The sequence below is a fragment of the Diuraphis noxia genome, unplaced genomic scaffold, assembly GCF_037042655.1.
Source record: "Diuraphis noxia isolate RWA-SAM2 unplaced genomic scaffold, SU_Dnox_SAM2 contig0013, whole genome shotgun sequence".
NCBI lineage: Eukaryota > Metazoa > Arthropoda > Insecta > Hemiptera > Aphididae > Diuraphis > Diuraphis noxia.
The window spans coordinates 749,325-821,413 of NW_028301723.1; the positions used below are offsets into that span (position 1 = coordinate 749,325).

Below are 72,089 nucleotides of genomic sequence, written 5' to 3' on the forward strand. Positions count from 1 at the left end.
AAATTACTTGCAAATTTTCGCGTTTTCGACAGATTTTGTAAAATTTTGAACTGTAAACGCTTATTAAAAAAAATTGTGACTTACGAGTTTTAATTTTTTTTAGCTACAATAAGAACAACTCATAAGGAACCGTGTATTAAATTTTCAAGTTTTTTTGGTAGTCCAACATTTTTTTACCGACACTTCAAAAAAAAAATTCTCAAAAAAATCGTAAATTTCAGTGGTCTATTAATAACTCAAAAAAAGTAGAAAATTTTTGAAAATTAAACTGTATATAGATATTACTAACATTAACATTTGGTGAAAATTTCAAGTATTTACAGTTATTAGTTTTTGAATTACAACCATATAAAAATATCGAATTGGTCGAAAACTGGTTTTGAGTAAAAATTCCCGTTTTCTGTCATTTCTTTTTGTTTTTCTCGATTTTATTGAAAATTGTTGGAAAGTGTTTACTTTTGACCTATAATGCACCAATGATATTCACTTTTACATCGAAAACCACCCCCAAAGTTTGAAATTGAAGCATTATTTTAACTAGTTATGCTGTACACAGACACACAAAAAAAAAACACACATCATTCTAAAATCAATACATTCATCACTTCGTTCAGAATCTAAAATAAATTACTGTAGTATCATTTATAAATATATTTCCATTGTTTAACCTATAATAATTTAAATTAATTTATATAGCCTAGTGCATTTTTTTGAGTTTTTAAGTCATTTTTGCATTTTTGAGATTTTTTAAGGACATCAAAATTCCAGCCATAGTTATTACATTATTATATTTTTTAAATCCTAACGTAACCTTTGTAAATTAGTTAAGAATTTATAATTTATATTTTATTTTATTCATACTTCTTGTTTTCGTTGGGTACCTATATTATAATATATCTGTACCTAAAACAAAAACGAGTGAAGCGAATAAAAGAAAAAAGGCGGGTAAGTCGTGGATGTCGCTCTGCTGTACAGTAGGTTACAAGTGGGTTACTGTAATGGATGGAATTAAATTTGAATCCAATGATATTATATCATTGTATACGAAAAACGATTCTGAGCGAAGACGGTTTATCTGTCTAGGATATATTATAGATTATTAAAAATTTTTAAATCTTAGATTTAAAAAGAAGATTTTTTATGAATTTCTAGTTTGAAATAATTTGCGAATTTTCGTGATTTTTACATATGTTATCAAAATTCAAACTTTGAATGCTTGTAAAAAAAAATTGTGACTACGCATTTCTTTTATTTTTCAATTGATATTGTAAAAATACGATAAGAGCTATGTATTAAATTTTCAAATCTTAGATATAAAAGGAACATTTTTTATGAATTTCTAGCTTAAAATAATATATGAATTTTTGTAATTTTTACGTATGTTGTCAAAATTCAAACTTTGAATCCTTGTAAAAAAAAATTGTGACTATGAATTTATTTCATTTTTCAACTGCTATTGTTAAAATGTGTTAGAAGCCTTGTACTAAATTTTAAAGTTTTTCTACCGAACAAATAAATTTTTATCGATATTTATAGAAAAAAAAACTAAAAAAGTTGAAAAATTAAAATGTCAGTAAACAGCTCAAAACAAATCTAAATATTTTGAAAATGTTATCAAATATAGAAAATGTCTATATAAATATTCAGAGAAAATTTCAAGCATCTGCGGTCATTTGTTTTAGACTTTTAGAGTTACACCAAAATAAGAAAATCACTAAATGTGAAATCCAGTGGATATCCAATGTTGTAAAAATTTAAATTTCAAATGCTCATAAAAATTTAATTTGAATTTCCGGTGGAATTTTTATTGGTGATAAAGATTCAAAAACTTGTAAGGAAACTTTTATTAAATTTTCAAATCTTAGATTTAAAAGGAACATTTTTTATGAATTTCTAGCTTAAAATAATTTGTGAATTTTTGTGATTTTTACATAATATGTTGTCAAAACTCAAACTTTGAATGCTTAAAAAAAAATTATGAGTATGTATTCCTTTTATTTTTCAAACTGCTATTGTAACAATATGTTAAGAGCCTTGTATTAAATTTTCAAGCTTTTCTGCCTTACAAATACATTTTTATCGTTATTAATTTTAAAAAAACTAAAAATGATCGAAAATTTCAAATGCCTATGAATAGTTCAACTTAAGTCGAAATATTTTGAAAATTGCATGGTGGATAGAATTTACTTATATAAACATTCGATGAATATTTCATGTATCTACGGTCATTCGTTTTAACGTTACATCAAAAACCAAAATCGATTTTGTCGAAAAATGAGTGTGCGTAAAATTTCCCGTTTTTCCCTTAATTTTTAGTTTGTTTTTCTCGATTATTCTCTAACCTTGATCAGGCGCGGACAAAACAGAGCGATGCCCTCCCCCCCAGTGGCGTATTTACGAGGGGGGATCAAGGTGATCAACCCCCCCCCCCCCCATAGACTGTATACACACAATTAATTATAGTCGTTACTCGTTATAATTCGATGATTACTATTTAAAAAATTATGATTTTTTTTTTTCAATTCCTAATTGATTAAATTTGCAAGAATAAAACCGCTGAGCGCTGTTGTTCAGACGGGCAAGATTTTTATTATTCCCAATAGAAAGTAACGTTTTATGCTTGCAGACTGCAGTTCAGTCTTGTAAAATTGTTAAGTATTCGAATAAATGTAATAATATGAATATGTATTCAAATACTTTTTTTTTAGATTCTGAGCGAAGCGATGAATGTATTGATTTTACAATGATGTGTGCTTTTTTAATTTTTAACTTTTTTGTGTCTGTCATCACGTTTTAGGAGAGTAAAAATGCTTAGATATTCTTTAACAGCATCTTTTCTGATAGGAAAGTGAACCTATATGGAACTTTGGGGGTCAAAAGTAAAAATTTCCCAGTAGTTTTCAAAAGCGCCGTGAAAAACAAATGAAAAATTAAGGAAAAAACGGGAATTTTTACGCAAACTCTATTTTGGTCAAAATCGATTACGGTTTTTGGTGTAATTCTAAAAAAAATGTCTGTAGATACATGAAATTTTCACTGGTTGTTTATATTAACACTTTCTATATTTGATACAATTTTTAAAATATTTTGACTTGTTTTAAGCTGTTTACGGATATACTTATAGTTTCCAACTTTTTAGGTTTTTTTTTTGAATGTCAATAAATCTTTATTTGTGGGGTAAAAAAGCTTGAAAATTTAATACGATGCTTCTTATATATTGACACAATAGTGGTTGAAAAATATTAAAAACGGTTTTCTTTTTATAACCATTTAAAGTTCAAATTTTGACAAAATACTGAAAAAACACGAAAGTTAGCAAATTATTTTGAGTTAGAAATTCATAAAAATTTGTCTTTTTGAATCTAACAATTGAAAATTTAATATAAGATTCTTCATAAGTACGCCTAATTTTATCAAAAAAAATCTCTACCGAAAAGTCAAATTAAATTTTTATGAGAATTTGAAGTTCATATTTTGTATCTTGTATTGTAATAACATGATTTTGATAATAAAACATTGAACCTCAAGTAATGTGTTGTGTATTATAATTTTGGCAAACGTAGAATATATATTTAATATTAATAAGCTTTTATAATTCCTGGAAACTTGGGGGGGGGGCGTAGCCACTCTCAAGTTTGTAATTATCATAAAAAGTCATACCCCCCCCCCCCCCCCATGACAAAAACCTAAATACACCAGTGCTCTCCCACAATATCACGAAACGAAAAAAATAAACATATTTAATATGTCAATCAATATTTAAAATTATATTTTTTATAGAAAATGTGAAAAAACTGTTTAGGCTGTTATTTTTTAGTTTTAATGTACATCATAAATATTAAATAATAATAAATTACTACATTTTTCTGTGGATCGTTGAATAGTTCTATTTATAATTCGGTAATATCTAATCGCGCCGACTGATTTTATTATATTCCTTAGTGGAACCTGAGTTATCCAGGACATTTGGAATGGCCCATTCCCTGCATCAGTTGTTATTTTTAAATTGAATGGGCACAAAATAACATTTATAATCAATAGTATTTAGTATATTTTAGTATTAATTATAGTAGTTAATATAATATACTATATAAATAGGTAAATTAAATATATTTGAATCAAATTATTGGATCGAAATAATGATAATCATTTTAATATCTATCATTATTGAATTTTTCACAGACACAATCATCAAATGAAAAAAGAAATATAATATTGATGTACCTAGACGTGAATAAAGCCATTATGTTTTCAAAAATCAACAGAAAATTAGATTTTGTTCTATAATTTTTATTTTTATTTCATTTTTAATATTTTTTGATTTGTTTTTTTTTATATTTAATAAAGAGTTTTCTTTTCAATGTACCTACCAACGATTTTTTATATTTTTAGTTTTTAGTCGCCGCTTAGTGTTCACTGGTTATAAGAATCAGCCACTCATATATAGCGATCAAAAATGCCATGAACGGAACAAACAGTCGTTATAAGAGAATTTTTCGTCGAATACAGTGTTCAGGTTTTCGGTTATTGTGATCAGAAATATAAAATATAAATAAAATTTAAAATAATACCTATCACCTTTTTGTTTACAGGGAAACTATTACGAATGACAATTATCTTAATCATGAACTTTAATCAAGCTTATGTTTTCTAATGTAACCCACGTAATAAGCGATACTTCATAATAACATAACATTTCGTACCGGGGTTGGTAAATTGAGAGGGGAAAAATCACAAATAAAAATTTTATAGTGCAAATTTTTAAATATTTAATGCATATAAATCGTTTTTCCTGGGACTCAAATTACCTACTACCTTATTTTTTCCGGGACTCAACTTACCTACTACTTATTTATCCCCGGGACTCAATTTAACACTTTCAAAATGTACCAAACTTATCTCGGACTCAATTTACCTAGCCCCATTCGTACATGTTTGAAACCGTTTTTGTTCTGACAAGCACCAATATTTTACACTTTATACGCAGTTTGTTTTCGTTCGTTGTTCAGTATACCGTAGGTATGTATAGTATAAAAAATAAAAATATTTAGATTATTAAAAATAAAAAATGATAATACTAAATAAATATAATTTTAATATTTAAATATTTTTACATTATTTTATACATGTTTCTCCAGTCGCCGCTTTTAGTGATTTCCGGTTATAGTGATCAAGTAGGTACTTTTGAACGAAGGTAATCACTATAAGTGGCGAAAACTGTACCTAATATATAATAATGATAATAATTCGAGTGGAGTAATACATTTTTATTATTGAAAAAAGCTCTCCCACCATGACTTATTGTCTAGGGACAACTCCGGATTTAAGGGGCCTGCACGCGACCTGTTTTTTTGCTCAAAAACATGCCTTACAGGAAAAACTCTCACGCTTCGTAGATTGGTCCGATTTCCGTAATTTTTTTTTTTGTTAGATAGAGGAAGACTCCTTACAGGGCGCATTGGACTTGGATTTTCAAAATTATTTTTCTAGATCTTATATTACAAGTTTGAATTTAATCCATTTTTACAACTTTTTAGTTTTTGTATTATTTTTTGTTTTTAGCAACGTAATCAAAAATCGAAGTCCAATGCGCCCTGTAAAAAATATTCCTCTATCTAACAAAAAAAAAATTTCGAAAATCGGACCAATCTACGAGGTGTGAGAGTTTTTCCCGTAAAGTGTGTTTTGAGAAAAAAATCACACTAGTAATTTTTCTGTCTGGCGTTTGCGTTGACATGTGCATGCGCGTACGTATATATCTCCCGCGACCCGCAGACTACCGCTCTTTGCTACTGGGCACTATGCTGTTCTAGCGGTCTACAATTACGTTATCTTATCTACTAATCAACTAATGTCCAATACTAATAACTAATAAGTATTAAATACCTAATATTATACGACACTCGTTTCCGTTCGTAATATTTATACTAACCGCTTATTTACATTTCTTATTAGTTAGAATACCTAAAAATAATATAATGTACGTTGTACACTTGAACGAATAAATAAAAAAGGAAAACATAGATCACAAGAACGAATAATATAAATTATTAATAATGAGTAACACACAGTTAAAAAAATTAATATTACAATATATTTATTTACATTCATATACATTTTATACTACTATTTTTGGCTGCACTATTGCAGCCAGTAAATAGTTTTTATAAAATTGTATCAACTGACTTTCCATTTTAGTTTTCCAAAAGTCGTCATCTCGCTCAATTTTGACGATAAAAATATCTAAATAGAAATATAACATGTTATTTTATGTAAGAACTTTATTAGGTTTGGATATTATATAGTATTATTATACTTACCTTTTGGTGTCCAAACTACAAAATAACAGGTTTGTTTATTAGCCACGTGCAATTGACCCTGCACTTGGTAGCAATAGATATCAGTTTTTTTCAATTGCAACTCGCCTGAGTTGTTGACCGACAAAAAATTGATTTTTTTTTGTTCAACACCTTCGATGACTGTCATGTCTTTAGCGCTATAAGGACACTTTACTTCCAACAAATCCTTATGTCCTATCAACCCTTCAGGAGAACAAGCCAAAAAAGGCGGGTAAGTCGTGTATGTCGCTCTGCTGTACAGTAGGTTACAAGTGGGTTACTGTAATGGATGGAATTAAATTTGAATCCAATGATATTATATCATTGTATACGAAAAACGATTCTGAGCGAAGACGGTTTATCTGTCTAGGATATATTATAGATTATTAAACATTTTCAAATCTTAGTTTTAAAAAGAAAAATTTTTATGAATTTCTAGTTTGAAATAATTTGCGAATTTTCGTAATTTTTACATATGTTGTCAAAATTCAAACTTTGAATGCTTGTAAAAAAAAAATTGTGGCTACGCATTTCTTTTATTTTTCAATTTTTATTGTAAAAATATATTATGAGCCTTGTATTAAATTTTCAAATCTTAGATATAAAAAGAAAATTTTTTATGAATTTCTAGCTTAAAATAATTTCTGTATTTTCGTGATTTTTACATAATATGTTGTCAAAACTCAAACTTTGAATGCTTAAAAAAAAAATTGTGACTATGTATTCCTTTTATTTTGCAACTGCTATTGTAAAAATATGTTAGGAGCCTTGTATTAAATTTTCAAATCTTAGAATTAAAAAGGAAAACTTTTATGAATTTCTATCTAAGATAATTTGAATATTGCCGTAATTTTTACGTATTTAGTCAAAATTTGAGCTTTAAATGCTTATAAAAAAAAATTGTGACTATATATTTCTTTTATTTTTCAATTGCTATTGTAAAAATATATAATGAGCCTTGTATTAAATTTTCAAATCTTAAATATAAAAGGAAAATTTTTTATGAATTTCTAGCATAAAATAATTTACGATTTTTCGTAATATTTTGTAAAAATTCAAACTTTGAATGCTTATAAAAAAAAATTGTGACTATGTATTTCTTTTATTTTTCAACTTCTATTGTAAAAATATGTTAGGAGACTTGTATTAAATTTTCAAATCTTAGAATTAAAAAGAAAAACTTTTATGAATTTCTATCTAAGATAATTTGAACATTGCCGTAATTTTTATGTATTTAGTCAAAATTTGAACTTTAAATGCTTATAAAAAAAAATTGTGCCTACGAATTTTTAATATTTTTTAACTTCTATTGTTACAATGTGTTAAAAGCCTTGTATTAAATTTTCAAGCTTTTCTACCGAACAAATAAATTTTTATCGATATTTATAGAAAAAAAAACTAATAAAGTTGAAAAATTAAAATGTCAGTAAACAGCTCAAAACAAATCTAAATATTTTGAAAATTTTATCAAATATATAACACGCCTATATAAACATACAGTCAAAATTTCAAGTATCTGTGGTAATTTGTTTTAGAGTTACACCAAAATAAGGAAATCGCTAAAAGTGAAAATCCAATGTTGTAAAAATTTAAATTTCAAATGCTCATAAAAATTTAATTTGAATTTCAGGTGGAATTTTTATTTGTGATAAAGATTGAAAAACTTGTAAGGTATCTTGTATTACATTTTTAAATCTTAGATTTGAAAAGAAAATTTTTTATGAATTTCTAGCTTTAAATAATTTCAAGCTTTTCTGCCTAACAAATAAATTTTTATCGATATTAATTTTAAAAAAACTAATAATGATCGAAAATTTGAAATGCCTATGAATAGTTCAGCTTAAGTCGAAATTTTTTGAAAATTGCATGGTGGATAGAATATACTTATATAAACATTAGGTGAAAATTTCATGTATCTATGGTCATTTGTTTTAAAGTTACATCAAAAACCAAAATCGATTTTGTCGAAAAATGAGTGTGCGTAAAATTTCCCGTTTTTCCCTTAATTTTTTGTTTGTTTTTCTCAATTATTTAGAAAAGTATTAAGAATTTTTTACTTTTGACCCCCCCCCCCCCAAAGCACCAACTAGATTCACTTTCTGATCGAACGAGGTACTGAAGTCAAAAATCGAAGCATTTTTACTGCCTCAAAACGTGATGACAGACACAAAAAAAAAAAAAAAAAAAAACACACATCATGGTAAAATCAATACATTCATCGCTCCGCTCAGAATCTAAAATTTATAATCTCATCTATAAATAGACCCGCTGGCAATACTTCTAATCCCAACTTCAGCTCAAAATCTTTTTTGGCCATGGGCTCATATTGTATTCCATACCTAATATATAAACAAAAATGTTGTATAATATTATATAATTGAATATATAATTGAATTTGACTAAATAAATATTTTGTAATCGTACCTCAATGCCGAAGTTGATGGTGTGAACACTTCGCCATACAAAATGTATTTTACGGTATTTGTTCTGGGGGTGTTGGCTCTAAGCTTACATACACGTCCAAAATTTGAGGCAGTTAGTCGAAATTTCCGCTCTTTATGCCAAATGTCGCTTTTGACCTATAACAACAAGCATAAACATTTTTTTAATTAAAAAGGAATGAAAAATACAAAATAATTTTTTTTATGTAATTTTTATAGTGTTAAAGTTAAATAGAATAAAATAAAATTTGTATTTGTTTTAACCTGGTCTACTGTAGCTCGTTCGACTTCGTGAATTTCTTCAACACTTTTTATCAAAGAAGTTAGGAACTCTAATTTTTTCTCTTCCACTTCCTCGGCTGAAAGCGAAAGCTCTTCACAACCCAGCTCATTACACAAATCGCCGTAATCAGTGTCGGGCCCCACAAATTTTTTGCTCTGTAACCTAAACCAAATAATACAAATGACCGAGAATATTCATAAAATAAGAATTAAAAATATAGTGTTTATTAATTAAAATAACAATATAGTATATTATATAAATTTATAAATCATTATTATTATTATTTTATATTGTAATAATATACTGTCTTTGCTCAAAGCTGAGTCTGATTTTTGGAGTACTCCTTGCGTAAGTCTTTTTTTTTGATAGTTTGCAAATGAACCGTTTGGTAAACTTTCCCGGACTTTCTTTAGTTGCCTGTTTAAACAACCTTCGCATGTACTCTGGACCAAAGTTAAACGATGATACTGCTGTCATACACCGAGTGTTATGCGAACCTAAAAAACGCTTATTATGTATATACCTTACCTATGCTGTATGAATATATTAAAATTATCAACGTTTAATTTTTAAATCATATTTTATTTACCTCGCAGGGAATAGTTCACTCTTTTCCCCCCTACAAATTTTGCTACTACACTGTTGTAAGACTCCACAAAATTATTATTCAAGTTATAAATAAGGCTGTCTGCGTGAAAAGCTACTAAATTTTTTACAGCAATTATGTCTTGCCACAAACCATGCTCGCAGCGCTGCAGGTCGTCAAATTATCTTGAACGCGTTTTCTAAACGATGTTTAAATTTATTATATACCTACCAACCACCTGATGACCATACATTTTTACTTAGAAGTCGAAGTATAACTTACGTGATTTTATTTCCACCTTTCTTCTTCCTATAAGCCGCTACAGTTTTTTTTTTAACTCTGTACTTACTGCCCATAATAAACACTATTTACACTATATAATAAACACAAAAGAAGAGTGCGAAAATTGCAATAAAAATGAAAATACCAACCTTCGTCTTTCACTTCCTTCACTATCTGAATGAAATTGAATTGTAAATAAGAGTAGAATTGAATACGTAGTAAAAATAATATTTTAATAAGGATTCAATCGTTCCGAATGAACGATTACGGATAATATTATAATATATAGTAATCCCGCTATAAATAACTTTGCGATAACGATGTCTGTCTAAATAGTTGGGTGGTTGGCGGTGGTACGCACGTCTGTCTACACTCACACTAATAATCATTTACGACTAACACATAGGTACCGGGCGGCGGCGACGAGCTTTCAAATTGCCTAAATGTTGCCCCTTATTAAATAGTCACGAGCAGGCCCCTTAACAAAATTATAGTATTATAAAATATTGATGTACATATATAATAGAAATCACGGTAAAAAAGTCCGGGATAAAATAAGTCCGTTAAATATATAACAATAAACATAATATACTATAGGTACTAATTTCTCATTTTGATGAACTATCGTTATAGAAATTATATATATTTTTAAAAAGTCATGAATTATAATAACTACCTATATAAAATTGAAATTATTATTTATATAAAAACAATATATACAATATAATATGTATTTTAAAGATGTATTTCGTCATACAGAAATTAACTTTATTATTTTTTTTTTATAATATATACGTTAAGTAGTATGTTAAGTGACTGCAGCTTTTTGAATTTCGAATTAATCGACTTCACCCGTTAATTTACCTTTTTGTTTAAATGTGTATTGTGTAAGTAATGTTATAAATTTGTATAGTTATATGTACTTATAATTACTTTTGGTATGATTATACGTAAATATTTTAAAGACAAATTACGTCGTTATGATTTATAGATCATAATAAATAATTCGTTTAAACGATACCACAACAAACGATAGATCGCCGTTAATACTTTTTAGTGAAGAATAATATATTTTAATACAAGTACTAGCCGGCGAACTCTTAAGTAATATAAATTTATATTATGTTTAATATTTTTTCTCTATTCCTAAGTATTATAAAAATTATGAACAAGCTTAACTATGGTAACTTTACTGATGATGTTTAAAAGTATATGAAAATTGTTCTCATTCAAATACCCATCAATATAAAAAAATAAAAAAACAAATACAATACAAATGGAATTATTGATGAACTTTTTATTGTATATTTTAAAATATATGTAGGTAAGTATACATAAATGTGTTTTAATTATAAATTAAATTACATGTATGTTTTCATAATGTAATGATGTAAAGGTACCTATACACATATTTATGGACGATAGGTGGTAGTAGTTGGATTAGTGTAAAAGATTTTTGCCTTTCTTCCTAATAAATATAGGTACATCGATCCGTCAGGCCAATATCGAGATCCCTCGTGGACGAATGGCAGCTCATCCCGATCTAAAAGCTCTGAGAGCCCTTTGCACAGGGTTGTGTTGAATGTACCTGCTGCTACCACTGGCTTGCTAATCACTATTCGGATTATTCTGAGCATCTTGTCGTCCACGTCCCTCACATCGTACAACTGTGGACAGAAAGGAAAAATACAGATAGAGAGAAATAAATTAAATCAACTATAAATTATGTGTATGTAAATATAGGTACACTGAATCCCCCCTCCCCAATCTACAACCACAAATTTTGAGGTCACTGTTTTTTAGACCTTCAGATTTTACAATAAGATTAAAGTTAATACACGACACAGGAGTGATATTAGTGTAAATACGGCAGCACGAAGGACAACAATTAGAAACACTGCTGATGAATATTGTAATTATAATGGGGCTTTCCCCGGAATAGTTGGTGATGGTGAATGTTTATTAGATACTATGGTTACTATGGTTAACACAATGTATTATATTTACTCGGTGTAAAAAAAATTGGCGTAATTCCATTAAATTTCAGCAGGTGTAAAATTGTTATCAATAATTATAAATTAGGTAAGTCATATTACTCATATTTAAAGCTAATTGCATTGCTCGCATGTACTAAATAGGTATCTTTTTATATTTGATAACAATATAACATAAACAAAGATAAAAATCTGTAGGTACCTATATTTTAAATACTATATGAGCTGTATCTGTACTATGATACATTATGCATATAAAAATATAATATGTATATAATAAATATTTTATAAATTAATATTTATAAAATTAATTAAAGTGATAACAGCATTCTTAAATAAGTTTAAAAAAAATTCAACAAATCAATGAAATATAGATGATATTGTATTTAAAGAGGTATAAAGTTCAGTATATGCTGGCACAAAAGTATATCTTTTAATCTTCAACATAATACCAGGGGGTCCAAGTGTATTATAGTACATTAATATTCAATATAATATTAAAATACATTTATATTATACTCTCCAATAAAGTAGGTACTTAATATCCTTATAAAATAAAGAAATATGTGTGCAAAGCGCAAGTCAATCTGATAATGTTATTATATAAACATACAATATGCTGTAGAATAACGAAAATTAATACTATTGTAATTAATTTTATTTGAGTTTTATGCAGAGTTTGGTGACCGCAAATTTTAAAAAGCATGGGTCCAATACCCACCCACGCAACCCACCTTACCAACCCCCGACCACCATTATAATGTTACAGTTGTAGTAGTTCGTTATACGTACTAGTCATGTTTTTGCAATGGCCATGTATTTTTTTTGGTTCGGAACGCTCCAACCACAAATGTAACAACGGAACAGCGCTTTGTTGAGTTTTTTTTGCCATATAGGCACATCCGTACATCGGCGACTTCGTTTGTATAGTCTCTACCTCGAATTTCGCCTTTTTTCCAAATGGAGGACATACACGACCATTGAGACTATCCATTACTAAAAAAACACAAGAAGACAATTAGTACCTTATTTCACTATTAGGTGAATTATACTGTTTGGTGTTTGTAATATTAAAAATAATAAATATTCTATTCTAAATGTTATCATGAGGACCACCAAAATTCTGTGCATTCATTTGTGTGACGGTCTGCCACCGATACCGATTCTACTATTATCAGTCCCATGTGAGGATGCTTAGAAGGGGAATCCGATAATTACCTCACAATATTAACCTTTTTTTCCAAAAGGTAACGGTAATTGGGTCACTTAATTTTTATGTTTATAACAGGTAGACCCGGTGATTTTATCACTTTTTCAACGATTTATTTATATTGTATGACTAATCTATAGAATGATTAAAAACTTGAAAATAAAAAATTAAACTTAAATTCGAAGTATATAACACATATCAAATATTTAGAGACGTAAAACAATAAATATACATTTTAAACATAATACAGATTTCTCAAACATCTGAATGATAGTAATTATTCATAATTAACATGTGTGTTTTAAAAATAATACATAATGCTATTTACTCACTATTTTTGTGGTTTTCAATATCTTCTGTCGACCACGGCCGTTCTTCGTAACCATTATTTGTCAATGCCACAATCGATGAGATGATGGCAAGCGTGACGATTGTAAATGCCGTATATTTCATCGTGTAATGTAGATTTAATGAGATATGAATATTATGTTAAAATTATGGAAAAAAATACAGCCTATCTCGACCAAGTCTGCTAGTGCCGAGAACAATTTTAAATTAAATAGCACTGTTAGCATACGAATGACGATCTGAATTCTGCGTCCCTTTTTATGTTACACGACGGTGGTGGCAACAGTAATGGTGTTGGTTCCTACCACCAGTTGAGCATCGAAATGTTATTGTATTATACATATATATACGAACACTTGACGCTACCTATACGCTGGTCAAGGTACCTACCTACCTACCCTCACTGTAGTGCAAGAAACACAATAAGTACAATGGGCAAATGTACGTACCTACAAACGACATAGCAGGTAAAATATATATACATATTTATATATATCATTTCCTACTCAATAGAAAAAGGTACATTTGGAAGTTTCTAGACTGTAAAAAAAAGTGTGTATATAAGGTCCTATACTGCAGAAAAATATATTTTTAAACATCATTATAATTTTAAATTTTTAATGTTGTATTTTTAATCCTTAGTTATAAACAAAAAAAATTTTATGATTTTTCAACTTCAAAATTACTTGCAAATTTTCGCGTTAGTCAAAAATGTCAAAAATGTTTTAAAATTAAACTGTATATAGATAACATTAACATAAACATTTGGTGAAAATTTCAAGTATTTACAGTGATTAGTTTTTGAATTACAACCATATAAAAAAATCGATTTGGTCGAAAACTGGTTTTGCGTAAAAATTCCCGTTTTTCTGTAATTTTTTTTTTGTTTTTCTCGATTTTTTTGAAAACTGTTGGAAAATGTTAACTTTTTTGACCTCTATAATGCACCAAGGATATTCAGTTTTCCATAGGGAACTATCCCCAAAGTTTAAAATTGAAGCATTATTTCAAGTAGTTATGCTGTACACAGTGTACACGGACACATAAAAAACACACATCATTGTAGAATCAATACATTCATCACTCCGTTCAGAATCTAAAATCTAGTTTAATGTAATTGATGGAACATATACTTTGAACTGACGTTTTTTCCTCTGTAAGTATATTAGGTATATACTAAATCTGTTGAAAAAAAATATGGTAATAAGATTTAAAAAAATTTTTAACGTATACAGTTCAGTAGATTAGTTAATAGTGATGATAGTGGGGACTGGGGGGAGTTATTTATACTTATACTTACTTACCTGAAACATGACATTATTTTTAAAATTAACTTAACACACTTATTCACTGAGTTATACGTTCACGAGATATTAGATTCAAAACTAACACATATAAGTTGTTTATAATATTTTTTTTATTTATTACAACATACAATGAAAGAACATGATTTAGTAAACGGTTTCGTATGACCTAGTTTCACAATTACAAATATTATATTCATTGCTACATATAAGTTAAATATAATAATATAGAATGATAAAACTATAACTACCTATAAAGTATTGTACTAATCAAATACAGTAGACGCCGCTTATAAGACTCACGGATATAAGGTTCAGTCGCTTATTAGACTCAAAATCGTCTGGAACGGTCCGGACGTGTCCAAATACATTAAAAAAAAATCGGTTATAAGACTCAACACTTCGGTTATAAGACTCAAATTTCGTAAAATAAATAGTAGAAAACAAACTTTTTTGGTTATAATTTAGAAATAAATTGGTATTGAAAAATTAAATAATATTCGTGTTGATTATTTCTAGTTTCTGTTGGTACCTAATAACGTATAATAATTTTTATCGCAGATAAATACGATCAATACGAATACGAACAGTATATTTTCGGAATATTAGAAGAAAATAAAAAACAAACTAAAATTACAAATTTTTTTCAAAAATAATTTTTATATGTAATATGTATTTACGTTTAATTATTTAAATTTAATTTTTTTCAAAAATAATTTTTATATGTAATATAAATTTACGTTTAATTATTTAAATTTAATTTTTTTCAAAAATAATTTTTATATGTAATATGTATTAACGTTTAATTATTTTAATGTATGTATTAATAAAATCAAAGCAAAATATGTAATAAAATAAAATTTATAAATACGTAATTAATTTTTTTTTTCCACTTCGCCTATAAGGTTCATTCGGTTATAAGACTCACTTTGTGCTGGTCCCAAAGTGAGTCTTATAAGCGGCGTCTACTGTATCATAAATACAATGTTTTCGCCAAAATTAATTCAACCTACCATATTACTAATAGTACAATAAATAAGTATAATTGAAAATTAAATATGAGTATATATTATATTATATGCTTTGTAATATAGAGTGATATATAGAGTGATCAATTGCTCAGAATTGTTTTTCGTATGCATATTTGAAGCCAATTTTAACTTGTAGACGATACTTACTCATTGACCTATTTTCCAATTTTTCCCCTAACTTATATTCGATAAATAATTCTATTTTAGAACTGTAATTTTATGTAACTTTTTATATAATTCAGATGTTAATGTATTAACTGTATTTGTTCAATATATTTCAATAATTTTGAGATACAAATTGTATTCCGGAAATTCACCACAGCGAGATCATTACTGATCATTATAATTTAAATATAAAATTATTATTGTCTATAACCATATTCAAGTTGTTACCCATGTAAAAATAAGTGAATATTATAATAATACAATAATATATAATCGGCTATGCAGCATTTAGGTGTAGAAAATGGATGTCACAGTCCACAGAGCACTAAGGGTTTAAGAATGTTTTTATATTATGTTGGCGATTTATTTGGGATGATATGGGATGACATACGACCGCACATGGAGATTTCACTGCCATCAGAATGAATAGTGTCCACCCCCATTGATTTATTACATTTGTATAGGGCATCACAAATAAGGCGCCTGACGCCTGTACGCATTCCGTCTGGGAATGTAATTGTATCGGCTACAATATAATATAAAGCAGTATAGTAAAGATAACTAATAAATTCTTGAAATATATTTTTTTCGGTGGTGTAGCGGATGGGCTTCTACGAATCAGTGGAAAAATCATGTATAAACAGGGGTCAGACGAAGGAGCATTTTATTATATAGATGTTTCAAGAATAATTTATCTCATTAACAGATGAGGTGTTAAGGTCTTTACTCTTCTCCACTTGGCTTTTCGTAATCAAAAATGGTCATTCCCTAAATTAATAAAATAATAAAATACATTAATAAAATTGTTATTTACAAAATGTGTACATGTATTTCTGAAGAGTACACATCAAGACATTACATGCTAAAAATCATCAGAAAAAGAAAATTTAAATTTAAAAAAGATAATGTTTGAACTTTTAATTATTTTTTGGAACAGTTAATTCCTTTTTACTTCTCCTCTTATATTTTATAAATTACACGCGATCAATACTTAAATCCTGTACTAATGGTAAACTTACCCTGTAGGTACCATAGATATATCATGCATTTACGAGTACCATCATAATATAAAATATTATTAATTATTACTATGATACCAAATGTTTTTTTACTATATTATGCTTATACTACATAATACGCATTTAAGTTGTCGCAAATTAAATGAGATTTGTTGTGGTTGCAGTGAAGACCAACATATTTATTATTAAAGGTATGTACCTACAGTGTATCGCAAGGCTGGGCAAGTTAATATAGAATGATATAAGTTAAGTTTAATGTTAAATGTTATTTTTCGTACAACTTATAAAAGTTACAAACTATCTAGAAAGTTGAAGCTTAAAATAACTTAACCTCATTAAAAATTCAGTTATTTTTTTAAGACATGGTCGTGAAATACTGGTTTGTAAAGCGACAAATAGGCACATGGAGATATCTATATCATTTGGAATGATATTACTATATTAGTACAATAGTACTGTACTATCTGAGTTCAAGATATTGCTTGAAAGATCTCCGATGAATAACTGCATAGGCAAGTATATTGTGAAAAATATTATTAGTTATTTCTAGGGCTGGAATTTTGATGCAAAGGCATCTTCTTTCTGGTGTCGAAACACTTAAAACGTCGATCCTTAACCGTAAGTATAAAATGTGTTTTGGGTGATATTGATTATTTTAAAGTAGTTTTTTTTTATTGCACTTTTGACAATTTTAGCGCATTGTTTTAGCTTTTAGAATATTTTTTACAATTTGTTCATAAAATAAACCAAAATTGTTCCAATTAACAATTAGACACTATGGACAATAACAGCTGATGGTACGAATAATAAAATGTTTAGCACAACTAATTATTATCGATTACAATTTTACTTGGCTAGGCTTCCCGCTCAAATTATCGTCGTATCTATTATTTCTTATTAATTTTATAATTCCTTACATACATAAAAAAAGCGGGTAAGTGGGTATCGCTCTACTGTACATTGGGGGTGGGGTGGACCTCTGACTAAGGTAGGTTAAATTTGAATGCAATGATAGGTATCATTGTATACGAAAAACGATTCTGAACGGAGACGGTTTATCTGTCTAGGATATATTATAGATTATTAAAAATTTAAAAAGAAAGTTTTTTATGAATTTCTAGCTTAAAATAATTTGCGAATTTTCGTGATTTTTACGTGTATTGTCAACATTTAAATTTAAATGCTTGTAAAAAATAAATGTGACTATTCATTTCTTTTATTTTTCAACTGCTATTGTAAAAATATTTTAGGAACCTTGTATTAAATTCTCAAATCTTAGAATTAAAAAGAAAAACTTTTATGAATTTCTATCTAAGATAATTTGAACTTTTAAACATTGCCGTAATTTTAACGTATTTAGTCAATATTTGAACTGTAAATGCTTATAAAAAAAAATAAAAATGTGTGACTATATATTTCTCTTATTTTTCAACTGCTATTGTAAAAATATGTTAGGAGCCTTGTATCAAATTTTAAAATCTTAGATCTAAAAAGAAAAACTTTTATGAAATTCTATCTAAGGTAATTTGAAAATTGCCGTAATTTTTACGTATTAAGTCAATATTTGAACTTCAAATGCTAATAAAAAAAAAACTGTGCCTATTTATTCATATAACTTTTTAATCAATATAAGAATAACTTATGAGGAACTTTGTATTAAATTTTCAAGTATTTTGATTGAGCCAAAAAAAATTTATCGACAATTCAAAAAAAAACTTTCAGAAAAATTGAAAATTTCAGTCGTCTATAAATATCTCAAAAAAAGTCAAAATATTTTGAAAATTAAATCATGTAAAGAAAATGCCAATCTAAATAACTGATCAAATTTTCAAGTATCTACGACTTATAATTTTTGAATAATAAAAAATGTTTAAATCGTTTGAGGATAAATCGTTATTGTTTACACTATTTCGTAAAAATTTAAAATTCAAACGCACTTAACATTTTTCCTATAATGATGCTTCGAGTTTTCTCTATAGCTACTTGAAGGAAAACTTATGGTTAACTTAGTGTTGTATTTTTAATCCTTAGTTATAAACGCAAAAAAATTTATGATTTTTCAACTTCAAAATTACTTGCAAATTTTCGCGTTTTCGACAGATTTTGTAAAATTTTGAACTGTAAACGCTTATTAAAAAAAAATGTGACTTACGAGTTTTAATTTTTTTTAGCTACAATAAGAACAACTCATAAGGAACCGTGTATTAAATTTTCAAGTTTTTTTGGTTGTCCAACATTTTTTTACCGACACTTCAAAAAAAAATTCTCAAAAAAATCGTAAATTTCAGTGGTCTATTAATAACTCAAAAAAAGTAGAAAATTTTTGAAAATTAAACTGTATATAGATATTACTAACATTAACATTTGGTGAAAATTTCAAGTATTTACAGTTATTAGTTTTTGAATTACAACCATATAAAAATATCGAATTGGTCGAAAACTGGTTTTGAGTAAAAATTCCCGTTTTCTGTCATTTCTTTTTGTTTTTCTCGATTTTTTTGAAAATTGTTGGAAAGTGTTTACTTTTGACCTATAATGCACCAATGATATTCACTTTTACATCGAAAACCACCCCCAAAGTTTGAAATTGAAGCATTATTTTAACTAGTTATGCTGTACACAGACACACAAAAAAAAAAACACACATCATTCTAAAATCAATACATTCATCACTTCGTTCAGAATCTAAAATAAATTACTGTAGTATCATTTATAAATATATTTCCATTGTTTAACCTATAATAATTTAAATTAATTTATATAGCCTAGTGCATTTTTTTGAGTTTTTAAGTCATTTTTGCATTTTTGAGATTTTTTAAGGACATCAAAATTCCAGCCATAGTTATTACATTATTATATTTTTTAAATCCTAACGTAACCTTTGTAAATTAGTTAAGAATTTATAATTTATATTTTATTTTATTCATACTTCTTGTTTTCGTTGGGTACCTATATTATAATATATCTGTACCTAAAACAAAAACGAGTGAAGCGAATAAAAGAAAAAAGGCGGGTAAGTCGTGGATGTCGCTCTGCTGTACAGTAGGTTACAAGTGGGTTACTGTAATGGATGGAATTAAATTTGAATCCAATGATATTATATCATTGTATACGAAAAACGATTCTGAGCGAAGACGGTTTATCTGTCTAGGATATATTATAGATTATTAAAAATTTTTAAATCTTAGATTTAAAAAGAAGATTTTTTATGAATTTCTAGTTTGAAATAATTTGCGAATTTTCGTGATTTTTACATATGTTATCAAAATTCAAACTTTGAATGCTTGTAAAAAAAAATTGTGACTACGCATTTCTTTTATTTTTCAATTGATATTGTAAAAATACGATAAGAGCTATGTATTAAATTTTCAAATCTTAGATATAAAAGGAACATTTTTTATGAATTTCTAGCTTAAAATAATATATGAATTTTTGTAATTTTTACGTATGTTGTCAAAATTCAAACTTTGAATCCTTGTAAAAAAAAATTGTGACTATGAATTTATTTCATTTTTCAACTGCTATTGTTAAAATGTGTTAGAAGCCTTGTACTAAATTTTAAAGTTTTTCTACCGAACAAATAAATTTTTATCGATATTTATAGAAAAAAAAACTAAAAAAGTTGAAAAATTAAAATGTCAGTAAACAGCTCAAAACAAATCTAAATATTTTGAAAATGTTATCAAATATAGAAAATGTCTATATAAATATTCAGAGAAAATTTCAAGCATCTGCGGTCATTTGTTTTAGACTTTTAGAGTTACACCAAAATAAGAAAATCACTAAATGTGAAATCCAGTGGATATCCAATGTTGTAAAAATTTAAATTTCAAATGCTCATAAAAATTTAATTTGAATTTCCGGTGGAATTTTTATTGGTGATAAAGATTCAAAAACTTGTAAGGAAACTTTTATTAAATTTTCAAATCTTAGATTTCAAAGGAACATTTTTTATGAATTTCTAGCTTAAAATAATTTGTGAATTTTTGTGATTTTTACATAATATGTTGTCAAAACTCAAACTTTGAATGCTTAAAAAAAAATTATGAGTATGTATTCCTTTTATTTTTCAAACTGCTATTGTAACAATATGTTAAGAGCCTTGTATTAAATTTTCAAGCTTTTCTGCCTTACAAATACATTTTTATCGTTATTAATTTTAAAAAAACTAAAAATGATCGAAAATTTCAAATGCCTATGAATAGTTCAACTTAAGTCGAAATATTTTGAAAATTGCATGGTGGATAGAATTTACTTATATAAACATTCGATGAATATTTCATGTATCTACGGTCATTCGTTTTAACGTTACATCAAAAACCAAAATCGATTTTGTCGAAAAATGAGTGTGCGTAAAATTTCCCGTTTTTCCCTTAATTTTTAGTTTGTTTTTCTCGATTATTTAGAAAAGTATTGAGAATTTTTTACTTTTGACTCCTCAAAGTACCAACTAGATTCACTTTCTGATCGAACGAGGTACTGAAGTCAAAAATTGAAGCATTTTTACTGCCCCAAAACGTGATGACAGACACAAAAAAAACACACACACATCATGGTAAAATCAATACATTCATCGCTCCGCTCAGAATCTAAAATACAACGAGTAAAAATGAAATGCTTGGAATCTGGTAGTCAATTCAATGATGATTTTTAAAAAAATCACGACGAAAAATTGCATCATGGTAAAAAAGTAAATATATATTAAATATAATATTGTCTCGCCCAATAGTCCGTTTGAAAGTGCAACTGCAACTGCAATATTTTGGAAACGGTTGATCAGGCGCGGACAAAACAGAGCGATGCCCTCCCCCCCAGTGGCGTATTTACGAGGGGGGATCAAGGGGATCAACCCCCCCCCCCCCCATAGACTGTATACACACAATTAATTATAGTCGTTACTCGTTATAATTCGATGATTACTATTTAAAAAATTATGATTTTTTTTTTTCAATTCCTAATTGATTAAATTTGCAAGAATAAAACCGCTGAGCGCTGTTGTTCAGACGGGCAAGATTTTTATTATTCCCAATAGAAAATAACGTTTTATGCTTGCAGACTGCAGTTCAGTCTTGTAAAATTGTTAAGTATTCGAATAAATGTAATAATATGAATATGTATTCAAATACTTTTTTTTTAGATTCTGAGCGAAGCGATGAATGTATTGATTTTACAATGATGTGTGCTTTTTTGTGTCTGTCATCACGTTTTAGGAGAGTAAAAATGCTTAGAAATTCTTTAACAGCATCTTTTCTGATAGGAAAGTGAACCTATATGGAACTTTGGGGGTCAAAAGTAAAAATTTCCCAGTAGTTTTCAAAAGCGCCGTGAAAAACAAATGAAAAATTAAGGAAAAAACGGGAATTTTTACGCAAACTCTATTTTGGTCAAAATCGATTACGGTTTTTGGTGTAATTCTAAAAAAAATGTCTGTAGATACATGAAATTTTCACTGGTTGTTTATATTAACACTTTCTATATTTGATACAATTTTTAAAATATTTTGACTTGTTTTAAGCTGTTTACGGATATACTTATAGTTTCCAACTTTTTAGGTTTTTTTTTTGAATGTCAATAAATCTTTATTTGTGGGGTAAAAAAGCTTGAAAATTTAATACGATGCTTCTTATATATTGACACAATAGTGGTTGAAAAATATTAAAAATCCTTAGTCACGGTTTTCTTTTTATAACCATTTAAAGTTCAAATTTTGACAAAATACTGAAAAAACACGAAAATTAGCAAATTATTTTGAGTTAGAAATTCATAAAAATTTGTCTTTTTGAATCTAACAATTGAAAATTTAATATAAGATTCTTCATAAGTACGCCTAATTTTATCAAAAAAAATCTCTACCGAAAAGTCAAATTAAATTTTTATGAGAATTTGAAGTTCATATTTTGTATCTTGTATTGTAATAACATGATTTTGATAATAAAACATTGAACCTCAAGTAATGTGTTGTGTATTATAATTTTGGCAAACGTAGAATATATATTTAATATTAATAAGCTTAATAAATTATAATAATAAATTACTACATTTTTCTGTGGATCGTTGAATAGTTCTATTTATAATTCGGTAATATCTAATCGCGCCGACTGATTTTATTATATTCCTTAGTGGAACCTGAGTTATCCAGGACATTTGGAATGGCCCATTCCCTGCATCAGTTGTTATTTTTAAATTGAATGGGCACAAAATAACATTTATAATCAATAGTATTTAGTATATTTTAGTATTAATTATAGTAGTTAATATAATATACTATATAAATAGGTAAATTAAATATATTTGAATCAAATTATTGGATCGAAATAATGATAATCATTTTAATATCTATCATTATTGAATTTTTCACAGACACAATCATCAAATGAAAAAAGAAATATAATATTGATGTACCTAGACGTGAATAAAGCCATTATGTTTTCAAAAATCAACAGAAAATTAGATTTTGTTCTATAATTTTTATTTTTATTTCATTTTTAATATTTTTTGATTTGTTTTTTTTTATATTTAATAAAGAGTTTTCTTTTCAATGTACCTACCAACGATTTTTTATATTTTTAGTTTTTAGTCGCCGCTTAGTGTTCACTGGTTATAAGAATCAGCCACTCATATATAGCGATCAAAAATGCCATGAACGGAACAAACAGTCGTTATAAGAGAATTTTTCGTCGAATACAGTGTTCAGGTTTTCGGTTATTGTGATCAGAAATATAAAATATAAATAAAATTTAAAATAATACCTATCACCTTTTTGTTTACAGGGGAACTATTACGAATGACAATTATCTTAATCATGAACTTTAATCAAGCTTATGTTTTCTAATGTAACCCACGTAATAAGCGATACTTCATAATAACATAACATTTCGTACCGGGGTTGGTAAATTGAGAGGGGAAAAATCACAAATAAAAATTTTATAGTGCAAATTTTTAAATATTTAATGCATATAAATCGTTTTTCCTGGGACTCAAATTACCTACTACCTTATTTTTTCCGGGACTCAACTTACCTACTACTTATTTATCCCCGGGACTCAATTTAACACTTTCAAAATGTACCAAACTTATCTCGGACTCAATTTACCTAGCCCCATTCGTACATGTTTGAAACCGTTTTTGTTCTGACAAGCACCAATATTTTACACTTTATACGCAGTTTGTTTTCGTTCGTTGTTCAGTATACCGTAGGTATGTATAGTATAAAAAATAAAAATATTTAGATTATTAAAAATAAAAAATGATAATACTAAATAAATATAATTTTAATATTTAAATATTTTTACATTATTTTATACATGTTTCTCCAGTCGCCGCTTTTAGTGATTTCCGGTTATAGTGATCAAGTAGGTACTTTTGAACGAAGGTAATCACTATAAGTGGCGAAAACTGTACCTAATATATAATAATGATAATAATTCGAGTGGAGTAATACATTTTTATTATTGAAAAAAGCTCTCCCACCATGACTTATTGTCTAGGGACAACTCCGGATTTAAGGGGCCTGCACGCGACCTGTTTTTTTGCTCAAAAACATGCCTTACAGGAAAAACTCTCACGCTTCGTAGATTGGTCCGATTTCCGTAATTTTTTTTTTTGTTAGATAGAGGAAGACTCCTTACAGGGCGCATTGGACTTGGATTTTCAAAATTATTTTTCTAGATCTTATATTACAAGTTTGAATTTAATCCATTTTTACAACTTTTTAGTTTTTGTATTATTTTTTGTTTTTAGCAACGTAATCAAAAATCGAAGTCCAATGCGCCCTGTAAAAAATATTCCTCTATCTAACAAAAAAAAAAATTTCGAAAATCGGACCAATCTACGAGGTGTGAGAGTTTTTCCCGTAAAGTGTGTTTTGAGAAAAAAATCACACTAGTAATTTTTCTGTCTGGCGATTGCGTTGACATGTGCATGCGCGTACGTATATATCTCCCGCGACCCGCAGACTACCGCTCTTTGCTACTGGGCACTATGCTGTTCTAGCGGTCTACAATTACGTTATCTTATCTACTAATCAACTAATGTCCAATACTAATAACTAATAAGTATTAAATACCTAATATTATACGACACTCGTTTCCGTTCGTAATATTTATACTAACCGCTTATTTACATTTCTTATTAGTTAGAATACCTAAAAATAATATAATGTACGTTGTACACTTGAACAAATAAATAAAAAAGGAAAACATAGATCACAAGAACGAATAATATAAATTATTAATAATGAGTAACACACAGTTAAAAAAATTAATATTACAATATATTTATTTACATTCATATACATTTTATACTACTATTTTTGGCTGCACTATTTCAGCCAGTAAATAGTTTTTATAAAATTGTATCAACTGACTTTCCATTTTAGTTTTCCAAAAGTCGTCATCTCGCTCAATTTTTTCGATAAAAATATCTAAATAGAAATATAACATGTTATTTTATGTAAGAACTTTATTAGGTTTGGATATTATATAGTATTATTATACTTACCTTTTGGTGTCCAAACTACAAAATAACAGGTTTGTTTATTAGCCACGTGCAATTGACCCTGCACTTGGTAGTAATAGATATCAGTTTTTTTCAATTGCAACTCGCCTGAGTTGTTGACCGACAAAAAATTGATTTTTTTTTGTTCAACACCTTCGATGACTGTCATGTCTTTATATCATTCTATTGTAAAAATATGTTAGGAGACTTGTATTAAATTTTCAAATCTTAGAATTAAAAAGAAAAACTTTTATGAATTTCTATCTAAGATAATTTGAATATTGCCGTAATTTTTACGTATTTAGTCAAAATTTGAGCTTTAAATGCTTATAAAAAAAAATTGTGACTATATATTTCTTTTATTTTTCAATTGCTATTGTAAAAATATATAATGAGCCTTGTATTAAATTTTCAAATCTTAAATATAAAAGGAAAATTTTTTATGAATTTCTAGCATAAAATAATTTACGAATTTTCGTAATATTTTGTAATATTTTGTAAAAATTCAAACTTTGTATGCTTATAAAAAAAAATTGTGACTATGTATTTCTTTTATTTTTCAACTTCTATTGTAAAAATATGTTAGGAGACTTGTATTAAATTTTCAAATCTTAGAATTAAAAAGAAAAACTTTTATGAATTTCTATCTAAGATAATTTGAACATTGCCGTAATTCTTACGTATTTAGTCAAAATTTGAACTTTAAATGCTTATAAAAAAAAATTGTGCCTACGAATTTTTAATATTTTTTAACTTCTATTGTTACAATGTGTTAAAAGCCTTGTATTAAATTTTCAAGCTTTTCTACCGAACAAATAAATTTTTATCGATATTTATAGAAAAAAAAACTAATAAAGTTGAAAAATTAAAATGTCAGTAAACAGCTCAAAACCAATCTAAATATTTTGAAAATTTTATCAAATATATAACACGCCTATATAAACATACAGTCAAAATTTCAAGTTTCTGTGGTAATTTGTTTTAGAGTTACACCAAAATAAGGAAATCGCTAAAAGTGAAAATCCAATGTTGTAAAAATTTAAATTTCAAATGCTCATAAAAATTTAATTTGAATTTCAGGTGGAATTTTTATTTGTGATAAAGATTGAAAAACTTGTAAGGTATCTTGTATTACATTTTTAAATCTTAGATTTGAAAAGAAAATTTTTTATGAATTTCTAGCTTTAAATAATTTGTGAATTCTCGTGATTTTTACGTATTTTGTCAAAATTCAAACTTTGAATGCTTATAAAAAAAAATTGTGACTATGAATTTCTTTTATTTTTCATCTACTATTGTAACAATATGTTAAGAGCCTTGTATTAAATTTTCAAGCTTTTCTGCCTAACAAATAAATTTTTATCGATATTAATTTAAAAAAAACTAATAATGATCGAAAATTTGAAATGCCTATGAATAGTTCAACTTAAGTCGAAATTTTTTGAAAATTGCATGGTGGATAGAATATACTTATATAAACATTAGGTGAAAATTTCATGTATCTACGGTCATTCGTTTTAACGTTACATCAAAAACCAAAATCGATTTTGTCGAAAAATGAGTGTGCGTAAAATTTCCCGTTTTTCCCTTAATTTTTTGTTTGTTTTTCTCAATTATTTAGAAAAGTATTAAGAATTTTTTACTTTTGACCCCCCCCCCCCCCCCCCCCCCAAAGCACCAACTAGATTCACTTTCTGATCGAACGAGGTACTGAAGTCAAAAATCGAAGCATTTTTACTGCCTCAAAACGTGATGACAGACACAAAAAAAAAAAAAAAAAAAAACACACATCATGGTAAAATCAATACATTCATCGCTCCGCTTAGAATCTAAAATTTATAATCTCATCTATAAATAGACCCGCTGGCAATACTTCTAATCCCAACTTCAGCTCAAAATCTTTTTTGGCCATGGGCTCATATTGTATTCCATACCTAATATATAAACAAAAATGTTGTATAATATTATATAATTGAATATATAATTGAATTTGACTAAATAAATATTTTGTAATCGTACCTCAATGCCGAAGTTGATGGTGTGAACACTTCGCCATACAAAATGTATTTTACGGTATTTGTTCTGGGGGTGTTGGCTCTAAGCTTACATACACGTCCAAAATTTGAGGCAGTTAGTCGAAATTTCCGCTCTTTATGCCAAATGTCGCTTTTGACCTATAACAACAAGCATAAACATTTTTTTAATTAAAAAGGAATGAAAAATACAAAATAATTTTTTTTATGTAATTTTTATAGTGTTAAAGTTAAATAGAATAAAATAAAATTTGTATTTGTTTTAACCTGGTCTACTGTAGCTCGTTCGACTTCGTGAATTTCTTCAACACTTTTTATCAAAGAAGTTAGGAACTCTAATTTTTTCTCTTCCACTTCCTCGGCTGAAAGCGAAAGCTCTTCACAACCCAGCTCATTACACAAATCGCCGTAATCAGTGTCGGGCCCCACAAATTTTTTGCTCTGTAACCTAAACCAAATAATACAAATGACCGAGAATATTCATAAAATAAGAATTAAAAATATAGTGTTTATTAATTAAAATAACAATATAGTATATTATATAAATTTATAAATCATTATTATTATTATTTTATATTGTAATAATATACTGTCTTTGCTCAAAGCTGAGTCTGATTTTTGGAGTACTCCTTGCGTAAGTCTTTTTTTTTGATAGTTTGCAAATGAACCGTTTGGTAAACTTTCCCGGACTTTCTTTAGTTGCCTGTTTAAACAACCTTCGCATGTACTCTGGACCAAAGTTAAACGATGATACTGCTGTCATACACCGAGTGTTATACGAACCTAAAAAACGCTTATTATGTATATACCTTACCTATGCTGTATGAATATATTAAAATTATCAACGTTTAATTTTTAAATCATATTTTATTTACCTCGCAGGGAATAGTTCACTCTTTTCCCCCCTACAAATTTTGCTACTACACTGTTGTAAGACTCCACAAAATTATTATTCAAGTTATAAATAAGGCTGTCTGCGTGAAAAGCTACTAAATTTTTTACAGCAATTATGTCTTGCCACAAACCATGCTCGCAGCGCTGCAGGTCGTCAAATTATCTTGAACGCGTTTTCTAAACGATGTTTAAATTTATTATATACCTACCAACCACCTGATGACCATACATTTTTACTTAGAAGTCGAAGTATAACTTACGTGATTTTATTTCCACCTTTCTTCTTCCTATAAGCCGCTACAGTTTTTTTTTTAACTCTGTACTTACTGCCCATAATAAACACTATTTACACTATATAATAAACCCAAAAGAAGAGTGCGAAAATTGCAATAAAAATGAAAATACCAACCTTCGTCTTTCACTTCCTTCACTATCTGAATGAAATTGAATTGTAAATAAGAGTAGAATTGAATACGTAGTAAAAATAATATTTTAATAAGGATTCAATCGTTCCGAATGAACGATTACGGATAATATTATAATATATAGTAATCCCGCTATAAATAACTTTGCGATAACGATGTCTGTCTAAATAGTTGGGTGGTTGGCGGTGGTACGCACGTCTGTCTACACTCACACTAATAATCATTTACGACTAACACATAGGTACCGGGCGGCGGCGACGAGCTTTCAAATTGCCTAAATGTTGCCCCTTATTAAATAGTCACGAGCAGGCCCCTTAACAAAATTATAGTATCATAAAATATTGATGTACATATATAATAGAAATCACGGTAAAAAAGTCCGGGATAAAAAAAGTCCGTTAAATATATAACAATAAACATAATATACTATAGGTACTAATTTCTCATTTTGATGAACTATCGTTATAGAAATTATATATATTTTTAAAAAGTCATGAATTATAATAACTACCTATATAAAATTGAAATTATTATTTATATAAAAACAATATACTCGTACTCGCTGGACACACGATGAGACCAATCTTGCAGTCAACGATTTGGTTATTGTTAAAGAGCCGAATGTACCACCGCTACGTTGGCGTATGGCACGTGTGGAACAAGTGTTTCCGGGAGCGGACGGTGTAGTACGTGTAGTCAGCTTGCGTACCGCAACCGGCACACTTACTCGCCCGGTGGTAAAGGTCGTAAAATTACCTAATTAAAATATATATAGCAATCCCTACACCTACGCGTCAATATGTCATGCCCCTGTACTGCAAATTATTATGTATACTTACACCATGCGATCAGTTAATGTACCCTAGGTCCTGTGGGCATCGGAGGTAAAGGATGCGTAGAGTTATGTTTGTTTGAATTTTTATTGATATCTATTGCCATTGATGTATTATATATATGTATATAAAAAAAAAAAAAATGTATTAATTATTTACTCATGAATTGTAAATCGTGGCTTAGGTATTTGTTTTTTTGGTTTTTTTGATTTTTTCTTACGCTGTTAAATTGTATTGATATAAATTATTATTGCCTTATGTATAATTATTTTTGATTATTTTGAGACTGTGCGCCCTTTTGCAAGGTTATTTGGGTGACCATTTGATATTATAAGGTAATTTATTGAATTATTATTTCATGCTACGATCTATTTATTATATTATTTTACTAACTTCCCTTTATTTGCATTATATTCATCGTATTTGGCGATTCTTTAAAATATTATTATTCTTTGTTTTGAACATTGTATTTTTCTTTTCTTTTTTCTTTCTTTTAATTATGTGTAATGTATCAGGTTGTCACCTTCCTCAGACTTCAATCAAGTTCTTCAGCAGTGGTCACCTTGGTCGATCATTATATGCCATTCCATCCACATCCAGTTGTAAGCCGCCCTACGTCTTCCAAGGGGGGGAGGATGTTCGAGATATATTAAGCTTATCGTTATAATTTCGTATTACAGCGTGAATATAATGACCTTTATACTCGATAAGCTCGCCGAGCTCTACGTCCCCCTCCTCCCCTCTGATATATATAAAATCGGCGTATGTCCAGCGTCGATCGGTCGTCTGTTCATTCTCCCGAGCAACGTACTCGCTCTCGGTGCGTGTGTGTGTGTGCTACGTCCACACCGTTCCGCGTCGTTGTTGGCCATTTTTGTGTGCCGTTGTTGGCCGTCTTGTGCCGTTGTTGTCCGTTTGTGCGACGTCGCCCTCAGACGACGTGTTTTTGACCACGCGGACGCGGAGTCGGAGATCCATGGCCCGGCAGCTGCATTATACATTATCCCGTGGGTACACTGTCCAAGCATTCCAAGCCTAGGAGTTGGTGAGGTGGATGGCCGGACCGGTATCGTTAACACCTTGAATTTGACTATTATTTGTACCACAAAAATTGTATCTATGTTTGAGCTGTGGTAACAATCACGTTAGCATATCTATTATTATTTACTGGTATTACCTAAGTGTTTGTATTAATTATTATTATTATATTATAATCTTTTGGGCGCCCACCAGTTAGTACTCATATATTGTATTATAATCTACTTGATCTTTGTTAATCTATTATACATTTATAGCACGACGGTGCAATCAAAAATAGTTTCTTATATATATGTTGTTCTGGTCACCCGATCCTTTGCAGGTCACGTTAAAATTTATTTTGTTATTCTATTTGGAGATAATCTGGGTAACATTTATTATATATATTATTTATCACCATCTAAGGCCAACCGCCACCCCCGCAGGAGCCTTTGTGGTACATTTCTGGTAGCAGAGCGTGGTTACTTTTTACGTTTATCTCGAATTATAACAAACTTTGTATATTGGTACGGCCGACAGCCGCACCGGTTAGTGTGACATATTGCAGTTGGGTTTTCGTGGTGTTGATATTATTCCGTCGTTGTGTTAGTTATTCATTAGTAGAAATAACTTTTATATCTATTATCGATTGTCGATAGTGAACGACCAGTGGTTATTACCTAATTGGCGTCACGTACGACGCACTAATACGTATAGTATTATAACGCGTAAATTGTTTTATTCGTATTATTTAAAATTTAAATTATATTTATATTTAACTATTTGTTTTTTCTGTCGTATAATATATTTTTGCGATGGACGATCAGGAAGCCGGTCGCGTTAACCGCGCACTTAAAAAGGCCACATTGCGTCGTAATGAATGTATTCGAAATATACGCGCAATACACGATCTCGCGCTGCGTTGTATTGAGGACGAGGATTTAGTTCCACAATTGGTGGTTCTTTTGAGTGAAGTAAAAGAATTATGGACAGCGTTCACAACTGAGAGCAACACAGTTATTGATTGTTTGGTTGATTTAAATCGAGATTCCGAGCATCCCGTGGATCAGGTTGCAGAGCTACGTGAACTAATTAAGTTAACTAACTAATAGTCACGAGCAGGCCCCTTAACAAAATTATAGTATTATAAAATATTGATGTACATATATAATAGAAATCACGGTAAAAAAGTCCGGGATAAAATAAGTCCGTTAAATATATAACAATAAACATAATATACTATAGGTACTAATTTCTCATTTTGATGAACTATCGTTATAGAAATTATATATATTTTTAAAAAGTCATGAATTATAATAACTACCTATATAAAATTGAAATTATTATTTATATAAAAACAATATATACAATATAATATGTATTTTAAAGATGTATTTCGTCATACAGAAATTAACTTTATTATTTTTTTTTTATAATATATACGTTAAGTAGTATGTTAAGTGACTGCAGCTTTTTGAATTTCGAATTAATCGACTTCACCCGTTAATTTACCTTTTTGTTTAAATGTGTATTGTATAAGTAATGTTATAAATTTGTATAGTTATATGTACTTATAATTACTTTTGGTATGATTATACGTAAATATTTTAAAGACAAATTACGTCGTTATGATTTTGTTTGAACTTCCCGCCGCTTCCAGCGCAACATTCGGCAACCGGTCCGCGAGACAGCGCGTCGCGCGGCCCGCGGACACCGGGCTTCGGCCAAGTCGCCGCCGGCGACTAAAACTTGTCTTTTTCGTACGCTCGACTTGAGCGGACCGTGCGTGTTTCGCGTCCGGCCGTTATTCGGTGCCGTTTTGCGACAACCTCGTGGGTGCGACTTATCCGCACTTGGTCGTAATTATATTGTTCCGCGATTTGTGTTATTTCGCTGTCGCGCCGTTGTCGTCGTTCTCGACGTCGTACCGATTTTCGTCGACCGGTTGTCCGTTGCGCGACCGTTACTCGCCGTCGCGTGGGTGCCGCCGATATTCGCGCACATATTATTATTTATTTATTCGTGCCGGTACATCACAGTCGTCTGATTCCGACGGGCTATAATTCGTACCCGGTACATCGTTCCCCGGCATTATTATTATTGTGTGTGTATCCGTCGTGCGACGCTATTTCAGTGCCGTGATTACGTAAGTTGCACATCACGTAATCGGTCATTCGCCGCCGCCAACAGCCACCGCTCCCCGTTCACCTGCGTGTCACCGCACCATCGCAACAGCTGTTCCAGTCGCCGCCGCCGATACACCACTCCACCGCGGCGCATGTGCCGACCGGTAATCAAATCATCATTATTATTGTAAATTGTCGTTATTGCCCTATCATTATTTGATATTTATTGTTTATTATTATTTTGAGTTGCGCCCGGGAAAAGACGTTTTCCTGGCCAACATATGCATATTTTTCGTGCCTTATAATATATTATTGTCATTTATATACGACGTGCTATTATTTATATTTATTGGTCACCTATCCCGTCCAAAGTCGAACACCATTTTCCTTTATTCTAGTGGCTGCCCAGCCAAATGCTGAGTGAATAGCTGGCAGTCCAAACAGATTTATAGATCATAATAAATAATTCGTTTAAACGATACCACAACAAACGATAGATCGCCGTTAATACTTTTTAGTGAAGAATAATATATTTTAATACAAGTACTAGCCGGCGAACTCTTAAGTAATATAAATTTATATTATGTTTAATATTTTTTCTCTATTCCTAAGTATTATAAAAATTATGAACAAGCTTAACTATGGTAACTTTACTGATGATGTTTAAAAGTATATGAAAATTGTTCTCATTCAAATACCCATCAATATAAAAAAAAAAAAAACAAATACAATACAAATGGAATTATTGATGAACTTTTTATTGTATATTTTAAAATATATGTAGGTAAGTATACATAAATGTGTTTTAATTATAAATTAAATTACATGTATGTTTTCATAATGTAATGATGTAAAGGTACCTATACACATATTTATGGACGATAGGTGGTAGTAGTTGGATTAGTGTAAAAGATTTTTGCCTTTCTTCCTAATAAATATAGGTACATCGATCCGTCAGGCCAATATCGAGATCCCTCGTGGACGAATGGCAGCTCATCCCGATCTAAAAGCTCTGAGAGCCCTTTGCACAGGGTTGTGTTGAATGTACCTGCTGCTACCACTGGCTTGCTAATCACTATTCGGATTATTCTGAGCATCTTGTCGTCCACGTCCCTCACATCGTACAACTGTGGACAGAAAGGAAAAATACAGATAGAGAGAAATAAATTAAATCAACTATAAATTATGTGTATGTAAATATAGGTACACTGAATCCCCCCTCCCCAATCTACAACCACAAATGTCGAGGTCACTGTTTTTTAGACCTTCAGATTTTACAATAAGATTAAAGTTAATACACGACACAGGAGTGATATTAGTGTAAATACGGCAGCACGAAGGACAACAATTAGAAACACTGCTGATGAATATTGTAATTATAATGGGGCTTTCCCCGGAATAGTTGGTGATGGTGAATGTTTATTAGATACTATGGTTACTATGGTTAACACAATGTATTATATTTACTCGGTGTAAAAAAAATTGGCGTAATTCCATTAAATTTCAGCAGGTGTAAAATTGTTATCAATAATTATAAATTAGGTAAGTCATATTACTCATATTTAAAGCTAATTGCATTGCTCGCATGTACTAAATAGGTATCTTTTTATATTTGATAACAATATAACATAAACAAAGATAAAAATCTGTAGGTACCTATATTTTAAATACTATATGAGCTGTATCTGTACTATGATACATTATGCATATAAAAATATAATATGTATATAATAAATATTTTATAAATAAATATTTATAAAATTAATTAAAGTGATAACAGCATTCTTAAATAAGTTTAAAAAAAATTCAACAAATCAATGAAATATAGATGATATTGTATTTAAAGAGGTATAAAGTTCAGTATATGCTGGCACAAAAGTATATCTTTTAATCTTCAACATAATACCAGGGGGTCCAAGTGCACTGTCGTGCACCTCCGTAATTATGCCACTGATAATAAATATATATGAAATATAAATCGTCAAACCGTTTAAAAACATTTGGGATTGTATACATATACAATACGAGGGCTTTAAATCTCAAATGGTTTGACTAGGTATGGAAAATAAGAAGTTCAATTATTTAAAGAGAGGTATGTGGTGGTTTAGTTATCGCATATAATAATTACAAGTAAGAACTTTTATTAGTTTTGAATTATTAAAATAAAATTTTCCCTGAAAATAGAATTAGTATACAATGATCAAATACACAAATAATAAGTATTATTCTACCAACCACCCACTTAAAAATTTTAAATCCATAATAGTTAATATTTCATGCGTGTACATAAGAATGTTCTTCAACCACATACTCACTACAACCCCCCCCCCCCACACACACACACAAATTACCATTCAAATAATCAGATTGATTGCATGAATTCGTCTACATTATAAAGAATATATAGAATAATATAATATAATATAAAATAACGTGTAATATACTCACGGCACATCTGTGGGATCGTGGTTTGGATGGTTGACTCTGCATATTTTCTGCATTAGTATGTTCCAGTAGTGATATGTACTTAAAACCCAATTTAACTTCGTCTATGTTGGGTTGTTTAATGTTTGCCAAGCACTCAAAAGTAAAGTGGTCCATATCTGATAGAAACAATTAGATGAAATATTCATGAGTATGATTAAAGATATTGCTTGGCAAAAAATACTAGGTATAGCATTAATTATAGTACATTAATATTCAATATAATATTAAAATACATTTATATTATACTCTCCAATAAAGTAGGTACTTAATATCCTTATAAAATAAAGAAATATGTGTGCAAAGCGCAAGTCAATCTGATAATGTTATTATATAAACATACAATATGCTGTAGAATAACGAAAATTAATACTATTGTAATTAATTTTATTTGAGTTTTATGCAGAGTTTGGTGACCGCAAATTTTAAAAAGCATGGGTCCAATACCCACCCACGCAACCCACCTTACCAACCCCCGACCACCATTATTATGTTACAGTTGTAGTAGTTCGTTATACGTACTAGTCATGTTTTTGCAATGGCCATGTATTTTTTTTGGTTCGGAACGCTCCAACCACAAATGTAACAACGGAACAGCGCTTTGTTGAGTTTTTTTTGCCATATAGGCACATCCGTACATCGGCGACTTCGTTTGTATAGTCTCTACCTCGAATTTCGCCTTTTTTCCAAATGGAGGACATACACGACCATTGAGACTATCCATTACTAAAAAAACACAAGAAGACAATTAGTACCTTATTTCACTATTAGGTGAATTATACTGTTTGGTGTTTGTAATATTAAAAATAATAAATATTCTATTCTAAATGTTATCATGAGGACCACCAAAATTCTGTGCATTCCTTTGTGTGACGGTCTGCCACCGATACCGATTCTACTATTATCAGTCCCATGTGAGGATGCTTAGAAGGGGAATCCGATAATTACCTCACAATATTAACCTTTTTTTCCAAAAGGTAACGGTAATTGGGTCACTTAATTTTTATGTTTATAACAGGTAGACCCGGTGATTTTATCACTTTTTCAACGATTTATTTATATTGTATGACTAATCTATAGAATGATTAAAAACTTGAAAATAAAAAATAAAACTTAAATTCGAAGTATATAACACATATCAAATATTTAGAGACGTAAAACAATAAATATACATTTTAAACATAATACAGATTTCTCAAACATCTGAATGATAGTAATTATTCATAATTAACATGTGTGTTTTAAAAATAATACATAATGCTATTTACTCACTATTTTTGTGGTTTTCAATATCTTCTGTCGACCACGGCCGTTCTTCGTAACCATTATTTGTCAATGCCACAATCGATGAGATGATGGCAAGCGTGACGATTGTAAATGCCGTATATTTCATCGTGTAATGTAGATTTAATGAGATATGAATATTATGTTAAAATTATGGAAAAAAATACAGTCTATCTCGACCAAGTCTGCTAGTGCCGAGAACAATTTTAAATTAAATAGCACTGTTAGCATACGAATGACGATCTGAATTCTGCGTCCCTTTTTATGTTACACGACGGTGGTGGCAACAGTAATGGTGTTGGTTCCTACCACCAGTTGAGCATCGAAATGTTATTGTATTATACATATATATACGAACACTTGACGCTACCTATACGCTGGTCAAGGTACCTACCTACCTACCCTCACTGTAGTGCAAGAAACACAATAAGTACAATGGGCAAATGTACGTACCTACAAACGACATAGCAGGTAAAATATATATACATATTTATATATATCATTTCCTACTCAATAGAAAAAGGTACATTTGGAAGTTTCTAGACTGTAAAAAAAAGTGTGTATATAAGGTCCTATACTGCAGAAAAATATATTTTTAAACATCATTATAATTTTAAATTTTTTATTTTATGAAATATACTATAATATACTAAATTTCTTGGTGCAATAATATAAAAATAGGTGGGTAATTGGATTCCCCGCTCTGCTCTATATAGCAGTTTTTGAGCATGTAATTTTTACCTACTTGTTATATTTGAATTCAATGATAAATCATTGCATATGACTGAGAGTGAAGAAGTTAATATTGTACGTTTATACGAGGGAAACGACAGATTTGATGAGCATATTTTGGTCATCCTCTTATTAGGTAGATCTTCTATAATATATATAATATATTATCTATTTTACTAAACGTGGACACCCTTTTTTTTAAGCTTAGGTTCCACCTATAGATCCGAGGAGACTCTAAAATACATACTAGTTACCGGGCAAATCGATATTTTCAGGCCACTTTTAAATAAGACCGTTAATAAATTACTTCTAATACCGTGAAAGTTTAAAACATTTGCTTGTAAGTTGTTTTTTAATGTTTTTACCGATTCAACTTATAAAGACATAGAATGATACAAATCTTATACCCTAACTTCCAATTATAATATAGCTATTGGTTAGAGTCTTATTTATATTTATATTTCCCGTCTTTATTCATATTAATTTCCCACCTTTTTGTTTAAACAGTTTTGCGTAATTACACATTTTTAATGTTATATTCATTTGGTAATTAATAAGGTCCGTCTGAATTACCTATAGCCTTATAGATATTTATTATTTTATAATATAATATAATAGATTCTGAGTGGAGCGATGAATGTAGTGATTCTACGATGATGAGCGTTATTATTTTTTATCTGTGTACACGATAAGTTATCGATATTATGCTTCGATTTTCAACTTCAGTAGCTCTTCCGATTGGAAATGAATCTTGTTGGTGTGATGGGGAGGTAAAATTTTGAAATTCTCAATAATTTTTATAAGCACCGGAAAAACAAAAAAAAATAAAGAATAAACGGGCATTTTTATGCAAAATAAAGTTTTGAGAAAATCGATTTTAGATATTGGTGTTACTCTTAAACAAATACTTGAAACTTTCACTGAATGCTTATATTGTCAACTTCTATCTTTGATAAAATTTTTAAAATATCCCAAATCTATTAAAATTATTTTATTGACATTTGAAATTTTCAATCTTTTTAGATTATTTTTTTATAAATGACAATAAATTTTTATTCGTTTGGTAAAAAATCTTCAAAATTTAATACAAGGCTCCTAATATTACAATGTTCATTTAAAAATATTGAAAATACATAGTCAACATTTTTTTTTAATGAGCATTTTAATTTCAAATTTTGAAAAAATATGTAAAAATCATGAAAATTTGCAATTTTTTTTAGTTAAAAATTCTTACAATTTTATCTTTTAAAATCTAAGATTTTAAAATTCAACAGATGGATTGTTCATGAATTTTTCAAATTTTATCAAATAAATAATTTCTAGTTTTTTATTCTAGTGCCATTACAATAATTTTATTCGTTAGGTCAAAAAGCTTGGAAATTTAATACAAAGTTCCCCATTATGTTGATATTATATCTGCAGTTGGAAAATATTAAAAATAACATAGCCATGATTTTTGTAATAACCAATTAAATTTCAAATTTTTACAAAATTAACAATTAACAAATTTTTTAGTTGTCATTAATGTATAAAGATTCAACTATAGCTAAGGATTGAAAATTTAAAACAAGGTTCCACACAAGTAGTTATAATTCTGCTGCAAGAAAAATTTAAAAACTATTCAAACACAATTTTTTTGTTTTTAGTTATTTGAACTTCAAATTTTTATGAAATTACATATTAAATAATCAATAATAACAATTTTAATTAAAGTTGTAATTTAAAAATATTATTTTTGTTTACTTAAATTTTTAAAGTATACTTTATATTCTAATATTAGCAGTTAATATTGGTAATGACTCATATTAATACTTAATAATAAATTGTATATACCTACTATGAATGACTGAGTGAGTCGGGTTCATAATGAATCTGATTTGATTAATTTGGAATTTATTTTATAGGGATCTTCATTTTTTTTTTTTTTTTTATAAATAATAACAATATAATTAAGTAATATAATATAAAATATCCTGTATCGACAAATCGTCTTCACTCAAAATCGTTTTTCGTATACAATGATATTATATCATTAAATTCAAATTTAATACCATCCATTATAGTAACCCACTTGTATCCTTCTGCCAGGGCCGGATAGACTTCGGCCCACCGAGATTTTATACTTCTACCGGCCCTCAACAAAGTATCGGCCCATTCGAAAAAACATTTTTTATGATCCCTCTTGTATGCTTTAAGTAATAATTGTTTCTCTAAAGCACATTCACAAATTACCTATTCAATAAGTACCTACATTACATTAGGTTACTCAGTATACTTCAGTTATATTATTAAAAAAACGCAAAATATAAGATAGATAATATAGATAATATAAAATATAATATAGATCGCATGGATTTATGCAATTTGTAAACATTTCATTTTATATTCATCAGTCATTACTCACGAGTCATGGCCTAAGTATGAGTAGTATGACGATTTTTAAACAATTTTTTATAACTACCTATAAGTTTAAAATTTGATTTTCTTTTATATATATATAATATATTTATATACGACGTATATTCTATATAGATAAAATACATTATATTATTATTTTAAATTATTCTAGTTTATATCAGTGTTTGATATAATTATACTGATCTTGAATTTTTACGCGGCCCACCGAGATTTTCTCGGTAGCTCGCCGGTTCAATCCGGGCTTGCCTTCTGTACAGCAGAGCAACATCCACTTACCAGATTTATTGCCAACACATTTTATTGGATCACGATTAACTTACAACCACCAACATAGTGGTAAGTAGCCGAACTATCGTGGCTGTGCGCCAGTGCCATAATACAACAAACCGGTGCCAGTCCGGTTCTATATAATCACAGATTACAAACCTACCTAATCTGTGGTATAATCATGATATATAAATATTCTATAAATATTATAGAAGTCAGTGTATATAGTTTATCATTCATAACTGATAACGTATAATATAATATATTATGTGATAGTCAGTAGTCACACCTCACACATGAACATTGAACATTATTATTTATTCGTTTCTCTGATCAGTTTAATATATTTCTCAAATTTTAATTAAATTGCTACGTTGGCACTTTGGCTACATCAAACTATCAACATTCGAAAGGAAAGTCTATATCACTTAAAAATACCAGCTTGTACTCGTTTGAAGTCCACGTATCGGTAGAGAAGAACCATGGCCTGGAAGTGATCAGATAATCAACATACCTAACTGTACGTATTGAGTGAATGAATAACCTAGGGCACGGACCGGACACTTTTTCTAGTAAATAAGCTGTTTAAAAAAAAAAAAATCATGATTTTTGAAGAGCAACAATGGTTGATAAAAATACATACCATAGTACATAAAACGATTAATATATTTTACTAAGCAATTTCATTAGAAATTGGTAGGTATTAAAAACATTTAATACCGTTAAATTTATAAAAACTTAGTTTCATTTATACATCATTATTATTATTAAATCTGTAGAATAATGTATAGTTTTCATCTTCAAACATGTGTCTAAGCTGATATCAGTTTATCCCTGAGCTTATCATTCAGTTGGCTAATATTTGCTTCTTAATTTATTTTTAATAAAGTTCATATTAGAAAATGTTTGAAAATAAAAATAAAGCATCAAAAAGAAATTATACCTGTAATATAAAAAAATTGCCAAATTTCAATTTGTATTTTATGAGTTAAAGATATTGATGCATTTTCCAAAGAGCAACAGATGAGCCAGCCGCAGGTATCTGACCTCCTGCCTAGGGTGACAGCACTTTTTTAAATATAAATTCCATTGGCATAATTTTTTGAACTGTAAAACAACCACACACTCCACCAATATTATCTTTCGGCCAATTTCATTTAAAAATTTGGTTTTGATTATCCTTATAAACATTTCATTTTCCAATTTAAGGCCAACATTATTATTAACACAACGAGTTCTGTCTTATTGTTTAAATGTTTGATTCTTGATTATTATCGTATAAAACTGTAAGTATATATTATTATGATAGTAATAGACCAATACATTTTCAATAACATTGTATGGTTGACGCTCTGTGCCCATAAATTGTGTGAAGTGTAATACTCTAAATACTAAATTTTCCCAACTGTATCTAGCCTTGTGAAATTTAGTTTTTATATTTTATTCTTTTCTTTTTATTGTAAGTATATATGTATATTATTATTATTATATTTATATTTTGTCATGTAAGTGCATTCAGATTTGAATTTGATCTTTTGAAATATTATTGAACTTTGTTTTTTTTATAGGTTAAAAAATGAATTTGTGGTATTTACATGTCATAAATTCAACCCAAACTCGACTGATGTGGCTTAATTAAACTACCAGTTCTGGGATATGAAACACTGAAACAGGTTTACGAAATCAGGTAATTTGTGGTTTGTAGCCGGTTTGTATTGGTTTGTAATCACATTTTTTTCGTTTGTAGAGGTTCAGTTTTTTTTTAAAACCAACATTTTGGTGGGGGGGCTGGGAAATGCCCCAATTTCCAATTTCAAATTTTGAATAGTTGTTATTTAGTTGTAGCCAATTACTAGACACTATTGTTTCACTTATTTAACTTTCCTGCTATCTCATGTGATATTATATAATTAATTTTTTTTTTAAATAAAATATTAGTCAAATTAAATCATAAGAACTTACTATTACTTTGACTTTACCCTTATCAATGATAGAAAGTCACCATAGGCTTAACTTATATGAGAATTGATAGCTTTTAATGAATATTATTATTAATGTATATGCAAATTAACGTAATATTATTATAATTTCTACTATACTTTTGTTTCACACAAACAAGAAGTAAATTTTTTTTCCAAAATGAATGTTCATAGTTTGTATCAAATATGGCTATAAAAACAATATATATATATATATATATATATATATAATCCTACAGTTTAATATTTTTAAAATTCATATTTCTTTTTAAATACAAATTCCAAATTTTATATTAATTACATTTTTTTCAATAAAATAATAAGTACCTACCTAGAACTGTTACATAAAAAAAAAAAAAAAAAAAAATAGAAAAAAATGAGTTTTCATTTTAATTAGAACTTTTGAAATAGTAATTTGTCTTCATATTATTTATATAGTATAGTAGATATATTCACACTGTACAGTTGTTTCAGCCTTAATTGGAATTGATTTTACTGCCAAATCATCATATATTTCCCAATTATTATTTAACCTTCTACAATATGCTTTATAGTGCCTAATACCACTTATGTTACCATGAACAAATTCCTCTGAGCTCATAGTTCATATTTTGAACACTTATTACAGGGGGTATATCTGATAGTTTTATAAGTACAGTAGTCCTCGGATTTTGGCTGGTAAGTTCTGAAATTATGTAAATTATTAATTATTTCATTATTAAGACTTATAATATTATTTTAAACAATATTATGATTATGCATACTCACCTTCGTCATTTGGAATTATTTCTATAAATAAATGCTGGTTTGATAGAAATGGTGTTAAAATTTTAATATTTGTACATGTCTTACTGCCATTCTTATGTTTACAAATACTGGTGATGATACAAGTACGTTCATAAATACATTTTTCAAGTTCATTGAAGTTTCCATCATACATATAGGTTATATGGGAATATTGGTAACTCATTTTATTACATTTTGAATCAGCACATTCTGTTTTATCATATAATTGTCGGGAGGTCTGGCATAACACATGTAAGTAAATTGTTGAAAGTTGTTTCACATTTGAGTAGTGTCTGATTGTACTTTAAGGGAGTTTGAATTGGTTTCTGTAAATCAATTAAAATTTTTGCTCTTTCTCTATATGTGTCACCTGTGATTCCTTTTGATAGAATTTTTTTGATAAATTGGATAAATATAGAACAGATATGTGTTTCTCCGTTTGATTTTAAATATTTTCCACTGTCACACATAGCAACCATGATCAAGAAAACTGCACTGTCAAAGGCACATGTATTAGTGAGAACAATTTTACCATAACCTTTTATTTGTAGAGCTTTCAGATCTTCAGCTCTTGACCCATTTTTTATTGTTGGTAAAGATCTGTTAATCTAACCAAACAGTTGAGTATTTTATAGTTTGTTGTTAATGGTCATATTTTTTATTTAATTTTCCATACATTTATTCTCAAATAATATGACCAGATAACCATTGAAGGATGACAAAATTAAATATATTAAAATAAATGTAGCGATTCACCTGGTTCCATTAAACGTAATGCTTCTTCTTCTCTAAGGAGTTCAGAAGATTTCCCTTGATCCAACATCTTAATTAATTAATCCATAATTACAAAAAATTTAAAATTAAATTTTGGTGCATCAGTATCTTCAATTATGGATTATAAATTATCACATTAAATAAGTATACAATCTGTTCAATTTAATATTTTTATATGACATTTAAGTAAATACAATGTTTCAAAATTCAGATATTTCACAAATAAATTATTATAGGGTAAAATGAGGATGAGCCCTTTTCTTTTTAAAACAGCCCTTACTATAATATGGATAATATAATATTGATCGTCTCCATGGCAATGTAATCACTGATCAAGAATATCATCTATGGTGGTCGATTATTTGTCAATATGTTGTAAGTGTTGTTTTTCTTGGATTTTCTGTTACCTACTCTACCGAGTTTGCTTTTGTCAACTGATACACGAATTAAATTTGTATATCGTGTTTTGTGCAGAGTGTTAAGTTACCTATGATCACTAATTATTGCACGTGACACAATAATTTAATTTTGATATGCCTCCTATATGACGAAGCAATTTAGGTAGAAAAACCCAAAATGCTACAAACCAAGGTAATTACCGATCTAACCAAAGTGCACAAGAACGTGACGACCGAAATGAACGTGAAAGAATTCGGATATCACAAACGCGTGAAGCGCGAGCGCGACATTCAACTAATAATCACGCAAGTTTGAATCGAGCTGAATATAAATATAAATATAAATACCCAGATGTATATTCCACCGATGCGATTGTTCGAATTTATTCAGTACATCCAAGCAATGATGAATGTTTTTATTTACGGCTGCTATTAGTCAATGTATGTGCAGGCCCAACATCATTCCAACATTTACGAACTGTTTATGGTGATTTGTGTGGATCCTATAGAGAAGCCTGTCAACGTTTGCAATTGCTAGAAAATGACGATCATTGGGATCAAACTCTCAATGATGCTGTAATATCATCACATGCTCATCAAATACGAACATTGTTTTCTATAATCATATGTACATGCTTCCCATCAAACCCAATTTATTTGTGGATCAAGTACAAAGATTAAATGTGTGATGATATTTTGTATCAAATACGGAATAGAATGGGAAATCCAAATATACAAATCAGTGAAGAAATTTACAACGAAGTATTGATTTCAATTGAGGACATGCGCTTGATGATGTCAAACTATTAATTCAATTAGGCTTGACCGCGCCCAATCGTCCAATACATGATGCTTTTAAACAAGAGGTGCACTGAGAAAAACTGTATGATTTCAACACTTTGAAAGAATTAATTCAAACAATTCTTCCACTGTTGAATGAACAACAGAAGTATGTATTTGATACTCCTATGAAAGTAACAAATTATGAAACTGGAGGGATATCGTACTTCTTAGATGCACCTGGTGGTACAGGAAAAACTTTTTTGATTTCATTAATATTAGCAACAATACGCTCACAAAATAAAATTTCATTTGCACTCGCTTCGTCGGGAATCGCAGCAACCTTGCTTGAAGGTGGTCGAACAGCCCATTGAATTAGATTTGTTTGTCCATGCGTCAGGTAATCAAACAAAAAACATGAACATCATATATCACAAAGCACTACAATGAAAATAAAACTGATTTTTGTTAATAATTATGATTGACATGATTAACAATAAAGCGATTACTTACTGTTAAATGCTTATATATGTTTTATTTAATTATTTTTTATTCACACCGCCCTATCACCAGGGTGGCGGTTCTGTTCAGGAGAATTTTTCGCTCCAATAGGACGAGTACGGTGACAGGGAGGTGATACAAATTAAATTAAATAACAAATAACAAATAAAATTGAATAAAGTTTGAGTCATATGGAGATGGTACATATTTTAACGGGCCACGAAGTGCACGGGATCAGCTAGTTAATAATATATATTCATAATACAAAAACATGCTAAATAAAAAATAGATTTTATTTCTATATTATAGATATTTTCATAATTTTAGATTTTTCATTCAATATGGTTTGTCATAAAATCTAGATTTTTCTTCATATTAATTTTTTTTTTAATAAAATTAGATTTTTTTAATCATATGAGATTCATTTTTTTCTTCAAGACGAATGTTATCAATTTAGTTTTTTTATTCTACTAAGTTTTTTTTATAAATTCATTGATATATTATATTAAAGTTTATATTTAAAAAATATAAATTTTTAATTATAGTTTTGTTTTTAAATTCTGATTTTTTATTCAACATGTTTTTGTATTATAAAAATATGTGTTTTAATTTTTGATGTTTTTAATTTTAGATTTTTTCTTATCAATTTAGTTTTTTAGATTCTGAACGAAGTGATGAATATATTGATTTTACAATGTTGTGTGTTATTTTTTTAAATTTTATTTTTTTTTTCGTGTGTGTACATGATAAGTTGTCAAAATAATACTTCAATTTTCAACTTCAGTAGCTTTTCCGGTCCAAAAGTGAATCTTTTTGGTGCATGGGGAGGTCATTTTTTGAAATTCCTAATAGTTTTCAAAAGAACTGGGAAAACCCAAAAAGAAAATTAAGGAAAAATGGGAATTTTAAATAAATTAAAGTTTAAATCTATAAGTATTGAATTATGGTCCATGTAAGTCTACCACTGATAATTCATTAAAACGATCTAATAATCAATTATTCAAACTACGATTTAAACACATAATGCAACATAGCATGTATTGTACGACATATAAAATAATAATTCCATTGCTATGGCCGAAAACGCTGGTGAGACGCGTGAAATAGTTGATCAGGATTTGCTCGCGAAAAAGATATTTGCGAATTTTGGAAATAGTTGTGCAAGTTCATGCCAATCAGGTGTTAAAATTGTGTGTGTATCAAGTTTTTTTATCATTAATAATTTTCCATGTTTGGTGGTGCTGTTGAAAACTCTCCATCACAGCTCATTATTTTTTCTGATACGGGTGTAAATTTTGTCAATAGTCGTGAAAATTCATGCTAATCACATGTTAATTTTCAGTAATAGAAAAATGAAAAATGTTTTGAGGACGGTGAGACGGTCGTTGATAATATTATCATTATTATTTATTATATACTTCTCATAAACATATATGGATACATATTCAGTACTTACCTATTTATAGCTCTTCACCAAAATACATTATGTCAAAGAAAATGTTTGGGTATTGGTCAGCACTAGCAACAGTAGGTGCATGAGGTTAGGTAAAATAACAATTTACAACTTACAATTTTATGAGTATTTAATAACTAATAGTAAACACTTAATATGATGAGCGTATCAAAATATTATACCATTTTTAAAATTTAATTCTCCTTCGTTTTATATTGGACCACTGTGTTGCTAACTAATAGTTACTTACATCAACTGTATCCAAAATAGTGTAGTTTCAGCTGCACTTTCAAATGGATTTTTGGGTGCACCAACATGTTTAATATTTACCAGTTTACCATGGTGTAATATTTCGTCATGGTTTTTTTTAAAAATCATCATTGAATTGATTGCCACATTCCAAGCATCCCATTTTTACAAGTTTTCTGTTATTCACTTCACTCATTTTTGTTTTACGTATAAATGTTTAATATAACGAAAACAAGAAGTAGAATAAAATTAAATATAAATAATAAAAAGCGGATAAGTGGATGTCGCTCTGCTGTACATTAGGTGATGGGCTGGATCTCTGACTAGGGTAGGTTAGATTTGAATGCAATGATAGGTATCATTGAATACGAAAAACGATTCTGAACAGAGATGATTTGTCAGTCTAGAATATAATATAATATTTAAATATTTGTCATATTTTCTATTTTGAAACAAATATTTTATTTTTCAATTAGGAAGCATTTTGCATAAGGCATGGTTAATCAATTTTTCCAAAAACATTGCATGTAGTTATCATAATTCATAATACTTTAAATTATCATAGATTCATAGATATACATATACCTGGTTAGAGGATAAATCGTTATCAATACGCGATTTCATAAAAATTAAACGCTCAAAACATTTTTTTTATAATGACACTTCAAATTGCTCTATAGTTATTTGAAGCAAAACTTATGGGAAACTTGGTGTTGAATTTTATAACCTTAGATATAAATACAAACAATTTTATGAATTTTGAACTACAAAATTATTTGCAAATATTCATGGTTTTGACGATTTTTTGTCGATATTTGAACTTCAAATGCTAATAAAAAAAAAACTGTGCCTATTTATTCTTATAACTTTTTGATCAATATAAGAATAACTATTATGAGGAACTTTGTAATAAATTTTCAAGTATTTTGATCAGTTGTCTATAAACATCTTAAAAAAAGTCAAAATATTTTGAAAATTAAATAATGTAAATAAAATGCCAATCTAAATAACTTATAAAATTTTCAAGTACCTACAACTTATACTTTTTGAATAATAACAAATATTTAAAATCGTTTGAGGATAAATCGTTATCGTTACGCTATTTCGTAAAAATTTAAAATTCAAACGCACTTAAAATTTTTCCTATAATGATACTTCGAGTTTTCTCTATAGCTACTTGAAGGAAAACTTAATGTTGTATTTTTAATCCTTAGTTATAAACAAAAAAAATTTTATGATTTTTCAACTTCAAAATTACTTGCAAATTTTCGCGTTAGTCAAAAATGTCAAAAATGTTTTAAAATTAAACTGTATATAGATAACATTATCATAAACATTTGGTGAAAATTTCAAGTATTTACAGTGATTAGTTTTTGAATTACAACCATATAAAAAAATCGATTTGGTCGAAAACTGGTTTTGCGTAAAAATTCCCGTTTTTCTGTAATTTTTTTTTTGTTTATCTCGATTTTTTTGAAAACTGTTGGAAAATGTTAACTTTTTTGACCTCTATAATGCACCAAGGATATTCAGTTTTCCATAGGGAACTATCCCCAAAGTTTAAAATTGAAGCATTATTTCAAGTAGTTATGCTGTACACAGTGTACACAGACACATAAAAAACACACATCATTGTAGAATCAATACATTCATCACTCCGTTCAGAATCTAAAATCTAGTTTAATGTAATTGATGGAACATATACTTTGAACTGACGTTTTTTCCTCTGTAAGTATATTAGGTATATACTAAATCTGTTGAAAAAAAATATGGTAATAAGATTTAAAAAAATTTTTAACGTATACAGTTCAGTAGATTAGTTAATAGTGATGATAGTGGGGACTGGGGGGAGTTATTTATACTTATACTTACTTACCTGAAACATGACATTATTTTTAAAATTAACTTAACACACTTATTCACTGAGTTATACGTTCACGAGATATTAGATTCAAAACTAACACATATAAGTTGTTTATAATATTTTTTTTATTTATTACAACATACAATGAAAGAACATGATTTAGTAAACGGTTTCGTATGACCTAGTTTCACAATTACAAATATTATATTCATTGCTACATATAAGTTAAATATAATAATATAGAATGATAAAACTATAACTACCTATAAAGTATTGTACTAATCAAATACAGTAGACGCCGCTTATAAGACTCACGGATATAAGGTTCAGTCGCTTATTAGACTCAAAATCGTCTGGAACGGTCCGGACGTGTCCAAATACATTAAAAAAAAATCGGTTATAAGACTCAACACTTCGGTTATAAGACTCAAATTTCGTAAAATAAATAGTAGAAAACAAACTTTTTTGGTTATAATTTAGAAATAAATTGGTATTGAAAAATTAAATAATATTCGTGTTGATTATTTCTAGTTTCTGTTGGTACCTAATAACGTATAATAATTTTTATCGCAGATAAATACGATCAATACGAATACGAACAGTATATTTTCGGAATATTAGAAGAAAATAAAAAACAAACTAAAATTACAAATTTTTTTCAAAAATAATTTTTATATGTAATATGTATTTACGTTTAATTATTTAAATTTAATTTTTTTCAAAAATAATTTTTATATGTAATATAAATTTACGTTTAATTATTTAAATTTAATTTTTTTCAAAAATAATTTTTATATGTAATATGTATTAACGTTTAATTATTTTAATGTATGTATTAATAAAATCAAAGCAAAATATGTAATAAAATAAAATTTATAAATACGTAATTAATTTTTTTTTTCCACTTCGCCTATAAGGTTCATTCGGTTATAAGACTCACTTTGTGCTGGTCCCAAAGTGAGTCTTATAAGCGGCGTCTACTGTATCATAAATACAATGTTTTCGCCAAAATTAATTCAACCTACCATATTACTAATAGTACAATAAATAAGTATAATTGAAAATTAAATATGAGTATATATTATATTATATGCTTTGTAATATAGAGTGATATATAGAGTGATCAATTGCTCAGAATTGTTTTTCGTATGCATATTTGAAGCCAATTTTAACTTGTAGACGATACTTACTCATTGACCTATTTTCCAATTTTTCCCCTAACTTATATTCGATAAATAATTCTATTTTAGAACTGTAATTTTATGTAACTTTTTATATAATTCAGATGTTAATGTATTAACTGTATTTGTTCAATATATTTCAATAATTTTGAGATACAAATTGTATTCCGGAAATTCACCACAGCGAGATCATTACTGATCATTATAATTTAAATATAAAATTATTATTGTCTATAACCATATTCAAGTTGTTACCCATGTAAAAATAAGTGAATATTATAATAATACAATAATATATAATCGGCTATGCAGCATTTAGGTGTAGAAAATGGATGTCACAGTCCACAGAGCACTAAGGGTTTAAGAATGTTTTTATATTATGTTGGCGATTTATTTGGGATGATATGGGATGACATACGACCGCACATGGAGATTTCACTGCCATCAGAATGAATAGTGTCCACCCCCATTGATTTATTACATTTGTATAGGGCATCACAAATAAGGCGCCTGACGCCTGTACGCATTCCGTCTGGGAATGTAATTGTATCGGCTACAATATAATATAAAGCAGTATAGTAAAGATAACTAATAAATTCTTGAAATATATTTTTTTCGGTGGTGTAGCGGATGGGCTTCTACGAATCAGTGGAAAAATCATGTATAAACAGGGGTCAGACGAAGGAGCATTTTATTATATAGATGTTTCAAGAATAATTTATCTCATTAACAGATGAGGTGTTAAGGTCTTTACTCTTCTCCACTTGGCTTTTCGTAATCAAAAATGGTCATTCCCTAAATTAATAAAATAATAAAATACATTAATAAAATTGTTATTTACAAAATGTGTACATGTATTTCTGAAGAGTACACATCAAGACATTACATGCTAAAAATCATCAGAAAAAGAAAATTTAAATTTAAAAAAGATAATGTTTGAACTTTTAATTATTTTTTGGAACAGTTAATTCCTTTTTACTTCTCCTCTTATATTTTATAAATTACACGCGATCAATACTTAAATCCTGTACTAATGGTAAACTTACCCTGTAGGTACCATAGATATATCATGCATTTACGAGTACCATCATAATATAAAATATTATTAATTATTACTATGATACCAAATGTTTTTTTACTATATTATGCTTATACTACATAATACGCATTTAAGTTGTCGCAAATTAAATGAGATTTGTTGTGGTTGCAGTGAAGACCAACATATTTATTATTAAAGGTATGTACCTACAGTGTATCGCAAGGCTGGGCAAGTTAATATAGAATGATATAAGTTAAGTTTAATGTTAAATGTTATTTTTCGTACAACTTATAAAAGTTACAAACTATCTAGAAAGTTGAAGCTTAAAATAACTTAACCTCATTAAAAATTCAGTTATTTTTTTAAGACATGGTCGTGAAATACTGGTTTGTAAAGCGACAAATAGGCACATGGAGATATCTATATCATTTGGAATGATATTACTATATTAGTACAATAGTACTGTACTATCTGAGTTCAAGATATTGCTTGAAAGATCTCCGATGAATAACTGCATAGGCAAGTATATTGTGAAAAATATTATTAGTTATTTCTAGGGCTGGAATTTTGATGCAAAGGCATCTTCTTTCTGGTGTCGAAACACTTAAAACGTCGATCCTTAACCGTAAGTATAAAATGTGTTTTGGGTGATATTGATTATTTTAAAGTAGTTTTTTTTTATTGCACTTTTGACAATTTTAGCGCATTGTTTTAGCTTTTAGAATATTTTTTACAATTTGTTCATAAAATAAACCAAAATTGTTCCAATTAACAATTAGACACTATGGACAATAACAGCTGATGGTACGAATAATAAAATGTTTAGCACAACTAATTATTATCGATTACAATTTTACTTGGCTAGGCTTCCCGCTCAAATTATCGTCGTATCTATTATTTCTTATTAATTTTATAATTCCTTACATACATAAAAAAAGCGGGTAAGTGGGTATCGCTCTACTGTACATTGGGGGTGGGGTGGACCTCTGACTAAGGTAGGTTAAATTTGAATGCAATGATAGGTATCATTGTATACGAAAAACGATTCTGAACGGAGACGGTTTATCTGTCTAGGATATATTATAGATTATTAAAAATTTAAAAAGAAAGTTTTTTATGAATTTCTAGCTTAAAATAATTTGCGAATTTTCGTGATTTTTACGTGTATTGTCAACATTTAAATTTAAATGCTTGTAAAAAATAAATGTGACTATTCATTTCTTTTATTTTTCAACTGCTATTGTAAAAATATTTTAGGAACCTTGTATTAAATTCTCAAATCTTAGAATTAAAAAGAAAAACTTTTATGAATTTCTATCTAAGATAATTTGAACTTTTAAACATTGCCGTAATTTTAACGTATTTAGTCAATATTTGAACTGTAAATGCTTATAAAAAAAAATAAAAATGTGTGACTATATATTTCTCTTATTTTTCAACTGCTATTGTAAAAATATGTTAGGAGCCTTGTATCAAATTTTAAAATCTTAGATCTAAAAAGAAAAACTTTTATGAAATTCTATCTAAGGTAATTTGAAAATTGCCGTAATTTTTACGTATTAAGTCAATATTTGAACTTCAAATGCTAATAAAAAAAAAACTGTGCCTATTTATTCATATAACTTTTTAATCAATATAAGAATAACTTATGAGGAACTTTGTATTAAATTTTCAAGTATTTTGATTGAGCCAAAAAAAATTTATCGACAATTCAAAAAAAAACTTTCAGAAAAATTGAAAATTTCAGTCGTCTATAAATATCTCAAAAAAAGTCAAAATATTTTGAAAATTAAATCATGTAAAGAAAATGCCAATCTAAATAACTGATCAAATTTTCAAGTATCTACGACTTATAATTTTTGAATAATAAAAAATGTTTAAATCGTTTGAGGATAAATCGTTATTGTTTACACTATTTCGTAAAAATTTAAAATTCAAACGCACTTAACATTTTTCCTATAATGATGCTTCGAGTTTTCTCTATAGCTACTTGAAGGAAAACTTATGGTTAACTTAGTGTTGTATTTTTAATCCTTAGTTATAAACGCAAAAAAATTTATGATTTTTCAACTTCAAAATTACTTGCAAATTTTCGCGTTTTCGACAGATTTTGTAAAATTTTGAACTGTAAACGCTTATTAAAAAAAAATGTGACTTACGAGTTTTAATTTTTTTTAGCTACAATAAGAACAACTCATAAGGAACCGTGTATTAAATTTTCAAGTTTTTTTGGTTGTCCAACATTTTTTTACCGACACTTCAAAAAAAAATTCTCAAAAAAATCGTAAATTTCAGTGGTCTATTAATAACTCAAAAAAAGTAGAAAATTTTTGAAAATTAAACTGTATATAGATATTACTAACATTAACATTTGGTGAAAATTTCAAGTATTTACAGTTATTAGTTTTTGAATTACAACCATATAAAAATATCGAATTGGTCGAAAACTGGTTTTGAGTAAAAATTCCCGTTTTCTGTCATTTCTTTTTGTTTTTCTCGATTTTTTTGAAAATTGTTGGAAAGTGTTTACTTTTGACCTATAATGCACCAATGATATTCACTTTTACATCGAAAACCACCCCCAAAGTTTGAAATTGAAGCATTATTTTAACTAGTTATGCTGTACACAGACACACAAAAAAAAAACACACATCATTCTAAAATCAATACATTCATCACTTCGTTCAGAATCTAAAATAAATTACTGTAGTATCATTTATAAATATATTTCCATTGTTTAACCTATAATAATTTAAATTAATTTATATAGCCTAGTGCATTTTTTTGAGTTTTTAAGTCATTTTTGCATTTTTGAGATTTTTTAAGGACATCAAAATTCCAGCCATAGTTATTACATTATTATATTTTTTAAATCCTAACGTAACCTTTGTAAATTAGTTAAGAATTTATAATTTATATTTTATTTTATTCATACTTCTTGTTTTCGTTGGGTACCTATATTATAATATATCTGTACCTAAAACAAAAACGAGTGAAGCGAATAAAAGAAAAAAGGCGGGTAAGTCGTGGATGTCGCTCTGCTGTACAGTAGGTTACAAGTGGGTTACTGTAATGGATGGAATTAAATTTGAATCCAATGATATTATATCATTGTATACGAAAAACGATTCTGAGCGAAGACGGTTTATCTGTCTAGGATATATTATAGATTATTAAAAATTTTTAAATCTTAGATTTAAAAAGAAGATTTTTTATGAATTTCTAGTTTGAAATAATTTGCGAATTTTCGTGATTTTTACATATGTTATCAAAATTCAAACTTTGAATGCTTGTAAAAAAAAATTGTGACTACGCATTTCTTTTATTTTTCAATTGATATTGTAAAAATACGATAAGAGCTATGTATTAAATTTTCAAATCTTAGATATAAAAGGAACATTTTTTATGAATTTCTAGCTTAAAATAATATATGAATTTTTGTAATTTTTACGTATGTTGTCAAAATTCAAACTTTGAATCCTTGTAAAAAAAAAATTGTGACTATGAATTTATTTCATTTTTCAACTGCTATTGTTAAAATGTGTTAGAAGCCTTGTACTAAATTTTAAAGTTTTTCTACCGAACAAATAAATTTTTATCGATATTTATAGAAAAAAAAACTAAAAAAGTTGAAAAATTAAAATGTCAGTAAACAGCTCAAAACAAATCTAAATATTTTGAAAATGTTATCAAATATAGAAAATGTCTATATAAATATTCAGAGAAAATTTCAAGCATCTGCGGTCATTTGTTTTAGACTTTTAGAGTTACACCAAAATAAGAAAATCACTAAATGTGAAATCCAGTGGATATCCAATGTTGTAAAAATTTAAATTTCAAATGCTCATAAAAATTTAATTTGAATTTCCGGTGGAATTTTTATTGTAAAAATATATTATGAGCCTTGTATTAAATTTTCAAATCTTAGATATAAAAAGAAAATTTTTTATGAATTTCTAGCTTAAAATAATTTCTGTATTTTCGTGATTTTTACATAATATGTTGTCAAAACTCAAACTTTGAATGCATAAAAAAAAAATTGTGACTATGTATTCCTTTTATTTTGCAACTGCTATTGTAAAAATATGTTAGGAGCCTTGTATTAAATTTTCAAATCTTAGAATTAAAAAGGAAAACTTTTATGAATTTCTATCTAAGATAATTTGAATATTGCCGTAATTTTTACGTATTTAGTCAAAATTTGAGCTTTAAATGCTTATAAAAAAAAATTGTGACTATATATTTCTTTTATTTTTCAATTGCTATTGTAAAAATATATAATGAGCCTTGTATTAAATTTTCAAATCTTAAATATAAAAGGAAAATTTTTTATGAATTTCTAGCATAAAATAATTTACGATTTTTCGTAATATTTTGTAAAAATTCAAACTTTGAATGCTTATAAAAAAAAATTGTGACTATGTATTTCTTTTATTTTTCAACTTCTATTGTAAAAATATGTTAGGAGACTTGTATTAAATTTTCAAATCTTAGAATTAAAAAGAAAAACTTTTATGAATTTCTATCTAAGATAATTTGAATATTGCCGTAATTTTTACGTATTTAGTCAAAATTTGAGCTTTAAATGCTTATAAAAAAAAATTGTGACTATATATTTCTTTTATTTTTCAATTGCTATTGTAAAAATATATAATGAGCCTTGTACTAAATTTTCAAATCTTAAATATAAAAGGAAAATTTTTTATGAATTTCTAGCATAAAATAATTTACGAATTTTCGTAATATTTTGTAATATTTTGTAAAAATTCAAACTTTGTATGCTTATAAAAAAAAATTGTGACTATGTATTTCTTTTATTTTTCAACTTCTATTGTAAAAATATGTTAGGAGACTTGTATTAAATTTTCAAATCTTCAAAATTTTATCAAATATATAACACGCCTATATAAACATACAGTCAAAATTTCAAGTATCTGTGGTAATTTGTTTTAGAGTTACACCAAAATAAGGAAATCGCTAAAAGTGAAAATCCAATGTTGTAAAAATTTAAATTTCAAATGCTCATAAAAATTTAATTTGAATTTCAGGTGGAATTTTTATTTGTGATAAAGATTGAAAAACTTGTAAGGTATCTTGTATTACATTTTTAAATCTTAGATTTGAAAAGAAAATTTTTTATGAATTTCTAGCTTTAAATAATTTGTGAATTCTCGTGATTTTTACGTATTTTGTCAAAATTCAAACTTTGAATGCTTATAAAAAAAAATTGTGACTATGAATTTCTTTTATTTTTCATCTACTATTGTAACAATATGTTAAGAGCCTTGTATTAAATTTTCAAGCTTTTCTGCATAACAAATAAATTTTTATCGATATTAATTTAAAAAAAACTAATAATGATCGAAAATTTGAAATGCCTATGAATAGTTCAACTTAAGTCAAAATTTTTTGAAAATTGCATGGTGGATAGAATATACTTATATAAACATTAGGTGAAAATTTCATGTATCTACGGTCTTTCGTTTTAACGTTACATCAAAAACCAAAATCGATTTTGTCGAAAAATGAGTGTGCGTAAAATTTCCCGTTTTTCCCTTAATTTTTTGTTTGTTTTTCTCAATTATTTAGAAAAGTATTAAGAATTTTTTACTTTTGACCCCCCCCCCCCCCAAAGCACCAACTAGATTCACTTTCTAATCGAACGAGGTACTGAAGTCAAAAATCGAAGCATTTTTACTGCCTCAAAACGTGATGACAGACACAAAAAAAAAAAAAAAAAAACACACATCATGGTAAAATCAATACATTCATCGCTCCGCTCAGAATCTAAAATTTATAATCTCATCTATAAATAGACCCGCTGGCAATACTTCTAATCCCAACTTCAGCTCAAAATCTTTTTTGGCCATGGGCTCATATTGTATTCCATACCTAATATATAAACAAAAATGTTGTATAATATTATATAATTGAATATATAATTGAATTTGACTAAATAAATATTTTGTAATCGTACCTCAATGCCGAAGTTGATGGTGTGAACACTTCGCCATACAAAATGTATTTTACGGTATTTGTTCTGGGGGTGTTGGCTCTAAGCTTACATACACGTCCAAAATTTGAGGCAGTTAGTCGAAATTTCCGCTCTTTATGCCAAATGTCGCTTTTGACCTATAACAACAAGCATAAACATTTTTTTAATTAAAAAGGAATGAAAAATACAAAATAATTTTTTTTATGTAATTTTTATAGTGTTAAAGTTAAATAGAATAAAATAAAATTTGTATTTGTTTTAACCTGGTCTACTGTAGCTCGTTCGACTTCGTGAATTTCTTCAACACTTTTTATCAAAGAAGTTAGGAACTCTAATTTTTTCTCTTCCACTTCCTCGGCTGAAAGCGAAAGCTCTTCACAACCCAGCTCATTACACAAATCGCCGTAATCAGTGTCGGGCCCCACAAATTTTTTGCTCTGTAACCTAAACCAAATAATACAAATGACCGAGAATATTCATAAAATAAGAATTAAAAATATAGTGTTTATTAATTAAAATAACAATATAGTATATTATATAAATTTATAAATCATTATTATTATTATTTTATATTGTAATAATATACTGTCTTTGCTCAAAGCTGAGTCTGATTTTTGGAGTACTCCTTGCGTAAGTCTTTTTTTTTGATAGTTTGCAAATGAACCGTTTGGTAAACTTTCCCGGACTTTCTTTAGTTGCCTGTTTAAACAACCTTCGCATGTACTCTGGACCAAAGTTAAACGATGATACTGCTGTCATACACCGAGTGTTATACGAACCTAAAAAACGCTTATTATGTATATACCTTACCTATGCTGTATGAATATATTAAAATTATCAACGTTTAATTTTTAAATCATATTTTATTTACCTCGCAGGGAATAGTTCACTCTTTTCCCCCCTACAAATTTTGCTACTACACTGTTGTAAGACTCCACAAAATTATTATTCAAGTTATAAATAAGGCTGTCTGCGTGAAAAGCTACTAAATTTTTTACAGCAATTATGTCTTGCCACAAACCATGCTCGCAGCGCTGCAGGTCGTCAAATTATCTTGAACGCGTTTTCTAAACGATGTTTAAATTTATTATATACCTACCAACCACCTGATGACCATACATTTTTACTTAGAAGTCGAAGTATAACTTACGTGATTTTATTTCCACCTTTCTTCTTCCTATAAGCCGCTACAGTTTTTTTTTTAATTCTGTACTTACTGCCCATAATAAACACTATTTACACTATATAATAAACCCAAAAGAAGAGTGCGAAAATTGCAATAAAAATGAAAATACCAACCTTCGTCTTTCACTTCCTTCACTATCTGAATGAAATTGAATTGTAAATAAGAGTAGAATTGAATACGTAGTAAAAATAATATTTTAATAAGGATTCAATCGTTCCGAATGAACGATTACGGATAATATTATAATATATAGTAATCCCGCTATAAATAACTTTGCGATAACGATGTCTGTCTAAATAGTTGGGTGGTTGGCGGTGGTACGCACGTCTGTCTACACTCACACTAATAATCATTTACGACTAACACATAGGTACCGGGCGGCGGCGACGAGCTTTCAAATTGCCTAAATGTTGCCCCTTATTAAATAGTCACGAGCAGGCCCCTTAACAAAATTATAGTATTATAAAATATTGATGTACATATATAATAGAAATCACGGTAAAAAAGTCCGGGATAAAATAAGTCCGTTAAATATATAACAATAAACATAATATACTATAGGTACTAATTTCTCATTTTGATGAACTATCGTTATAGAAATTATATATATTTTTAAAAAGTCATGAATTATAATAACTACCTATATAAAATTGAAATTATTATTTATATAAAAACAATATATACAATATAATATGTATTTTAAAGATGTATTTCGTCATACAGAAATTAACTTTATTATTTTTTTTTTATAATATATACGTTAAGTAGTATGTTAAGTGACTGCAGCTTTTTGAATTTCGAATTAATCGACTTCACCCGTTAATTTACCTTTTTGTTTAAATGTGTATTGTGTAAGTAATGTTATAAATTTGTATAGTTATATGTACTTATAATTACTTTTGGTATGATTATACGTAAATATTTTAAAGACAAATTACGTCGTTATGATTTATAGATCATAATAAATAATTCGTTTAAACGATACCACAACAAACGATAGATCGCCGTTAATACTTTTTAGTGAAGAATAATATATTTTAATACAAGTACTAGCCAGCGAACTCTTAAGTAATATAAATTTATATTATGTTTAATATTTTTTCTCTATTCTTAAGTATTATAAAAATTATGAACAAGCTTAACTATGGTAACTTTACTGATGATGTTTAAAAGTATATGAAAATTGTTCTCATTCAAATACCCATCAATATAAAAAAAAAAAAAAAACAAATACAATACAAATGGAATTATTGATGAACTTTTTATTGTATATTTTAAAATATATGTAGGTAAGTATACATAAATGTGTTTTAATTATAAATTAAATTACATGTATGTTTTCATAACCTAACCTATACACATATTTATGGACGATAGGTGGTAGTAGTTGGATTAGTGTAAAAGATTTTTGCCTTTCTTCCTAATAAATATAGGTACATCGATCCGTCAGGCCAATATCGAGATCCCTCGTGGACGAATGGCAGCTCATCCCGATCTAAAAGCTCTGAGAGCCCGTTGCACAGGGTTGTGTTGAATGTACCTGCTGCTACCACTGGCTTGCTAATCACTATTCGGATTATTCTGAGCATCTTGTCGTCCACGTCCCTCACATCGTACAACTGTGGACAGAAAGGAAAAATACATTCCTTTGTGTGACGGTCTGCCACCGATACCGATTCTACTATTATCAGTCCCATGTGAGGATGCTTAGAAGGGGAATCCGATAATTACCTCACAATATTAACCTTTTTTTCCAAAAGGTAACGGTAATTGGGTCACTTAATTTTTATGTTTATAACAGGTAGACCCGATGATTTTATCACTTTTTCAACGATTTATTTATATTGTATGACTAATCTATAGAATGATTAAAAACTTGAAAATAAAAAATAAAACTTAAATTCGAAGTATATAACACATATCAAATATTTAGAGACGTAAAACAATAAATATACATTTTAAACATAATACAGATTTCTCAAACATCTGAATGATAGTAATTATTCATAATTAACATGTGTGTTTTAAAAATAATACATAATGCTATTTACTCACTATTTTTGTGGTTTTCAATATCTTCTGTCGACCACGGCCGTTCTTCGTAACCATTATTTGTCAATGCCACAATCGATGAGATGATGGCAAGCGTGACGATTGTAAATGCCGTATATTTCATCGTGTAATGTAGATTTAATGAGATATGAATATTATGTTAAAATTATGGAAAAAAATACAGCCTATCTCGACCAAGTCTGCTAGTGCCGAGAACAATTTTAAATTAAATAGCACTGTTAGCATACGAATGACGATCTGAATTCTGCGTCCCTTTTTATGTTACACGACGGTGGTGGCAACAGTAATGGTGTTGGTTCCTACCACCAGTTGAGCATCGAAATGTTATTGTATTATACATATATATACGAACACTTGACGCTACCTATACGCTGGTCAAGGTACCTACCTACCTACCCTCACTGTAGTGCAAGAAACACAATAAGTACAATGGGCAAATGTACGTACCTACAAACGACATAGCAGGTAAAATATATATACATATTTATATATATCATTTCCTACTCAATAGAAAAAGGTACATTTGGAAGTTTCTAGACTGTAAAAAAAAGTGTGTATATAAGGTCCTATACTGCAGAAAAATATATTTTTAAACATCATTATAATTTTAAATTTTTAATGTTGTATTTTTAATCCTTAGTTATAAACAAAAAAAATTTTATGATTTTTCAACTTCAAAATTACTTGCAAATTTTCGCGTTAGTCAAAAATGTCAAAAATGTTTTAAAATTAAACTGTATATAGATAACATTAACATAAACATTTGGTGAAAATTTCAAGTATTTACAGTGATTAGTTTTTGAATTACAACCATATAAAAAAATCGATTTGGTCGAAAACTGGTTTTGCGTAAAAATTCCCGTTTTTCTGTAATTTTTTTTTTGTTTTTCTCGATTTTTTTGAAAACTGTTGGAAAATGTTAACTTTTTTGACCTCTATAATGCACCAAGGATATTCAGTTTTCCATAGGGAACTATCCCCAAAGTTTAAAATTGAAGCATTATTTCAAGTAGTTATGCTGTACACAGTGTACACAGACACATAAAAAACACACATCATTGTAGAATCAATACATTCATCACTCCGTTCAGAATCTAAAATCTAGTTTAATGTAATTGATGGAACATATACTTTGAACTGACGTTTTTTCCTCTGTAAGTATATTAGGTATATACTAAATCTGTTGAAAAAAAATATGGTAATAAGATTTAAAAAAATTTTTAACGTATACAGTTCAGTAGATTAGTTAATAGTGATGATAGTGGGGACTGGGGGGAGTTATTTATACTTATACTTACTTACCTGAAACATGACATTATTTTTAAAATTAACTTAACACACTTATTCACTGAGTTATACGTTCACGAGATATTAGATTCAAAACTAACACATATAAGTTGTTTATAATATTTTTTTTATTTATTACAACATACAATGAAAGAACATGATTTAGTAAACGGTTTCGTATGACCTAGTTTCACAATTACAAATATTATATTCATTGCTACATATAAGTTAAATATAATAATATAGAATGATAAAACTATAACTACCTATAAAGTATTGTACTAATCAAATACAGTAGACGCCGCTTATAAGACTCACGGATATAAGGTTCAGTCGCTTATTAGACTCAAAATCGTCTGGAACGGTCCGGACGTGTCCAAATACATTAAAAAAAAATCGGTTATAAGACTCAACACTTCGGTTATAAGACTCAAATTTCGTAAAATAAATAGTAGAAAACAAACTTTTTTGGTTATAATTTAGAAATAAATTGGTATTGAAAAATTAAATAATATTCGTGTTGATTATTTCTAGTTTCTGTTGGTACCTAATAACGTATAATAATTTTTATCGCAGATAAATACGATCAATACGAATACGAACAGTATATTTTCGGAATATTAGAAGAAAATAAAAAACAAACAAAAAAATTACAAATTTTTTTCAAAAATAATTTTTATATGTAATATGTATTTACGTTTAATTATTTAAATTTAATTTTTTTCAAAAATAATTTTTATATGTAATATAAATTTACGTTTAATTATTTAAATTTAATTTTTTTCAAAAATAATTTTTATATGTAATATGTATTAACGTTTAATTATTTTAATGTATGTATTAATAAAATCAAAGCAAAATATGTAATAAAATAAAATTTATAAATACGTAATTAATTTTTTTTTTCCACTTCGCCTATAAGGTTCATTCGGTTATAAGACTCACTTTGTGCTGGTCCCAAAGTGAGTCTTATAAGCGGCGTCTACTGTATCATAAATACAATGTTTTCGCCAAAATTAATTCAACCTACCATATTACTAATAGTACAATAAATAAGTATAATTGAAAATTAAATATGAGTATATATTATATTATATGCTTTGTAATATAGAGTGATATATAGAGTGATCAATTGCTCAGAATTGTTTTTCGTATGCATATTTGAAGCCAATTTTAACTTGTAGACGATACTTACTCATTGACCTATTTTCCAATTTTTCCCCTAACTTATATTCGATAAATAATTCTATTTTAGAACTGTAATTTTATGTAACTTTTTATATAATTCAGATGTTAATGTATTAACTGTATTTGTTCAATATATTTCAATAATTTTGAGATACAAATTGTATTCCGGAAATTCACCACAGCGAGATCATTACTGATCATTATAATTTAAATATAAAATTATTATTGTCTATAACCATATTCAAGTTGTTACCCATGTAAAAATAAGTGAATATTATAATAATACAATAATATATAATCGGCTATGCAGCATTTAGGTGTAGAAAATGGATGTCACAGTCCACAGAGCACTAAGGGTTTAAGAATGTTTTTATATTATGTTGGCGATTTATTTGGGATGATATGGGATGACATACGACCGCACATGGAGATTTCACTGCCATCAGAATGAATAGTGTCCACCCCCATTGATTTATTACATTTGTATAGGGCATCACAAATAAGGCGCCTGACGCCTGTACGCATTCCGTCTGGGAATGTAATTGTATCGGCTACAATATAATATAAAGCAGTATAGTAAAGATAACTAATAAATTCTTGAAATATATTTTTTTCGGTGGTGTAGCGGATGGGCTTCTACGAATCAGTGGAAAAATCATGTATAAACAGGGGTCAGACGAAGGAGCATTTTATTATATAGATGTTTCAAGAATAATTTATCTCATTAACAGATGAGGTGTTAAGGTCTTTACTCTTCTCCACTTGGCTTTTCGTAATCAAAAATGGTCATTCCCTAAATTAATAAAATAATAAAATACATTAATAAAATTGTTATTTACAAAATGTGTACATGTATTTCTGAAGAGTACACATCAAGACATTACATGCTAAAAATCATCAGAAAAAGAAAATTTAAATTTAAAAAAGATAATGTTTGAACTTTTAATTATTTTTTGGAACAGTTAATTCCTTTTTACTTCTCCTCTTATATTTTATAAATTACACGCGATCAATACTTAAATCCTGTACTAATGGTAAACTTACCCTGTAGGTACCATAGATATATCATGCATTTACGAGTACCATCATAATATAAAATATTATTAATTATTACTATGATACCAAATGTTTTTTTACTATATTATGCTTATACTACATAATACGCATTTAAGTTGTCGCAAATTAAATGAGATTTGTTGTGGTTGCAGTGAAGACCAACATATTTATTATTAAAGGTATGTACCTACAGTGTATCGCAAGGCTGGGCAAGTTAATATAGAATGATATAAGTTAAGTTTAATGTTAAATGTTATTTTTCGTACAACTTATAAAAGTTACAAACTATCTAGAAAGTTGAAGCTTAAAATAACTTAACCTCATTAAAAATTCAGTTATTTTTTTAAGACATGGTCGTGAAATACTGGTTTGTAAAGCGACAAATAGGCACATGGAGATATCTATATCATTTGGAATGATATTACTATATTAGTACAATAGTACTGTACTATCTGAGTTCAAGATATTGCTTGAAAGATCTCCGATGAATAACTGCATAGGCAAGTATATTGTGAAAAATATTATTAGTTATTTCTAGGGCTGGAATTTTGATGCAAAGGCATCTTCTTTCTGGTGTCGAAACACTTAAAACGTCGATCCTTAACCGTAAGTATAAAATGTGTTTTGGGTGATATTGATTATTTTAAAGTAGTTTTTTTTTATTGCACTTTTGACAATTTTAGCGCATTGTTTTAGCTTTTAGAATATTTTTTACAATTTGTTCATAAAATAAACCAAAATTGTTCCAATTAACAATTAGACACTATGGACAATAACAGCTGATGGTACGAATAATAAAATGTTTAGCACAACTAATTATTATCGATTACAATTTTACTTGGCTAGGCTTCCCGCTCAAATTATCGTCGTATCTATTATTTCTTATTAATTTTATAATTCCTTACATACATAAAAAAAGCGGGTAAGTGGGTATCGCTCTACTGTACATTGGGGGTGGGGTGGACCTCTGACTAAGGTAGGTTAAATTTGAATGCAATGATAGGTATCATTGTATACGAAAAACGATTCTGAACGGAGACGGTTTATCTGTCTAGGATATATTATAGATTATTAAAAATTTAAAAAGAAAGTTTTTTATGAATTTCTAGCTTAAAATAATTTGCGAATTTTCGTGATTTTTACGTGTATTGTCAACATTTAAATTTAAATGCTTGTAAAAAATAAATGTGACTATTCATTTCTTTTATTTTTCAACTGCTATTGTAAAAATATTTTAGGAACCTTGTATTAAATTCTCAAATCTTAGAATTAAAAAGAAAAACTTTTATGAATTTCTATCTAAGATAATTTGAACTTTTAAACATTGCCGTAATTTTAACGTATTTAGTCAATATTTGAACTGTAAATGCTTATAAAAAAAAATAAAAATGTGTGACTATATATTTCTCTTATTTTTCAACTGCTATTGTAAAAATATGTTAGGAGCCTTGTATCAAATTTTAAAATCTTAGATCTAAAAAGAAAAACTTTTATGAAATTCTATCTAAAATAAATTACTGTAGTATCATTTATAAATATATTTCCATTGTTTAACCTATAATAATTTAAATTAATTTATATAGCCTAGTGCATTTTTTTGAGTTTTTAAGTCATTTTTGCATTTTTGAGATTTTTTAAGGACATCAAAATTCCAGCCATAGTTATTACATTATTATATTTTTTAAATCCTAACGTAACCTTTGTAAATTAGTTAAGAATTTATAATTTATATTTTATTTTATTCATACTTCTTGTTTTCGTTGGGTACCTATATTATAATATATCTGTACCTAAAACAAAAACGAGTGAAGCGAATAAAAGAAAAAAGGCGGGTAAGTCGTGGATGTCGCTCTGCTGTACAGTAGGTTACAAGTGGGTTACTGTAATGGATGGAATTAAATTTGAATCCAATGATATTATATCATTGTATACGAAAAACGATTCTGAGCGAAGACGGTTTATCTGTCTAGGATATATTATAGATTATTAAAAATTTTTAAATCTTAGATTTAAAAAGAAGATTTTTTATAAATTTCTAGTTTGAAATAATTTGCGAATTTTCTTGATTTTTACATATGTTATCAAAATTCAAACTTTGAATGCTTGTAAAAAAAAATTGTGACTACGTATTTCTTTTATTTTTCAATTGATATTGTAAAAATACGATAAGAGCTATGTATTAAATTTTCAAATCTTAGATATAAAAGGAACATTTTTTATGAATTTCTAGCTTAAAATAATATATGAATTTTTGTAATTTTTACGTATGTTGTCAAAATTCAAACTTTGAATCCTTGTAAAAAAAAAATTGTGACTATGAATTTATTTCATTTTTCAACTGCTATTGTTAAAATGTGTTAGAAGCCTTGTACTAAATTTTAAAGTTTTTCTACCGAACAAATAAATTTTTATCGATATTTATAGAAAAAAAAACTAAAAAAGTTGAAAAATTAAAATTTCAGTAAACAGCTCAAAACAAATCTAAATATTTTGAAAATGTTATCAAATATAGAAAATGTCTATATAAATATTCAGAGAAAATTTCAAGCATCTGCGGTCATTTGTTTTAGACTTTTAGAGTTACACCAAAATAAGAAAATCACTAAATGTGAAATCCAGTGGATATCCAATGTTGTAAAAATTTAAATTTCAAATGCTCATAAAAATTTAATTTGAATTTCCGGTGGAATTTTTATTGGTGATAAAGATTCAAAAACTTGTAAGGAAACTTTTATTAAATTTTCAAATCTTAGATTTAAAAGGAACATTTTTTATGAATTTCTAGCTTAAAATAATTTGTGAATTTTTGTGATTTTTACATAATATGTTGTCAAAACTCAAACTTTGAATGCTTAAAAAAAAATTATGAGTATGTATTCCTTTTATTTTTCAAACTGCTATTGTAACAATATGTTAAGAGCCTTGTATTAAATTTTCAAGCTTTTCTGCCTTACAAATACATTTTTATCGTTATTAATTTAAAAAAAACTAAAAATGATCGAAAATTTCAAATTCCTATGAATAGTTCAACTTAAGTCGAAATATTTTGAAAATTGCATGGTGGATAGAATTTACTTATATAAACATTCGATGAATATTTCATGTATCTACGGTCATTCGTTTTAACGTTACATCAAAAACCAAAATCGATTTTGTCGAAAAATGAATGTGCGTAAAATTTCCCGTTTTTCCCTTAATTTTTAGTTTGTTTTTCTCGATTATTTAGAAAAGTATTGAGAATTTTTTACTTTTGACTCCCCAAAGTACCAACTAGATTCACTTTCTGATCGAACGAGGTACTGAAGTCAAAAATTGAAGCATTTTTACTGCCCCAAAACGTGATGACAGACACAAAAAAAACACACACACATCATGGTAAAATCAATACATTCATCGCTCCGCTCAGAATCTAAAATACAACGAGTAAAAATGAAATGCTTGGAATCTGGTAGTCAATTCAATGATGATTTTTAAAAAAATCACGACGAAAAATTGCATCATGGTAAAAAAGTAAATATATATTAAATATAATATTGTCTCGCCCAATAGTCCGTTTGAAAGTGCAACTGCAACTGCAATATTTTGGAAACGGTTGATCAGGCGCGGACAAAACAGAGCGATGCCCTCCCCCCCAGTGGCGTATTTACGAGGGGGGATCAAGGGGATCAACCCCCCCCCCCCCATAGACTGTATACACACAATTAATTATAGTCGTTACTCGTTATAATTCGATGATTACTATTTAAAAAATTATGATTTTTTTTTTTCAATTCCTAATTGATTAAATTTGCAAGAATAAAACCGCTGAGCGCTGTTGTTCAGACGGGCAAGATTTTTATTATTCCCAATAGAAAGTAACGTTTTATGCTTGCAGACTGCAGTTCAGTCTTGTAAAATTGTTAAGTATTCGAATAAATGTAATAATATGAATATGTATTCAAATACTTTTTTTTTAGATTCTGAGCGAAGCGATGAATGTATTGATTTTACAATGATGTGTGCTTTTTTATTTTTTAACTTTTTTGTGTCTGTCATCACGTTTTAGGAGAGTAAAAATGCTTAGATATTCTTTAACAGCATCTTTTCTGATAGGAAAGTGAACCTATATGGAACTTTGGGGGTCAAAAGTAAAAATTTCCCAGTAGTTTTCAAAAGCGCCGTGAAAAACAAATGAAAAATTAAGGAAAAAACGGGAATTTTTACGCAAACTCTATTTTGGTCAAAATCGATTACGGTTTTTGGTGTAATTCTAAAAAAAATGTCTGTAGATACATGAAATTTTCACTGGTTGTTTATATTAACACTTTCTATATTTGATACAATTTTTAAAATATTTTGACTTGTTTTAAGCTGTTTACGGATATACTTATAGTTTCCAACTTTTTAGGTTTTTTTTTTGAATGTCAATAAATCTTTATTTGTGGGGTAAAAAAGCTTGAAAATTTAATACGATGCTTCTTACATATTGACACAATAGTGGTTGAAAAATATTAAAAATCCTTAGTCACGGTTTTCTTTTTATAACCATTTAAAGTTCAAATTTTGACAAAATACTGAAAAAACACGAAAATTAGCAAATTATTTTGAGTTAGAAATTCATAAAAATTTGTCTTTTTGAATCTAACAATTGAAAATTTAATATAAGATTCTTCATAAGTACGCCTAATTTTATCAAAAAAAATCTCTACCGAAAAGTCAAATTAAATTTTTATGATAATTTGAAGTTCATATTTTGTATCTTGTATTGTAATAACATGATTTTGATAATAAAACATTGAACCTCAAGTAATGTGTTGTGTATTATAATTTTGGCAAACGTAGAATATATATTTAATATTAATAAGCTTTTATAATTCCTGGAAACTTGGGGGGGGGGGGGCGTAGCCACTCTCAAGTTTGTAATTATCATAAAAAGTCATACCCCCCCCCCCCCATGACAAAAACCTAAATACACCAGTGCTCTCCCACAATATCACGAAACGAAAAAAATAAACATATTTAATATGTCAATCAATATTTAAAATTATATTTTTTATAGAAAATGTGAAAAAACTGTTTAGGCTGTTATTTTTTAGTTTTAATGTACATCATAAATATTAAATAATAATAAATTACTACATTTTTCTGTGGATCGTTGAATAGTTCTATTTATAATTCGGTAATATCTAATCGCGCCGACTGATTTTATTATATTCCTTAGTGGAACCTGAGGACCCCTATCCAGGACATTTGGAATGGCCCATTCCCTGCATCAGTTGTTATTTTTAAATTGAATGGGCACAAAATAACATTTATAATCAATAGTATATAACCAATATTTTAATATCTATCATTATTGAATTTTTCACAGACACAATCATCAAATGAAAAAAGAAATATTATATTGATGTACCTAGACGTGAATAAAGCCATTATGTTTTCAAAAATCAACAGAAAATTAGATTTTGTTCTATAATTTTTATTTTTATTTCATTTTTAATATTTTTTGATTTGTTTTTTTTTATATTTAATAAAGAGTTTTCTTTTCAATGTACCTACCAACGATTTTTTATATTTTTAGTTTTTAGTCGCCGCTTAGTGTTCACTGGTTATAAGAATCAGCCACTCATATATAGCGATCAAAAATGCCATGAACGGAACAAACAGTCGTTATAAGAGAATTTTTCGTCGAATACAGTGTTCAGGTTTTCGGTTATTGTGATCAGAAATATAAAATATAAATAAAATTTAAAATAATACCTATCACCTTTTTGTTTACAGGGAAACTATTACGAATGACAATTATCTTAATCATGAACTTTAATCAAGCTTATGTTTTCTAATGTAACCCACGTAATAAGCGATACTTCATAATAACATAACATTTCGTACCGGGGTTGGTAAATTGAGAGGGGAAAAATCACAAATAAAAATTTTATAGTGCAAATTTTTAAATATTTAATGCATATAAATCGTTTTTTCCTGGGACTCAAATTACCTACTACCTTATTTTTTCCGGGACTCAACTTACCTACTACTTATTTATCCCCGGGACTCAATTTAACACTTTCAAAATGTACCAAACTTATCTCGGACTCAATTAACCTAGCCCCATTCGTACATGTTTGAAACCGTTTTTGTTCTGACAAGCACCAATATTTTACACTTTATACGCAGTTTGTTTTCGTTCGTTGTTCAGTATACCGTAGGTATGTATAGTATAAAAAATAAAAATATTTAGATTATTAAAAATAAAAAATGATAATACTAAATAAATATAATTTTAATATTTAAATATTTTTACATTATTTTATACATGTTTCTCCAGTCGCCGCTTTTAGTGATTTCCGGTTATAGTGATCAAGTAGGTACTTTTGAACGAAGGTAATCACTATAAGTGGCGAAAACTGTACCTAATATATAATAATGATAATAATTCGAGTGGAGTAATACATTTTTATTATTGAAAAAAGCTCTCCCACCATGACTTATTGTCTAGGGACAACTCCGGATTTAAGGGGCCTGCACGCGACCTGTTTTTTTGCTCAAAAACATGCCTTACAGGAAAAACTCTCACGCTTCGTAGATTGGTCCGATTTCCGTAATTTTTTTTTTGTTAGATAGAGGAAGACTCCTTACAGGGCGCATTGGACTTGGATTTTCAAAATTATTTTTCTAGATCTTATATTACAAGTTTGAATTTAATCCATTTTTACAACTTTTTAGTTTTTGTATTATTTTTTGTTTTTAGCAACGTAATCAAAAATCGAAGTCCAATGCGCCCTGTAAAAAATATTCCTCTATCTAACAAAAAAAAAATTTCGAAAATCGGACCAATCTACGAGGTGTGAGAGTTTTTCCCGTAAAGTGTGTTTTGAGAAAAAAATCACACTAGTAATTTTTCTGTCTGGCGATTGCGTTGACATGTGCATGCGCGTACGTATATATCTCCCGCGACCCGCAGACTACCGCTCTTTGCTACTGGGCACTATGCTGTTCTAGCGGTCTACAATTACGTTATCTTATCTACTAATCAACTAATGTCCAATACTAATAACTAATAAGTATTAAATACCTAATATTATACGACACTCGTTTCCGTTCGTAATATTTATACTAACCGCTTATTTACATTTCTTATTAGTTAGAATACCTAAAAATAATATAATGTACGTTGTACACTTGAACAAATAAATAAAAAAGGAAAACATAGATCACAAGAACGAATAATATAAATTATTAATAATGAGTAACACACAGTTAAAAAAATTAATATTACAATATATTTATTTACATTCATATACATTTTATACTACTATTTTTGGCTGCACTATTTCAGCCAGTAAATAGTTTTTATAAAATTGTATCAACTGACTTTCCATTTTAGTTTTCCAAAAGTCGTCATCTCGCTCAATTTTTTCGATAAAAATATCTAAATAGAAATATAACATGTTATTTTATGTAAGAACTTTATTAGGTTTGGATATTATATAGTATTATTATACTTACCTTTTGGTGTCCAAACTACAAAATAACAGGTTTGTTTATTAGCCACGTGCAATTGACCCTGCACTTGGTAGTAATAGATATCAGTTTTTTTCAATTGCAACTCGCCTGAGTTGTTGACCGACAAAAAATTGATTTTTTTTTGTTCAACACCTTCGATGACTGTCATGTCTTTAGCGCTATAAGGACACTTTACTTCCAACAAATCCTTATGTCCTATCAACCCTTCAGGAGAACAAGCCAAAAAAGGCGGGTAAGTCGTGTATGTCGCTCTGCTGTACAGTAGGTTACAAGTGGGTTACTGTAATGGATGGAATTAAATTTGAATCCAATGATATTATATCATTGTATACGAAAAACGATTCTGAGCGAAGACGGTTTATCTGTCTAGGATATATTATAGATTATTAAAAATTTTCAAATCTTAGTTTTAAAAAGAAAAATTTTTATGAATTTCTAGTTTGAAATAATTTGCGAATTTTCGTAATTTTTACATATGTTGTCAAAATTCAAACTTTGAATGCTTGTAAAAAAAAAATTGTGGCTACGCATTTCTTTTATTTTTCAATTTTTATTGTAAAAATATATTATGAGCCTTGTATTAAATTTTCAAATCTTAGATATAAAAAGAAAATTTTTTATGAATTTCTAGCATAAAATAATTTACGATTTTTCGTAATATTTTGTAAAAATTCAAACTTTGAATGCTTATAAAAAAAAATTGTGACTATGTATTTCTTTTATTTTTCAATTTCTATTGTAAAAATATGTTAGGAGACTTGTATTAAATTTTCAAATCTTAGAA

The 72,089-nt window shown here is 28.1% G+C and overlaps 3 protein-coding genes across 3 annotated transcripts in view; all 3 read right to left on the minus strand.

Moving 5' to 3' along the window:
• LOC149054049 (uncharacterized) overlaps positions 1-6,486 on the minus strand; it is a 14,976-nt gene extending 8,490 nt beyond the window's left edge. Inside the window, exons 1-2 of the mRNA XM_089230724.1 lie at positions 6,321-6,486; positions 6,187-6,243 (exon numbers count right to left, since the gene is read on the minus strand). Of these exons, the coding sequence (XP_089086850.1) occupies positions 6,187-6,243; positions 6,321-6,486 (223 nt within the window). The remainder of the gene's footprint in view (positions 1-6,186; positions 6,244-6,320) is intronic.
• Positions 6,487-11,342: 4,856 nt separating this feature from the next.
• LOC149054050 (uncharacterized) lies at positions 11,343-25,666 on the minus strand. Its single transcript, XM_089230725.1, has 4 exons — positions 25,501-25,666; positions 25,367-25,423; positions 12,814-12,920; positions 11,343-11,597 (listed from the first exon to the last, which is right to left on the minus strand). The coding sequence occupies exons 1-4, from the start codon at positions 25,664-25,666 to the stop codon at positions 11,343-11,345; spliced, it is 585 nt and encodes a 194-aa protein (XP_089086851.1).
• Positions 25,667-33,697: 8,031 nt separating this feature from the next.
• On the minus strand, positions 33,698-36,702 carry LOC149054051 (uncharacterized). The gene is made up of 4 exons (XM_089230726.1): positions 36,582-36,702; positions 35,832-36,035; positions 35,274-35,428; positions 33,698-33,952 (listed from the first exon to the last, which is right to left on the minus strand). Exons 1-4 carry the CDS (start codon positions 36,700-36,702, stop codon positions 33,698-33,700), a joined length of 735 nt encoding a protein of 244 aa, XP_089086852.1.
• Positions 36,703-72,089: the final 35,387 nt, after the last annotated feature.

What these genes read in the sequence shown, in the direction of transcription:
- LOC149054051 (XM_089230726.1), bottom strand. Translation starts at nt 36,702, where the DNA reads ATGAAATATACGGCATTTACAATCGTCACGCTTGCCATCATCTCATCG. An exon ending in TATTGAAAACCACAAAAATA is followed by an intron (nt 36,036 to 36,581) that starts GTGAGTAAATAG and finishes GTGTTTTTTTAG; the next exon opens with TAATGGATAGTCTCAATGGT. An exon ending in CCATTGCAAAAACATGACTA is followed by an intron (nt 35,429 to 35,831) that starts GTACGTATAACG and finishes TGTTTCTATCAG; the next exon opens with ATATGGACCACTTTACTTTT.
- LOC149054050 (XM_089230725.1), bottom strand. Translation starts at nt 25,666, where the DNA reads ATGACAGTCATCGAAGGTGTTGAACAAAAAAAAATCAATTTTTTGTCG. An exon ending in TGTAGTTTGGACACCAAAAG is followed by an intron (nt 25,424 to 25,500) that starts GTAAGTATAATA and finishes ATTTCTATTTAG; the next exon opens with ATATTTTTATCGAAAAAATT. An exon ending in TTGGAAAACTAAAATGGAAA is followed by an intron (nt 12,921 to 25,366) that starts GTCAGTTGATAC and finishes GTGTTTTTTTAG; the next exon opens with TAATGGATAGTCTCAATGGT.